This window comes from Cicer arietinum, chromosome 4 (genome assembly GCF_000331145.2).
Source record: "Cicer arietinum cultivar CDC Frontier isolate Library 1 chromosome 4, Cicar.CDCFrontier_v2.0, whole genome shotgun sequence".
Lineage (NCBI taxonomy): Eukaryota > Viridiplantae > Streptophyta > Magnoliopsida > Fabales > Fabaceae > Cicer > Cicer arietinum.
Window position 1 is genome coordinate 16,802,679 of NC_021163.2, and position 60,302 is coordinate 16,862,980.

At 33.4% G+C, this 60,302-nt stretch overlaps 6 protein-coding genes and 1 non-coding gene across 8 annotated transcripts in view; 3 read left to right on the plus strand and 4 right to left on the minus strand.

The window, feature by feature from the left end:
• Positions 1–3,611: 3,611 nt before the first annotated feature.
• LOC101494060 (protein ACCUMULATION AND REPLICATION OF CHLOROPLASTS 3, chloroplastic) lies at positions 3,612–12,358 on the plus strand. Of its 2 annotated transcripts, none has more exons than XM_004497108.4 (16): positions 3,612–3,982; positions 5,103–5,161; positions 5,535–5,599; positions 5,943–6,077; positions 6,236–6,284; positions 7,195–7,307; positions 7,396–7,467; positions 7,653–7,763; positions 8,005–8,186; positions 8,669–8,944; positions 9,041–9,117; positions 9,237–9,628; positions 10,430–10,534; positions 10,656–10,793; positions 11,245–11,411; positions 11,975–12,358. In XM_004497108.4, exons 1-16 carry the CDS (start codon positions 3,663–3,665, stop codon positions 12,030–12,032), a joined length of 2,319 nt encoding a protein of 772 aa, XP_004497165.1. In that variant the 5' UTR covers positions 3,612–3,662; the 3' UTR covers positions 12,033–12,358. The 2 variants fall into 2 exon arrangements, with proteins under 2 accessions (XP_004497165.1, XP_004497166.1); XM_004497109.4 differs by having other exon boundaries at positions 8,672–8,944.
• Positions 12,359–20,373: 8,015 nt separating this feature from the next.
• On the minus strand, positions 20,374–25,792 carry LOC101510699 (uncharacterized). Its single transcript, XM_004497228.2, has 3 exons — positions 23,193–25,792; positions 22,149–22,415; positions 20,374–21,910 (listed from the first exon to the last, which is right to left on the minus strand). The coding sequence occupies exons 1-3, from the start codon at positions 24,911–24,913 to the stop codon at positions 20,374–20,376; spliced, it is 3,525 nt and encodes a 1,174-aa protein (XP_004497285.2). The 5' UTR covers positions 24,914–25,792.
• A 5,345-nt stretch (positions 25,793–31,137) lies between these two features.
• Positions 31,138–34,594, minus strand: LOC101494583 (uncharacterized protein At4g15970). The gene is made up of 4 exons (XM_004497110.4): positions 34,113–34,594; positions 32,862–33,227; positions 31,543–32,024; positions 31,138–31,414 (listed from the first exon to the last, which is right to left on the minus strand). Exons 1-4 carry the CDS (start codon positions 34,305–34,307, stop codon positions 31,363–31,365), a joined length of 1,095 nt encoding a protein of 364 aa, XP_004497167.1. The 5' UTR covers positions 34,308–34,594; the 3' UTR covers positions 31,138–31,362.
• Positions 34,595–40,717: 6,123 nt separating this feature from the next.
• LOC101494897 (protein transport protein SEC24 C-like) lies at positions 40,718–56,079 on the plus strand. The gene is made up of 25 exons (XM_004497111.4): positions 40,718–40,876; positions 41,047–41,960; positions 42,968–43,198; positions 43,489–43,563; positions 43,996–44,094; positions 44,717–44,828; positions 45,411–45,538; positions 46,560–46,679; positions 47,666–47,746; positions 48,273–48,350; positions 48,469–48,561; positions 49,463–49,517; positions 50,045–50,121; positions 50,685–50,756; positions 50,894–50,977; positions 51,827–51,946; positions 52,023–52,091; positions 52,304–52,381; positions 52,518–52,656; positions 52,878–53,042; positions 53,530–53,675; positions 53,961–54,140; positions 54,633–54,721; positions 54,839–54,870; positions 55,750–56,079. The coding sequence occupies exons 2-25, from the start codon at positions 41,160–41,162 to the stop codon at positions 55,857–55,859; spliced, it is 3,234 nt and encodes a 1,077-aa protein (XP_004497168.1). The 5' UTR covers positions 40,718–40,876; positions 41,047–41,159; the 3' UTR covers positions 55,860–56,079.
• Positions 56,080–57,546: 1,467 nt separating this feature from the next.
• Positions 57,547–59,643, minus strand: LOC101495543 (uncharacterized). The gene is made up of 6 exons (XM_004497113.4): positions 59,237–59,643; positions 59,082–59,130; positions 58,912–58,963; positions 58,452–58,615; positions 58,150–58,254; positions 57,547–57,830 (listed from the first exon to the last, which is right to left on the minus strand). Exons 1-6 carry the CDS (start codon positions 59,602–59,604, stop codon positions 57,669–57,671), a joined length of 900 nt encoding a protein of 299 aa, XP_004497170.1. The 5' UTR covers positions 59,605–59,643; the 3' UTR covers positions 57,547–57,668.
• Positions 59,644–59,699: 56 nt separating this feature from the next.
• On the minus strand, positions 59,700–59,772 carry TRNAA-UGC (transfer RNA alanine (anticodon UGC)). Its single transcript has one exon. It is a non-coding gene; the product is annotated as a tRNA-Ala (tRNA).
• Positions 59,773–59,811: 39 nt separating this feature from the next.
• The window catches only part of LOC101495225 (mitochondrial pyruvate carrier 1), a 3,124-nt gene continuing 2,633 nt past the window's right edge, over positions 59,812–60,302 (plus strand). Inside the window, exon 1 of the mRNA XM_004497112.4 lies at positions 59,812–59,949. The gene's annotated coding sequence lies outside the window, so the exon portion shown is untranslated. The remainder of the gene's footprint in view (positions 59,950–60,302) is intronic.

The window sequence follows — 60,302 nt, forward strand, 5'->3', positions numbered from 1 at the left end:
AATCCAAATAGTACAGTTAAGTTAGAAGTCCAAGCTACAAATTCAGAGGTAACTGACTATGTGGACAGACCACTTTTACCTAGTTTTCAACGCCTATATATGTGTCTTAATGGATGTAAAGAGAGTTTCCTGATTTGTAGACCAATAATTGGTCTCGATGGTTGTTTCCTTAAATGGTATTATGGGGGTATGATTCTTGCTGCTGTAGGTAGAGATCCAAATGACCAAATGCTTCCAATTGCCCTGGCTGTAGTTGAAGGTGAGACAAGAGATTCATGAACTTGGTTCCTTAAATTATTAATTAATGACTTGGGTGGACAACAAGCATGCAAGTCCTACACCTCCATATCTGATCAGCAAAATGTACTCATTAAAGTTCTGTTTTGGTAATTTTGTTAGATTAGTAATTCTGTTTTGGTAATTCTGTTAGATTGGTAGATTGAAAATTCTGTTTTGGTATTTCTGTTAGATTGGTAATTCTGTTTTGGTAATTCTGTTAGATTGGTAATTTTGTTAGATTAGTAATTCTGTTTTCTGCAAGACTGCAAGCTGCATATTTTTTAGCATCAAATAGAAAGCTGCAGGCTGCATATTTTTTAGCATCAAATAGAAAGATGCAGGCTGCATATTTTTAGCATCAAATATAGGATGAGGGTGACTTGTGTGTAGGCTTTCGATATCTATTTCCCTTTGTTAATGCAGAATTTATTGTATTAAAAAACATTTAGAGCACATATTAAAGTCCATATTCATTATTTTTTGTTGTTTATGTAAGGGACTATTGCCTGCAATGGATGAGTTGCTTCCTGGGGTGGAACAAAGATTTTGTGTAAGACACATGTATAACAACTTCAGATAAATTCACCCAGGGAAGAAGCTTAAGGAATTGATGTGGAAGGCAGCCAAGTCAACATATCATCAAGCATGGGAAAGAGAAATGAAAGAGTTGAGGAAAGTTAACGAAGAGGCCTACAAATATTTAGTGAAGATTCCTCCAAGGTTTTGGTCAAAGTCAAGATTTAGTTTCAATTCTAAATGTGATGTGCTTGTTAATAATATGTCAGAGACATTCAATAGTGTCATAATTGGACCTAGAGGGAAACCCATAGTGACAATGTTTGAAGACATCAAATTGTACTTAATGGAAAGGTGGGCTAGAAATAGAACTACATTGGAAAGGTACACTTGTTCTGCCTCAAATCAAGAAAAAGTTAGCAAAGGAACAAGAATTATCAAGAATATGGTTGTGTAGGTAATATTGTTTTTTATGCTTTGGTTTTGTTCTGTTTTTTAATTCTATGGTTCTGAAAAAGCTCAAGCTCAAGCTCAGTCCCAGTCCCAGTCCCAGCGTGCACAGTCCCAGTCACAACCTGCAAAAGCTCAAGCTCAAGCTCATTCAAGCACTTTTAGACCAAAGTTCAAAACATGAAAATTGTAATATTAGGATCTGTCACTTTTTGCTAGTTTATGATCAATTTATGCTCACTTTTTGTTACTTTATTTTAGTTTATGATCAGTTTATGAACAATTTTAGTTGGTGTATGATCAATTTATGATCACTTTTTGTTAGTCAAGCACTTTCTGTGATTTTATGATCACTTTATGTCATTTTGTATCACCTGAAATAGAATTATGGATTATGAATGAATTATGCAGGAAATGCTTTATGAACATTGTATGTTGTTTTGTACCACTTGAAACAGAATTATGGATTATGAATGAATTATGCAGGAAATGCTTTATGAACATTGTATGCCGTTTTGTACCACCTGAAACAGAATTATTGATTATGCATTCCTTATGAATGAATCATTTATGGATCTCAATTCTGATTTTCTTAGTATTCCATACAACAAACTCTATCATAACTACATACTTACAACAAATCTACTACATCAACCTCAAGAAAATTACATCTACTACAATAAGCTCATTTTAGAGCTAAGATCAACAATAAAACAACACATGCTACACCAAACAAAACGCATAAAAATAGCAGCAACTTCATCTTAATAATGGTTGACTTGTGATCTCCATGCATCTTCAAAATGACATTCCTAAGAGTCATAATCTCCAACTCCTTTTGGGGGCACTCTAAACATTGTGTATGTATTTGTTGTGGAGTTCTCTGTTGTGTTTGAGGCATATAGTCTGAATCCCAAACAAAGTAATTGCATCTACATTCAATATCATAACTCTACAATTGATGAACAAAGACAACATCAATAACAAATCAACAATAAAAAAATTTCTAATCTGAACCAAAAAACCATAAATCTAAAACCCTAATATGAGAAAACCATTATGAAAAACAAAATCCCAAAATCTAATCTAACAACCTCAACTAAAATATTGAAAACCATAAAGGTATTATTGCTTACCACAAAATTCCTACAACCCCAAAACTTTCTTCCTCTGTTCGGACCCAATTTTGTCACTGTGCGCATCACAGGTTTCAAACCACAAGCACAATTTGGCAGCTCACGAATTCCATTGGAAACGAAAGAACCATAGTTGTAGGACTGTGTATTTGACCCATTTGAACATGAGGCGGCCATGGATTTTGAGCTTTGGGAATCGTGAATATGATTTTTCATGGATGGAAGAAGAAAATGATAAGAGAAAAACGAGTGGGACAAGAGAAGAACACGCTTTCACGGAGATGAGAAGAGGGAAATTAGTGGAGATGAGAGAAGAAAACAAGGAAATAAAAAGACGAAAATGGGAGGAGGGAAATCAATGGAGATGAAATACCAAACAAGAGATTTAGAAATATCAAAGAGAAAAAACTGGAAATAAAACAGATGACGGAATTTGTTAACATTGCCTTAACGGAATCTCACTTAAAGGGTAAAATTGAAATTATTTCAAAAGATAAAATACTGAAATGGAAAAAAAAAAAAAGTTAAAGGACCAAAACGTTACCTGGTCTTAAGTTAAATGACCACGAATGTAAGTACTATTTAGAACAAAGAATTGCATAAGAAAGAGAAAAAATGCATCAAGATAGAGTTTTAAGCGATTAACAATTGAATGATCATATATAAAAGAGTGAATATTCCCAATAAAAGAGTGAATATTCACATTTTTGTCTTTATTTCTTGCAAAAACATCTACTTCACCTCCGCTCCATCTACCCCAAACAAACATATTATAAAATTTAGGTTTTGTTTGAGAGCCCCTGCTCCATTTACCAAAAATCAAATACATTTTAAAATTTAAATTTTGTTTGAGAGTTTGGAGATGAAGAAAAGAGAGAAAAGAGAAAATAACTAATTTCTTTTATATTTTTTAAGAGTAATTTTATAGAAAATAATAAAAGAATTTTTATAATTAATATAATATTAATTTATATAGTATCATAACAATAAAAAACTGATTTGATTAAGTATTTCAAAAAAATTATTCTCCTAAAACTCGATTTACCTCAAACCAAACACAGTATAAATTCCTAAATTTGGGAAACAAACAATAGAAATAAGAAAAAAATATTGCTCCTCTTCCCTCGCTTTCTAAAATTAAATTTTTTTCTCTCCCTTTACTTCCGGACCAAACGAATCCTGAATCCTAATAAAATTTGTACAGTATATATCACACTGCAAAAGAAAGAAATAAAGCATTACTTAGCCTTAATGGAAATCTTATCCCTTCTACGACGCTAAATGGAGCTTTCTTCACTCCCCACTTTCAAACCTGTTTCCAATGCTTCCTTATTCACTTTCACTTCGAATCAACTTCGGTGTCGATGCTCTCTTTCTCTTCGTCGCAGTGATTATGGCTTCCGTCGGACTCGCAATTCAAAACCATTTCTGCAGATCAGGATGTGCTCGGAGAAAAGTTCGTCGTCGAACGGTTACGGCGGAACCGATAGCGCAGTAACAAATTCCGATTTCGTCGAAGTGATTGGCATTGGCTGTAGGAAGGACGCGGTTATTGATTTCTGCTTGAATTCTCCATTTCAGTTGTCTTCGCTGCGGTTTTGGTAATAATCATAATCACTTAGTTTACTGTAATCGTTTTTCCGCGGTATTTTTATTGCTAGGTTTTGTTGAATTTGAAATTTGAAATTTGAAATTGTTGCGTTTGTTTTTTGATAGTATCATGTTATTCATTGAATGTAATAGAGCCTCAGTTTCGTAACTCGGAATCTAAATTTCATTTGCTAATTTAGGTCAGCGCAATGTGAGTGTCTTTTCATTTGTAGATGATTAGGTTTCTATACGGGAAAAGAATTGTAAATCAGTTTGGTGTTGTGGCAAAGCGATTTTCTAGCAGGCAGTAGTATGTAACGAAAAAGTTGGCTGATAGTTTATTATTTACATCACTTTTACTAGTTTTGGGAGTTGAGATTACTCTTCACGCATTGTTATTTATCACAGAGGAAATTGATCACGAATCACATGAATAATACTTGTATGGTTTGTGGAGTAAAGTACAACTCAGTGGATAGCTGCAAAGACATTGATATGCAGGAGCTTGGGTTTGGACCCAGATTCCCCATACTTAATGTGTGTGAGTCTAGCCACTAGGCAACTTGACAAACAAAAAAATGTGTGTACAGTTTTAAGAAGAAATGAAAAATGCCTAAGTTGCTTTTTTTGCGGAAATCATGGAGTCTTTGCCAATGATATAGTATGGTGACTCTTTTGTGAGGGAACTGTTTGCGGCATAGAGCATTTTCCTTACTCTTCATTTCGATTGAACAAGGGTATTGAATCACCTGTCGTTTATGAAATGACTGCAACTCATGCAGTTCTAGTCCAATGGCTTCAAAGTTTGGTGCTAATTTTTCTTTCAATTTTTAATCCTACAACCAAAACATTTAATGTCTGAGATCCTGTGCAGTTATTTTCCAAACTGCTGAGGACCGCAACCTGATCATGAAAGTAATTTACCAAATAATTAATAAGATTGGATAAGTATTGTTGATGGTCTCTTTGTGCCAGATATTAAGTAGTACATCATTTACAGTGAACGGTAAATAACTCCTGGTTTTAGTTTGATAATTTATTTTTCTGTTGCAGAAAAAGATTTAATTTATTTTGGAATTGTTTTTATTTCTTCTCATTTTGGATTTGTCCCAATTTATCAATACCCTGCAGGAATGTCATTGTGAAAGATACAGAAGAGGTGCAATTACAACAAAGGTCAACTAAAGAAGGTTTTCCTTTGATTTCTGTGATTCTTTTTTATCCTGTAATTCTAATCTGTCTAGTTTATAAATAAATATGTGTGGCAAATCTTTTTTTTTGTGATGTCGAATATACTAAAAAAACTGTAAAACAGCAGTTACATTCTTCTTCACTTGTTCTTCTGTATGCTATGCATTTCAATACCAAAAATGATGCTTAAAAGTTAAACCTCAAATCAGAACACAGATTGATTATGCAAATCATAACATTTCAATTAAATAGAAAGTAAGTAAAGAAAAACAGGGGAAATGTCTTGTTTCGAAAATTAAATTCAGTTCAAATATCTTTACATATCCCACATTCTGTGATTAAAAGTGACTGATATTTAAGTTATTTCTGCAGAACCTTGCCCAGGAATCGTCGAAGCTCCAGTATTTCTGAAGTCGTGCTCAAAGACCATTGTCCTTGTTTGTACATTCCTTACCTTAAAACTTGTAGTAAAACCTATCTTTCAATATTGGCGATGTTCATCCATAAAGTTACCTTAAGTGTAGTTTGCTTTATCCCGTGAAACTGATGTTGTGAAGTAAACAAGTCAACTGAGCTACTCTACTTAAATTTGTTATTCATCACCATAGAGGAAATAAATTTTATTTTATTAAACTGAAATTCTAAGGCTCGACTCTTTACATTAAATATGGTAGAGTTACCGACATAGATTAATGCATGGCCTTGAGATGTACTTTTCCAGCCATGATTCGTGAAAGTGATCTAAATTTGACCTTTTATCCCCCAATTTTTTTTGTTTAGGTGGCTAGTGCAGGATATGGATCAGACCACACTTTCGCTGTTGATATTTTTGAAACTGTAAGGTCCACAAATGGACTAACAGTTGCTGTAGTTTTGAAGCCTTTTAGCTTTGAAGGGTTAAGACGGAAAGATGAGGTAGTAATGACACTGAATTATATACTTCATTGCTGTAATGGCATCAGAAATCACAACCATAAAAGTGATTGCTTTAGTTTCCTCGTTCAATCAATTATGTTTTGTAATTCAAGCATTTTTGTCTGCCTGATATAATTATTTGTGTCATGAATTCTCAGGTAAAAGCTTTGATGGGGAAACTTAAGGAGAATACTAATTTACTTATCGGTGAGCTATGTACTATATTCTTGCAACTTTTTCCTAGTTCATTGGTTTTTGTCAAATTTAGTTTTACACTTGAAAGTGAATCTTTTCTTTTTCTGAAATGAAGATTTAGTTGTCTTGATGATTGAAAACTTCATTAAGGCTGTCATATATTGCAAGTTGGCTAAGTGTCTTAGTTTGTTTGGTAGCTAGACAAGTGAAAGCGAATTAGTTATAAAATCAATATTAATCAATCTGATATATGGCAAGTGCGAGTTGGGCTTGTTAGTCTCATGATCATGTGTCTGGACTCTGGAGTGACTTAAAGTAGTAGTGCAGACCACAAAGCAAAATACATTTTTATTTATTTAATAGAAAATAATTAACCTTCTAATGCTCATGGATATATATATACCTTTTCAATGTTTTATTTGCAAATCACCTTATCATAGGACGTATAATCAGTACTTGACTGGGCACATAGGATTGATTTTGAAGACCTTCCTATGTGTTTTAGTATAAGTAACCAATTATTAGATAAAATTCAACTTTTTATAGATATTCTATGAATGCCTTTTGATTTATATTTCCAGCATTCCACACATACTAAAGACCTTTGATCCATATTGCCTAAACATACTGAAACTTCATTGCAATTATATCAAAACATTTATTCCAACCATCCAAGCTGCCTTTAATGCAAAAAACAAGGCATTCTTCAGAGTTTCTCAAGTGTAACACAAGATAGGGTGACAACAATTGGAAAGGTATGGTAACTGGGTGAATTTATACCATTGGGATTAAGGGTCCCATCATTAAACTAATTTAAAGTTGAATGGGAAAAGAAAGACAAGTATAATTTATTTTTAATAGGATCACCAAAAGGCCTACAAAAGATTGGAAATTTTGCTCACTTTGGTTGTTTATGGCACAGAAATTGATATTGATGCACTTCTCAAAAAAGACTTGTTGACTCTAGATGAGGCTATGAAGACTGCAAATGATGCTGTTTTGCTAGCTATTAAGGCCATATCTGTTCTAAAATCTGTAAGTTTCATTTTCAAGCATTTCACTTTCCATTTGTTTGTCTAAAAATATAATATGGTTAAGGACTTACAGATGGAATGTTTTGCAGGAAATGCACATAAAATTCATAGATAGATTGCATAATAGCATGAAAGAAGCCTGCAACTCAGAAATTATTAAAGTAAGTTTCTAAGATATTCTCACCTTGACAGTGCTTTTTCCAATAGATGTTGCTTGATAGCCCTGTTTATATATCTTTATTGAAACAGGACCAACTTTATTAATGCACTCTTTTTAAATCTAAATTTCATATTTCCATTTCCTTTCACCCCATTTCTTTCTAAAACCAGTTTTACTGTGTACCAGATATTGGAATGCTATAAAGAAGCCAGAATTGGATTTGGGGCTGCTTACAATATCAAAACTTCAATTTTGAAGTCTATATTTGATTGTCCTTTCCTGGGTGTTTCTTTGAAGGTATCTCCTCAATTCAATATTCATAAATATTAGGTATTTTTGCTTTGCGGATCACACAGGTGGATTGTTTTTTGCATACAGTGACTATATTGCTGGTAGATCTCTTTTCAAAATGGTTCCCTCTTCTATTTGTTTTGGATCATTTTTAAAAAAATATTTGAACTTAGGCTTTTAGTTTTTTATTTTATTTTCTGATTCTCATTCCTTATCTTCCACTGTATAAAACTATTATTTTTTTCAGGATCCAAATTGTGTAGTTATATGCATTATTGCGTGTTCTGAACCGATCAATGATAGTGATATAGCAGTCTTTCTGCGTACTTTCCGTCAAACAACAGAATACACGAGGGATATTATAATATCAACAGTACTTGAGCCTCATGTCGAGCCCAACCTACTGATAACTACTGTGCTTACACTTGGGTAAGTATCTTTGTTTAATTGTTTTGTCTCAAAGAGAAGGAGACTTGTTTAAGCATCTATCTCACTTGAATTTATGAGTGCTTGTTAGTAAACTTACTTGGGGACTGAATTTGATGTCAGAAGCTCCCTTACTGTTAACTTTGTAGTGGGGTTGGCTCTGAGCATGACTTATCTACATGTGACTCTGAGCATGATTTATCTACATGTGACATAAAAAGACTTATTAGCTGTTAAGGTGACTCAATTTCAAAGTGCATATGGTCCAGAATCTGAACTACTAATAATTTTCTTAACCTTAATATTTCGTCATTCATCAGACCATTGCTACATGGTCATTGGATAGTGTGACATGCATAATTTTAATGGTAACAATGAATCAGATCAATGTAATCAACGGGACAAGGTTTTTCTTTATTTGTCAAGTATTTGGGGTCCATGCTTCCCAGAATTTCTGACAGTTTTCACTCTTCATATGATTATAGCAGCTTAACTGTGCAACAAGCTTCCCAGAATGGTGGTATACTATCCAAACTTGCCCTGCATTTTCCTCATGTTTTTAGCTTTTGGGGAAGACATAGTCAGCAACAAATTGGCTCTGGGAAAGAGGATGCAGTATCTTCTCATGAAACGAGTTCTTACGACATTGATGAGGGGGAAAATAGGGTTACTCCTAGTATTATAGATGACAGATTTGGCAAATACTATGCAGAGTTGGAGCCAGACACGAGCAACAACAGCTCAAAGTTGTCAACTTCAAGGTTTCCTCCTCATCTTACTTATGTTATCTTACATGCAGGTTTTCTCTCTTTTTTGGTTCCTTTTTTCAAACAAATTTTATCTATCTTACATGACAGGGATTTTGAAAAAAATGAAGATTTATTTGACACCATATCCAATTGTCCTATCGTTTATGAATCCATTAATGATGAAGGTAACTTTGAGAGACAGATAATTACTATTCTTTGTGTTGGTAGCTTGGTGCACTTGATAATTTTTGAATAATTTCCATCTTTGTTGTCCTATTGCTCAAATTCAATCGACTGTCACTAGGTGACTCTGCTTTTCAGAGGGAACAACTTGAAAACTGGAATCTGGGCCCTGGATTTGAAGTGGCAAAAGAGTGGGCCCAAGAAAGGGCAGCTGATGCTACACCTGTAGTTGATAATGTAGGCATATTCCACCTTCCTGTTGGTGTGAGGCCTTCAGAAGAGTTGAAAGACTGTTTAGAAATCTCATATACGTCGAAAAGGCATGAGTCAGAAACTAATAATGATGTGAAAATACCAACAATAAATGGAGGTACATCTCCTTGGAGTGCAGTGACTGATGTAGGTGTGGACGCAGTGATAGAATTTACGTCTTCCCTTTTGAAGGGAAAGCATGCTAACAGTAATAAACCAAAGAAGCATGGAGTTCTGTCTGTTCGTGCTGCATCTATGCTGGTAATAGTGACTTGAATTTTTTTATGATTGCTCAAGCATATATTTACTGATCAATTGGAGGGTAGTCAAATCATTAGAGACAAAGGAAGAACTAGTAAAACTATTAAGAAAGACCTAGGGATTAATGAGTTGGATAGAGATATGCAATAATGATAGAACATTATGGCGTCATTTGATCCAGGTAGCCAACCCTACGTAGTGGGATAAGGCTCGATTGTTGTTGCTGTATACATATATTTACTGAAAGAGAGAACATTAGCAATGTTCTGTCACTATGAATGATATTTGTGGGAAAAAGTAGTGTCAAAGAAATGCATGAATTCTATAGCTGACAATGTAAAAGATACAGTTTATTAAAATTGGACGCGCATCAAGTATGTTACGAGTCTCTACCCTTAATTTCTGTTATTGCTTCATTTGGGGAGCATGCCTTATCCTTCTATACTGGAAGTTCTTTTTCTTCATTAGAAATAACAGAAAAGGGGACGAAAAAAGTTGTAGGGCCAGTAGCTTGAATCAAACTTGTCCCTGCCCCCTCAATGATTGAAATAAATGCTCAAATTTGAGATCTGTTTACACGTACTATTTGCAGACATGTGAATGTGCTTTGCATGAAAGTATTCCTGCTTTATAGAAATGACTACCTTACGAGTTATTGATATTATCATATGTGTTGAACTATGTAACTATCATTACTTCGTTAGTTTGAACTTTTTTTTTCTTGTTTTACAAATTTTGAAAATTTATTGCAGTAACAAGTGGTAAGGATTTTTTAGGTTTGACTTTATATTTTATGTGCAGGAGGGAGAACGCGATGTGTCAAAAAAGTGGAGTCCTGTTGTGGAAATGCAATATAGGGGAGGAAGATACAAGGGACGATGCCAAGGTGGTCTGCCAGAAGGGAAGGTAAATTCTTACATATCTATATAGTAAGCAGAGCTTGGTCCGGCTACACTCAAGAACAATTTCTCCCTTTTTTTCCCAACAAGCTGAAGAGAATAAATGTTTAATGAAAATCTAAAACCAGGGGCGTCTCGTTCTTGGAGATGGAAGTATCTATGATGGTTTGTGGCACAGTGGCAAGAGATCAGGTCCAGGAACATTCTATTTCAAGAATGGAGATATGTTTCAAGGCTCGTGGAGGGATGATGTCATGCATGGCAAGGTTTGTTCCTTTTAAAAATTAACACTAGAGATGACTGTCTAAGCTGAAGATGAACAATACATACTTCTATTTTGCAATCATTATACGGTTGATATGTTGTATCTACACTCAAATTACTGCGGTATGCAAGTCTTCTAGCAACTGTTATTGTATGGGGGTTTTCTTTGCCAAAATGTCTAATTTATGTGCGGGCGAGAGTGTATCACTGTTACTGTATATACCAGTAAAATTTTAGTAATAATTATACCATCATACAACTTTATGCTCATCATACATATACTGTTGTTGGTAATTGTTTTGCTGATCTTGCACACTAATTTTAGACGGCTGTAGTCTAGTGGTTGCTTTTTATATAAAATTCGAAGTGCATCATACATTATAATGATGGGCTATTACTTTGGTAAAACACTAGAAGAAATTAGACAGTAAAGGATGCTTATTAATTATGTAGGGTTGGTTTTATTTTCACACCGGTGATCGGTGGTTTGCAAACTTCTGGAAGGGAAAGGCTAATGGAGAGGGGCGGTTCTACACCAAGTATGGCGATGCCTTCTTCGGCAATTTCAAAGACGGATGGCGGCATGGCCAATTTTTGTGTGTGAATACAAATGGAACGAGGTATAAGCTCAGTTAGTTTAATTGATTGTGTTGTTCACATGTGTTTTGTTTTCAGTGTGCTGATTGTATTTCTTGGCCTAACAACTTAAATTAACAACCCTTTAGGCCTTCTTTCTGTTAGACATGATGTTGACATTTGAGAGGAAAAACATGGATGAAGAGAGGATCATCCTTTTTTGATGAGATTAATTTCTGTTTGGGATTTAGATTCGACAATGACTCTCCTCACACCCATCTCTCATGCCAACTTCAAACCATGATAAAAGTTCAATACCATAATTATGAATACTTCACTTACATTTTAAGAGGCAATAACCTTTTCAGTTGTCATCAACTCGTTTACAAACTTGTATTAAACTTCTATCATTACCAAATTGAAATGTCAAAATGTTGATGCTTGCAACTTTACTTGCAATAGGAGTATAGGACACACTTCATATGAATGAAAATGAGAACTCTTAGATCTATAATGAAATGGTTGTACATACCATTTCAGTATGAATCTATGATTGTGTGTCATGGAATTGACTTCTCTGTGTAACTGTCATATCTCATATGAATAGGTACACCGAAATTTGGGAACACGGTGTTCTTTTAGACAGCAGACGTTTAGACAGATGATTGAGCTTGTGTTCTTTTAGACAGCAGGCGTTTAGACAGATGATTGAGCTTGTGTTCTTTTAGACAGCAAGCGTTTGGACAGATGACTGAGCTGGATAAATGTGGTACAGAAAATTGTGATTATTACTGTGAATCTTAGTCTTGTTTCTTTTTTTTTTTTTAATCTTTTTTGTCATACTTCTCTTTTTATGTTGTATGATAGATGTCTTTTTATGTATAAAGAAGACAACGAAGTTTGAATCTAGGATGTCGTGCATATTATCTAAGCTTCTTGCGACTAAACTAATCCTAATGGCTTTGTATAATAGTTATTTATTGTGGGTGCATGTTTTATTCTATTTTATTTTTACCATTAATTTACTGACTTTGTTTAGTTTTTTTTGTATGTTGTATAAATGATTAAATTCTGTTTATTCCTCTTTTGTATTGTATAACAACTCCTATTGATGCTAACTGTAGATGAGTTTTGTCCATGTTTTTTTTATCTTTTCATTTAAATTTAATTCTTGAGGCATTTAAGGCATTTGATGGAGTCTCACCGAATGACACTTCAATTCTCGATTTTACTGACCGAAACTAGCAACCTAACTGCTATAAAGTATCAACCTCTATCATTAATTAATTACATTAACGAAGAGGGCCTTGTTTTGAATATTCGTTAAAAAAGCTCTACTTAGCTTGTTATGGTGCATGGTCGTGTAATATAATTCATTCTTTCGTGAGTTAATGTAGTATCATGGCCATTGAAGGTTTTCTAAATTAGTATTTTTTTTTTAAACTTTTTTTCTCACCTCAAAATTTTTTAAATGTTTACTGAATTGACTAACATGATGTGTGTTTTATAAGTTTGGATGGACTAATCCAAATGTATATTTGTATGTATTTCAGAATATTAGTGGGTGGGAGAAGAATATTATTTTTTTTTTTTTGCAATTGATGGGATAAAAATGTAAATAAAAATCTAAATATTCATTGTGTCTTTATTTTTTATTTTATTTTAGATTGAGAGATCATTTTCCGATCTTAAATTTTTTTAGTTAAAATTTGTTTTTTATTCCTCATCATGCATGATGGACCATTGGAGTCATTGAAGGTAATGTTAAGTATCGTAAATAGAGGTGTTTATGATCCAAAAATTGAATTAAATTGAACTACATTAATGATTTTGGTTCAATTCTTGAAAACCACTTTCAAATCAAGTTCAGTTTAGTTTTAAATCGGTTTGAAATTGATTTATAAATATAAATCAGATTAATATTTTGTCCAAATTTTTAATTAAAATCAATTTCGAACTAATTTTTTGGGAAAAGAATTTTGAAATTCTTTCGACAAATTTTTTTTGAATGTTATCAAATAAAAAAAGTTTTTGATTTTTTTTTAGAAACATAAATGTAAAAAATATTTCAATATAAAAATTTTTCAAGATAAAAATTTTCGATTATTTTATAAAAAAAAGATATATATAAAAAATTTCGAGAAAAAAATTCAAAAAATTTTTAAGTTAAAAATGATTTAAAATTTCTTTTATTTTTTTTGAAAAAAATTTCGATATTTTTTGAAAAAACCACAATTTGAAAATCTTTTAAGCAAAAAATCTTAATTGAGATTAAAAAAAATTAAAATGATTAAACTATTTTTTGAATTAAATTTGATTAATTGATTTATTTTAAATATTTAATTTAATTTATGAACTATTTAATTGATTTGATTTTTTGTATATATAATACAATCTAATTCATCAATATTGTTTAATGAACCATATATTTTGCATAACCTTACTTGTAAACATTGTTGCTACTCAATAGTTACACTTTGGCACCGCGACCAAAAGTTGTATGCCTCGAGCTTGCATGTTAATATGATCTAAGAGCAACTTTATTTATCACCACATTTCTAAACAACCACAGAATATGGACAACAACAAAAACTGAAAATACTTTGTACCATATCGATATTAGGAGATTGGCCATTACAAGTAAAATTCAATCCCAACTCAACTAAAAAACACTAAAAATACATTTCACTGTCTCAAATCCCTATTCATCGCACACAACCCCAATTCCTTTTTTTTATACGTTCGAAGTCCTTTTTCACTAGGAACTTTCGAAAATCTTCCTTAAGAAGAGCTCTGGTTCCTCTTTGAGATTCATTTTTAAGTTTTAGATTCCAACTTTTGGAATCTTGCAAGAGAAAAAGTGAGAAATTATAGGATAATTTAGTTTGTGAATATATTTTTTATTTTAATTTGTTAAAATTTGTATTAGTTTTATTTATTAATATGTCGTTAAGAGACTTATGAAATGATTATATTTTTAAATGCAATAAAAATTTCAAAAAATTATTTTTATAAATACATTTGCATTAACTATCATTTTTTCTTCTCTATATAACAATGATCCACTTAAAAGTTATTAATCAAAAATAAAATAATCATACATTTAAAAAAAATACAATATTTTTGGAAAGTAAACGAACCCAATATTACTCTACATTTTGTTGTCAAATTGATTGCAGCTAATTAAATATGTTAAATCATTCAATTTAGAGTATATCACTAATTTAATCTTTAAAATTTTAAGTAGTGTCATCAATTTTGTTTATGTGAAATTAGTATTTTGGATTAACTGTTAAAACTGAATTGTAAAACGGAAGAAAACTGAACAGAAAAGATGAAATAAAGAAAATCAAGAAGGGTTTCTCTCAAGAATGTATTATTGATTCTGACACAAATGAATATAATAGCAATTACAATTTGCTAATTGAATTGCCCTACAATTCAGTCCCAACCAATTAACTCTCTAACCGCCTCCTATTGAAGACTAAGCTTTTGTTATTTATACTAACCATCCTAACTAATCAGTTAGGATTTACAGCTGGCACAACTCAGCAACTAACATAATCTATCAACCTAGAAATTAAGTTTGGTTTCTTCTCTCATACACCTTTCTAATAGGAAGTCTTGCTTTACTATCAATCCTATCAATACTCTCCCCTAAAAGAACTACCTTGTCCTCAAGTGGAAAAGACGGAAAAACCTCCAACATCTTGGAAGCTCGCTCCCAAGAGTTATCACATGATAGCAAATGAGCCCATTTCCCCAAAACCTTCATATTGCCTCCAACATTAGTCCTCCACTACAGTATATCTTCTGGCTGTACAGCCAATTCAAGCTCCTCAGTCAACATTGGTGGTAAGGTCTGAGGTGAATGATGTGATTTTAAAGCCTTCTTAAGCAATGAAACATGGAACACCAAATGGACTTTAGTTTCGAGAGGCAGCTTTAGCTTGTAAGCCACCTCCCCCACTCGGTTTAGAATCTGAAAAGGATCATAATACTTAGGGGGCCAATTTAGCATATGGTCTATCAGCCAAGGACTTCAATTTGTAAGGTTGAAGTTTTAAGAAAACCCACTCTCAACATCAAAATTCACCAACCACCAGTGCTTATTTGCTTGTGCCCGCATCTGATCTTGAGATTTCAGCAAATTATGTCGCAAATCAGCCAGTAAATCATCCTGTTGGTGGGCCAACTGATTGACATCATCCAACTTTGATGGAATGGTGCAGCTCTTAATCAACAATGGATGGTCCCTTCCATATAAAGCTTTAAAAGGTGTCATTCCAGCAGTGATATTGTAGTTACTGTTAAACCAGAACTCAGCCCAATGCAACCAATTCAACCAAGTCTTGGGCTTAGGCCCAACAAAGCACCTAAGATAGGTCTCTAAGCACTGATTAGCAACTTCTGTTTGACCATCCGTTTGAGAGTGATAAGAAGTGATATGCTTAAGACTAGTTCCAGCCAATTTGAACATCTCCCTCCAAAAACTGTTGAGAAAAACCGTATCTCTATCTGATACAATTGTAGAAGGAAATCCATGAAGCTTCACAACTTCCATCACAAATAAAGTTGCTACCTCCTTAGCATTGTACGGATGCCCAAGAGGAAAAAAGTGATCATACTTTGTAAGTCTATCAATGACTGCAAAGATTGTATCCTTGCCTTTAACTCGTGGAAGGCTACCAACAAAATCCATAGTAATATCTTGCCACACTTGGCAAGGAATAGGCAACAGTTGCAGTAGTCCAGCCGGAGATATAATGGATTACTTGTTCCTTTGACATACATCACACTCTTCAATAAACTTCTTGATATCCCGCCTCATGCCTTCCCAAAACAAGAAGTTAGAGACCCTTTTAAAAGTTATGAACAATCCTAAATGTCCTCCACAAAGAGAATCATGGCATTCAGCCAAGATAAGTGGTATTTTGTTAGAACCCTTAGGCAGCACCAATTTACCTTTATACAAAAGTCTTCCTTTCTTGAACTCATAACCAGAATGAGAAGTAGGAGAGACAATTAAGTCCTGCACCAACTGCCGCAATTTAGGATCTTGTTGCAATTCCTCATCTCAAGAATCATCATCTTCCACATGTAGAACTGAGATGGCAGCATACATATCTCTCTGAGACAAGCTATCTGCTGCAATATTCTCTTTTCCTGGCTTGTATTGGATTTCAAAATCCAAACCAATGAGCTTGACAACCCATTTAAATTGCTCAGCATTGAACAGTCGTTGATCAGTCACGAACTTAAGGCTCATTTGGTCAGTCCTCGCAGTGAAATGGTTGCCCAAAAGGTAGTGTCTCCATTTGTTCACATCCTGAACCAAACCCATAAGCTCCCTTTCATAAACAGACCTTTGTTGAGCTCTCAAAGATAAGCCTTGACTCCAAAATGCAAGGGGATTACCCTCTTGCATCAAAACAGCCCCCAACCCCTTACTAGAAGCACCGGTTTTGACTATAAAGACCTTAGTGAAATCAGGTATAGCCAACAAGGGAAGATCAACCATGGTTGTTTTCAAAGCGTGAAACGTAGATGTAGCTTCCTCGGTACAACAAAACTTGTCTTTCTTCAAAAGCTCAGATAAGGGTTTGGCTAATTTACCATAACCTTGGACAAAACGTCTATAATACCCTGTTAATCCAAGGAAACCCCTAAGACCCTTCACATCCGTAGGAATAGGCCAAGACGTCATGGATGCAGTCTTGGATGAACGAGTTGTCACCCCTTCTCTAGAAATCACATGTCCCAAGTACTCAAGACTAGACTGTCCAAAACTACATTTTTCCTTATTTGCCTTCAACCCATCCTGCATCAGCACTGCCAAGACTTGGTGGACATGAACGAGATGAGCTGACATATCCTTGCTATACACCAAAATGTCATATAAAAAAGACCAAGACAAACCTCCGGAGGAAAGGCTTCAAAACCTCATTCATGAGGGTTTGGAATGTGGAAGGAGCATTGGTGAGACCGAAAGGCATCACTAAGAATTCATAATGCCCTTCGTGAGTTCAGAAAGTCGTCTTCTCTATATCATCTTCCTTCATCTGAATTTGATGATAGCCTGATTTTAAATCAAGCTTATTGAATATTGTTGCTCCATCATGTTCATCCAACAACTCCTCAATGATAGAGATGTGGAATTTGTTAGGGATAGTAATTTTGTTGAGAGCCCTATAATCCACGCAAAAACGCCAACCTCCATCTTTCTTCTTGACCAAGATGATGGGACTAGAGTAAGGGCTAACGCTCGGTCTTACAATGCCAGCCTCAAGCATTTCTGAAACCAATCGCGCTATCTCCGTTTTTTGATAGTGTGGATGAAGTAACAATGTCGATTTACAAGAAAGAGGGGTTTGAATTGTAAATATGCCTTTTAAAAATTCCTATTAAAACTTAAGAAAATAACTCAAGAATGATCTTGGTTGTGAAACAGAAAACGGAGAACGTTCTTGGTTTATGTTTTAAAACAGAGAACGTTCTTTGATTAGCAGAAAATCAGTTTCTATTTTATCTCAAATGATTAATGCAGTATAATAAAGAGGGAGAAAGGACAGAGAATACCACACAAAGATTTATCCTGGTTCACCCAACGTGGATTACGTCCAGTCCTCACACTGTGAGATTTTCCACTAAGTGTTTAAAAAGAAGAACCTTCTTAATCTTACAACACCTAGAATAAATCAACCTTGATCTATTTCTTTCTTAATTACTTTCCACCCAGAAAGCAATCATAACACCTATCTAACCTTGATAGGGAGCAATCTTAAACAAACTATAAAGAAACTCTTATAGTTTGAGTTTTTTGCAAATGATTGAATTTGACAGAATCTGATATTGCTCAACTCTTGTTTGAGAATAGATTCTTTACAGAGTATTTAATGACAATTTCGCAACTGATATATGAATGAGCAGCAGTGGCTTTTTTTTTTTCGCGAATTTGCAGAATGTAGTGTTTCCTCTGTTTTGCAGAATTTCAAGTTTAAGTGTGATTGTATAATGTTGATTACTTGGCACTTGAATTTCTTGCTTAGAACTGAGATAATGGCCTTCTATTTATAGGCTGGGGATGTACGAAATAGCTGTTGGAGAGGCCATGCTTTTTTGACTAAAACATTATTTTTAGAATAAAAATAATGCTGCTTTGAAAACAGCTTTTTGACTTTTGATGTTTTAGCATTGAAAGCATTTTTGTCCTTTCTTTGACATTTCTTCATTGATCTTGGATGGTACATTATCTGTCTTGAGTCTTGAGTGTAGCTAGAGGAGGTTGGAGAAGATTTGAAGCGAATTGCAGACTGAAACAGAGAGGATGCAAGGCTGCTGTTGATGTGCAGAAAACGGAGAATGATTAACGTTCTTGGTTTTATCAGTTTGAACGTTCTTGAGCTTCAATAATCATTCTGGAGTTCCCGTTTTGAATGTTATGTATTTCCTTTGTTCTTGTCTTGTCATATACCCAGTTTGATCAAGTTTTCTTGACATTTGAATTTTGGAGTTCTTAAGCCGTCATGACTTTTGTCCATGTTTGAACTCTTTGATCTTTGTGATCAAATATCCTTTTTGAGTCTGGATTATTTGTACTTGTTCCTTGCCATGTACTCGTTAGATATGAATGATTTCCAGGGCAGATTCTTTGTTAACGATGTAGATAAACTTTGAACAACATGCTGTGATAGATAGTTCGGTGAAGCTGAAGATCATTCTCTGTTTATGATGCAGAATGATCTTGTTGTTGTCTTTTCTTGTATTTGCTTGATTCTGCTCTTAATTAAAACCACTCAAGAACACAAGTTAAATTAACATAACATTTAGAATCATAATTAACATTCTTAATTAACCTTTGTTTATTTTCATCAAAACTTTAAAATAGAGAGTTTGTCTCAACAATCTCCCCCTTTTTGATGATGACAAACATGTTCATTTAGATTTTAATTTGATTCTAATATAAAGAGCTGTAACAGCTCCCCCTCAATTTGTGCATTTGTTAAAAATAAAATATTTGAATGCAATCAGAAAGAGTAAAGATAACAAAAGTTCATTAATATTGGCAAAGATACATCAAAAGAGGCAGAACTACAACAAGAAAGCAGTAATAGAATAAAAGAAAATCTAACTTAATTCTCCCCCTTTGTCATCCAAAAAGACATAAGGGATAGACCTAAGATGCTAGGGAGGGAGAAGATCCTTCGGAGGAGGAGGATTTTCCAGCAGGAGGGATCTGAGAGGGAGGGGGCACCGGATGAGGAGGTGGAGGTGGAATTCCCAGCTTGGGAGCAAGATGATCAGCCATCCAAGTTCTGAGTAGAGCAGTCTCTTGATCATGCTGAATTTGTCTTGTCATGATGATCTGGAGAGCGGCCATGATATCAGAGTTTGAGGGTGGAGCTAAGGTGTCAGTGGAGGGAATGTGAGCGGAGGGGTGAGAAGAGGTAGCGACAACTGTGTTGGAGGGAATAGGCATGGCAGATAAGGATGGGAGAGAGGCAAAAGAAGATGAAATGGATGGTAGAGGGCCAACAGATGAGGTAGAGTGGTCAGCAGGAGTGGGAAGGTTCAAAAACTGACTTATTCCAAAAATGGAAGCACTGGTTTTCTGTGGTGAAACAAATAGTGGAGACATGGTAGACAGAAGAGGATTAGATAATAGAGTACTAAAGTCATGTGTTAGGGCAGTGAGGTGGTGAGAAAAAGAGGGAATATGTGAAGGGATAGTGCCAGATGTTTGAGCAAAAAGAGTGGGATGTGATGGGATATGTTCTGGAGAACGTTCTGGAGGGGGTGGAGAACGTTCTGGTGTAGGAGTTTTGTCTGAGATTGCCTTGGGATCAGTAGAAGGAGAAGAAAAAGAAATAGAATTTTTGGAAGGTCGTTTTCCCGCTGATCTCTTCCTTTTGAGAGAGATGGGACGGGATGGAAGAGTGGTTGTTGGAGCAGAGGTGGTGTTGCGCATATGAGATAAATTTTTGGTGGAAAACTTGGAAATTTTGATCAAAGATTTTTCAATGCAAGAGATACTCCAAAATGCCTGAAGATTTTAGTCAGGATCATGCCATAAGGCACAGTATTCTTTTTGTAATCTTTCTGGGCTGCACAGATCATGTGCTGGAGAATAACATGAGGTAAGTTCAATCTCTTGCAGTTTAACAGATGATAGATGAGCAAGGCGTCATTATCAGAAACGTACTCATGACTTCCACAGTGTGGAAGTAGAGTATGTTGACACATATTGTTGAAGACTTTAGGAAGAGGCTTTAAGTAAGTGGCTAAATAACGTGTGGAGTTTTCTTCAAATAGCTCAGCCTGAACATCTGTCTTTCTAAGACCCAGAGTTGAATACCAGTTGTCACCATAGACAGACGGCCCTTCTGTTGGAAGCTGAAGAATGTTGGCCAAAATGTCTGGAGTCAATCTAATTTCTACTCCCTTTATTTTTGAGATAAAAAGAGATTTGTCAGAAAAGGTTTTGGCATTGCAGTAGAAAGCACAAACGACTTCTGGGAAAAAGGATTCAGAGATCTTTAAGAAAGAGGTCCATCCAAGAGCATCCGTATGGTGCTGAACAGCATTGTCATCCACAACCAGATTATCAAAAACAAAGATTCTTCCTATCCCAACTGGGCGTTGAGCCCATTTTTCATTGAAGAGTTTTGATTTTGCAAGGGAGATTAGAGGAGGAGCATTCTGTTTTGGTTTCTTAGTTGGGGGAGATGGTTCAGAATCAGAGGATGTGGATATAGGGGAAGATCGTTTGGAATTCTTTTGTGGAGAAGATTTTGGTGGAGGGGCAGTTGGAGAATGTTCTTGTGGTGGTGAACGTTCTTGTGGAGGAGCAGTTGGAGAACGTTCTTGTTCTGGAGAAGTTGGTTTCTGACTGGTTTTTAGGTTTTGTTTTGGGGCAAGCGTTTTCTTTCTTTGAGGATTTGGGAGATTTTTTCTAGCAAGAAACTGAGCAATAGTGATTGTGTTTTTGGTTCTCATGGGTTTAGTTGGTGGTTTTGGTTGAGAGAGTGGTTCTTTTTGGTTTGGAGAAGGAGAAACGATGTCATTTAACGATCTCCGTTTTTGATGGGGAGGAGTCGCGTGTGAAGGTTCAGAAGAGAAAGCCGATTTTGAGGGTGTCGAAGGGTTAGTAGTCCTTGGTGGATTTTGTGGTGAAGGTGTTGGTAATGTAGGCATCGTGTTTCTTTGTGGTTCAGTTTGTGTTGGTGATTTTTCTACTGGGGGACACGATTCAGAAGAGTCATCACTCTCAGAGTCTGAAATGATGAAGTAAAAAGGTTTAGGGTTCATGGACTTCGATGTACCAATACCAGACTGGACGCGCATGGAGCGGCGTGGAGGAGTGATTCTGGTGCGAAGATGGGGAGGCACTTGAGCGTAGTTTGGTGTAGGACGAGTGTATAGAGGTGGAAGAAAGGTAGACAGAGGCATGAGGTTTAGAACTTCTTGACTGTTTTGAGGAGATGGAGAGGCAGAAGATGAGTGTGGTGGTGAAGGGCGAGGTGGTGGAGAGGGAGAGTGCTCTCTGGATTGGTATGAGGACGATGAAGAGGGTGGTCAGAGAGAGGCATTTTTTCGTGCAGACTGTTTGGTTCGAGCCATTTTTGTTTCTTGAGAGGAAGATGATGAAGAAGATGAATAGTGAACGTGATATAGAGAAAGAGAGATGGTTCCAGCTTTTGGGGAAAAGAAGGTGGGAAGAGGAACAGTTTTCTGACTTGAGTGGATGGAGAGAAAAAGGTGGAGCAATGATGAGTTTGTACCTAGGGAATGATGAGTTTGTATCTAGAATGCTGAATGAGTAATCTTGAAGTTGGTTCTTGATCCACAAAACTTGTGAACAGCAGTTTGCAGCTGACACATATTCAGCCTCAGTTGTGGATAGTGCTATGGTGTTCTGTTTTCTGCATGACCAACTGATTAATGCTTCACCTAGGAACTGACATGCTCCACTTGTGCTTTTTCTTTCAACTTTGTCTCCAGCATAATCAGCATCACAGTATGCTATAATATCAAAATGGGAACCTTTTCTATACCAAAGACCAAGATTAGTTGTTCCAACGAGATATCTAAATATGCGTTTAACAGCAGTTAAGTGGGATTCTTTTGGCGCTGATTGAAATCGAGCACATAATCCTACTGCAAACACAATATCTGGTCTGCTAGCAGTTAGATATAGCAGAGAACCGATCATTCCACGATATTCTTTTTCAGAAACAGATTTGCCATTTTCATCTTTTTCTAAGGAAGTGGATGGATGCATGGGAGTTGTCATAATTTTTGACTCATTCATTTTATATTTGATCAACAGATCTTTGATATATTTTTCTTGACAAACAAAAATGCCTTTTTCGTATTGTTTGATTTGTAAACCAAGAAAATATCTTAATTCCCCCATCATGCTCATTTCAAATTCACTTTGCATAAGTTTTGAGAAATCTTCACATAGTTTTTCATTTGTTGATCCAAAAATGATATCATCCACATATACTTGAACAATGAGTAATTCATTTCCCTCTGTTTTCTTAAATAAGGTAGTATCGATTTTTCCTCTTTGAAAATTGTTCTCGATCAGAAATGAACTCAGTCTTTCATACCATGCCCTTGGTGCTTGTTTTAAGCCATAAAGAGCTTTGGTAAGTTTGAAAACATGATTTGGTTTTGCTTGGTTTTCAAAACCTGGGGGCTGTTTTACATACACTTGTTCATTTAAAAAACCATTTAAGAAAGCACTTTTCACATCCATTTGAAACAGTTTGATGAGTTTATGAGATGCATATGCAAGAAGTATTCGAATAGCTTCTAACCTTGCAACTGGAGCAAAAGTTTCATCATAGTCTATACCTTCTTGTTGATTGTAGCCTTGAGCTACTAATCTTGCTTTGTTTCTCACGACCTTACCTTCTTCATCAAGCTTGTTTCTGAATACCCATCGAGTGCCAATAACAGTTTGATCTAAAGGATCTGGTACTAGAGTCCAAACTTCATTTTTCTCAAACTGTAGAAGTTCTTCCTTCATGGCGTTAATCCAAGATTGATCAGTAATAGCATCTTTGATTGACTTTGGTTCAATCTGAGATATCATTGCCATGCTGTCGTCATCATTTTTGAATGATCTTCTGGTTCGGATTCCATCAGCTGTGTCTCCAATGATCTGAGTTTGAGGATGATCTCCAATGGTTTTCCAGCTTTTTGGTGGAGAATGAAACGGAGATTGTTTATCAATCTCTGTTTTCTGCAGACTTGTTTCCTGCTGTGTTTCATTTTGAGTTTCTTCTTCCTCATCCTTTTTACTTATATCTAGATCATCAAACTCATCAAACAATATATGCATACTAATTTCAACAACATTAGTTCTTAAATTGAACACTCTATAACCTTTAGATTCGGTTGAGTATCCAAGAAAGATCGCTTTATCGGATTTTGCATCAAATTTTCCAATAGGATCTTTGTTGTTTAGTATGTAACAGTAACAACCAAAAATATGAAAGTAAGAAATGTTTGGTTTTCTGTTTTTCCAGATTTCGTACGGAGTTTTGTTGATGATTTTTCTGATAGATACACGATTCAAGATATAGCAAGAAGTGTTTATGGCTTCTGCCCAAAAATAACTTTCAACATTTGATTCTTCTAAAATAGTTCTTGCCATTTCTTGTAGTGTTCTATTCTTTCTTTCAACAACTCCATTTTGTTGTGGAGTTCTTGCACATGAAAGATTGTGAGATATACCAAGTTCATCAAAAAAGCTTTTGAATGAGGCATTTATGAATTCTCCTCCATGATCACTCCTTACAGAGATGATGCTGGAGTCCTTTTCATTCTGCACCTTTTTACAAAATGTTTTAAATGATTCAAATGCATCATCTTTTTGTTTTAAAAACAGAACCCATGTAAATCTTGAGAAATCATCAACAATAACAAAACCATATTTCATTCCTCCTAGACTTGTTGTTTTGACAGGCCCGAATAAATCTATGTGAAGTAGTTCAAGAGTTCTTTTTGTTGTTACAAAATCTTTTGTATGAAAGCTGCTCTTGACTTGCTTACCTTTTGCACAAGCTTCACAGATTTTGTCTTTCTCAAAATTAAGTTTTGGTAAACCTCTAACAAGATCAAGTTTGGAGATTTTTGAAATAGTTTTCATGCTGATATGTCCAGCCCTTTTATGCCAGATCCATTTATCTTTATTGATTGATATAAAGCATGATTCATCAGGTAATTCATCCAAATATATCACATATAAATTTTTCTTTCGCTTACCAGAGAACATAATTTTTCCAGTTCTGGCCAACTTGATTTCACATACCTTTGGCTTGAAAGTGACTTCGCATCCATTGTCGCATAACTGACTTATGCTTAATAAATTGTGTTTCAATCCTTCCACGTATTGGACATCATTTATTTGAGCAGAGTTTGTCTTACCAATTGTTCCATTTCCCTTAATTTGAGCTTGATCATCATTTCCAAATGTGACCGAACCACCATCCTTCTTGCTGAAGGTTATGAAACAATTTCTATCTCCTGTCATGTGCCTTGAACAGCCACTGTCCAAGAACCAAGGCTTTCTCTTTGTATTTTGAAAACCAACCTGCAGGTGATATCATTTCAGTTTTAGGTACCCACTTTGTTTTGGGTCCTTGAGAGTTAGTTTTTAAGTGGTATATCATTCTTGTTTTGGAAACAGCTGTGTTGTTTGTTGATTTTGAAATGGGTTTAGCAATATATGATTTAGGAGAGTTGAACTTTGGTTTAACAGATGTTTTGAAACGTTCAACTTGTAACCTTGAACTTTCTCTGTTTGGGGAACAAACTGGAGAACATTCTCCGTTTTGCTGTTTTTTTGAAACAATCTTGACAGGATGATTCTCATGTTTAAAAAGCTTTTTCTTTTTGATTTTTTCATCCCTTTTCCTGAAGTAGCATGCAAACTCTAGATGTCCAAGTTTTCTACAGTATGAGCATCTAGTCTTGCATTTTTCTTCCTTTCTTTCTGGGACAAAGAAGTTTTCATAAAGTTTGGTTTTTTGAGTTTGATTGAAACCAAGACCAGCTTTATCAAAAATTCCTATTTGAGATCCCATGATGTTATGAAAAGTTTCAGTGGCTTTAATGAAGTTTAGTAAATCAGTTTTGAGAAGTTCGTTTTCATTTTTAAGTTGAACGTTCTCCGTTTGTAGCGCAGAATGTTCTTGACATTCTTCACTTTCAAAAACTCTTGTTTCTTTCAATTCTTGAATCATCTTTTTTAACAAATTATTTTCAGTTTGATTTCTTTCCTTCTCTTCTTTCTCTTTATAAAACTGTTCTTTCAGAGAACTACATTTTTGAATAAGGAGATTTGAGTCATTTAGCAAGTTATCAAATTCATTTCCCATTTGTTGACATAAATGACATGGTTCAGAATTCATTACCTCATCTTCCTATGTTTTTGCCATCAAGCTTATGTTGGCTTCTTCTTCCTCTTCTTCTGTTTCTGATTCCTCTAAATCATCCCATGTTGCCATCATTGATTTCTTTTTGAAGGGAAATCGTTTTGGTGGATTTTTGTTTGATGGACATTCTGCCTTGTAATGTCCCAATTTGTTGCATCCAAAGCATGTGACTTGACTCTTGTCAATCTCTGTTTTAGGATTTCTGTTTTGAAATCCCTTTTTGATTTGATCTCTTCTTCTCATCATTCTTTGAATTCTTCTAGTGAGAAGCGCGATTTCATCAGCATCTCCTTGTTCATTCTCTTCTGATTCCTCTTCAACTGGTACTGTGATTTTTTCTTGAGAGACTTTCAGTGCTATTTCCTTTCCTTTCTTGACTGGTTTTTCTTCTTGCAATACTATCTCATGAGCTCTTAGAGTTCCAATCAGTTCTTCCAGAGGCAGTGATTCAAGATTCTTGGCTTGGCTTATAGCTGTCACCATTGGTCTCCAAATGATTGGGAGACATCTCATGATTTTTCTTACTCTTTCTTGCACAGTATAGGCTTTGCCAAGAGAGCGCATTTCATTTACTATTGTGGTGAATCTTGAGTACATTTCATCAATGGTTTCTCCTTCTTGCATTTCAAACAGCATTGGTGAGACCGAAAGGCATCACTAAGAATTCATAATGCCCTTCGTGAGTTCAGAAAGTCGTCTTCTCTATATCATCTTCCTTCATCTGAATTTGATGATAGCCTGATTTTAAATCAAGCTTATTGAATATTGTTGCTCCATCATGTTCATCCAACAACTCCTCAATGATAGAGATGTGGAATTTGTTAGGGATAGTAATTTTGTTGAGAGCCCTATAATCCACGCAAAAACGCCAACCTCCATCTTTCTTCTTGACCAAGATGATGGGACTAGAGTAAGGGCTAACGCTCGGTCTTACAATGCCAGCCTCAAGCATTTCTGAAACCAATCGCGCTATCTCCGTTTTTTGATAGTGTGGATGAGTAACAATGTCGATTTACAAGAAAGGGGGGGTTTGAATTGTAAATATGCCTTTTAAAAATTCCTGTTAAAACTTAAGAAAATAACTCAAGAATGATCTTGGTTGTGAAACAGAAAACGGAGAACGTTCTTGGTTTATGTTTTAAAACAGAGAACGTTCTTTGATTAGCAGAAAATAAGTTTCTATTTTATCTCAAATGATTAATGCAGTATAATAAAGAGGGAGAAAGGACAGAGAATACCACACAAAGATTTATCCTGGTTCACCCAACGTGGGTTACGTCCAGTCCTCACACTGTGAGATTTTCCACTAAGTGTTTAAAAAGAAGAACCTTCTTAATCTTACAACACCTAGAATAAATCAACCTTGATCTATTTCTTTCTTAATTACTTTCCACCCAGAAAGCAATCATAACACCTATCTAACCTTGATAGGGAGCAATCTTAAACAAACTATAAAGAAACTCTTATAGTTTGAGTTTTTTACAAATGATTGAATTTGACAGAATCTGATATTGCTCAACTCTTGTTTGAGAATACATTCTTTACAGAGTATCTAATGACAATTTCGCAGCTGATATGTGAATGTGCAGCAGTGGCTGTTTCGCGAATTGCAGAAAATGATGTTGCCTCTGTTTTGCAGAATTTCAAGCTTAAGTGTGATTGTATAATGTTGATTACTTAGCGCTTGGATTTCTTACTGAGAACTGAGATAATGGCCTTCTATTTATAGGCTGGAGATGTACGAAATAGCTGTTGGAGAGGCCATGCTTTTTTGACTAAAACATTATTTTTAGAATTAAAATAATACTGCTTTGAAAACAGCTTTTTGACTTTTGATGTTTTAGCATTGAAAGCATTTCTGTCATTTCTTTGACATTTCTTCATTGATCTTGGATGGTACATTATCTGTCTTGAGTCTTGAGTGTAGCTAGAGGAGGTTGGAGAAGATTTGAAGCGAATTGCAGACTGAAACAGAGAGGATGCAAGGCTGCTGTTGATGTGCATAAAACGGAGAATGATTAACATTCTTGGTTTTATCAGTTTGAACGTTCTTGAGCTTCAATAATCATTATGGAGTTCCCGTTTTGAATGTTCTGTATTTCCTTTGTTCTTGTCTTGTCATATACCCAGTTTGATCAAGTTTTCTTGACATTTGAATTTTGGAGTTCTTAAGCCGTCATGACTTTTGTCCATGTTTGAACTCTTTGATCTTTGTGATCAAATATCCTTTTTGAGTCTGGATTATTTGTACTTGTTCCTTGCCATGTACTCGTTAGATATGAATGATTTCCACGGCAGATTCTTTGTTAACGATGTAGATAAACTTTGAACAACATGCTGTGATAGATAGTTCGGTGAAGCTGAAGATCATTCTCTGTTTATGATGCAGAATGATCTTGTTGTTTGTCTTTTCTTGTATTTGCTTGATTCTGCTCTTAATTAAAACCACTCAAGAACACAAGTTAAATTAACATGACATTTAGAATCATAATTAATTTTCTTAATTAACCTTTGTTTATTTTCATCAAAACTTTAAAATAGAGAGTTTGTCTCAACAGTGGATACTTATAAAGTCGTAGATTAGGTATCTTAGCCCCCTCCTTCAAATGAATTGCATGATCTAACCTTCTTTGGGGTGGAAGACCTTGAGGATCCTCAAAAACCTCATAATATTGCTGAAGAACCTCTGAAACAACTTCAGGGATGATTCAAACCTCTGTTAGTTTCTGTTCTGCAGAATTGTACTGAATCAACAAGCCTTCCCCTTATTCCTTCAAAATTTGCATGAAGCCTTTATAAGACAATTTAGTCTTAGTTAAGGACGGGTCACCAACCAAAGTAATTAGCTTGCCATCTCTAGACAAGGTAAGCTCCAGCTTGCCAAAGTTGGTTTTGACCTCTCCCAAACAAGAGAGTCAATCCAAACCCAACACCAAGTCCACCCCTTGCAGGGAGAACAAATAAAAGTCTTGTCTAATCTCCATTCCTTGCAAATGCAAACTCAAATTGGGACACCTTCCCTTACATTTCACCTTATGACCATCCCCCACTTCCACAACATAAGAAGGAGTATCTTCCCCCAGTAAGCTTAGTTTCTGAACTACTTCATGAGAAATGAAGCTATGAGAAGCTCCACAAGCTATGAGTACCAAAACATAGTTGTTTTGAACTACCCCTTGTATCTTCCACGAATTTGTGGAAGTCAGCCCACCCATTGAACAAAGAAACAATTGCAGATAATTGAAAGTTTCTAGCTCATGAAAATCAACATCATTGTCCTTCTCGTCATCTTCTTCTAAAATAATCATACGAAACTGATTATTTTTGCATTTATGGTCTCTATGATATGGCTCATCACATCTGAAACAGAGTCCCTTCTCCTTTTTGTCTCTCATCTCAACCCCAGACAAACGTTTGAAATCACCACCCCTGATTTTATTCCATTCCCCAGCCTGAACACTCACCAAATTAGTAGCAGAGGTACCACCCTCAGTTTTCTTATCCAACCACGGCTTAGTATCAACAGTCACAATCTTATTATAAGAACTAGCCTTAGAAATAGTGGTTGGCTTAGTGAAAGTGTTGGTTCCTTTCTTGGTCCAAACAAGATTCTTCTCCTCAATCATAATTGATTTTTGAATTAAATCAGACAAAAACTTTGATTCATAAAGTTTTACCTCCACTTGAATTTCCCTTTTCAAGCCATTCATGAAAATACCTCGTGCGAATTATTGATCAATGGTCTTCAAAGCTCCAACATATTTCTCAAACTCCTCCACAAATTCCACCATTGTCCCTGTTTGTTTGAGTGCCAGCAACAACTAAAAGGGATTTTGTACCATTGAAGGTTGAAACTTGCGAACCACCGCCAGCTTGAACCCGTCCCAAGTTGGTTCAAGGTTGCACCTAGCCCACCAGTAATACCAGCTCAGTGCTCTACCCTCCATGGCCACCAAAGTGGCACGCAACTTCTCCTCTCGAAAACGCTTCGCAAGAAAATCGGGATCTCCATCTTCCTCCACCGGTCGGCTTCAACGTGTTCACCCAGGGATCTACCACCGCTGCCGCTGGAATCGATTTTGACCGCGAGTGCAGCCAATTGATCCTCCGGGTGTTTGGCGCGCGCCTCTGCCAACTCCAATCGTGCGTGCCATTCCTCGCACTCCTACTCCCAATCACTCGAATCTCTCACCGTGCTTCTTGTCTTCATGCAATGCGTAGTAGAAGAAAGCGAACTCAGGGCACCAGATCGGTGCTCTGATACCAGTGTTAAAACTGAATTGTAAAACTGAAGATAACTGAACAGAAAAGATGAAGTAAAGAAAATCAAGAAAGGTTTCTCTCAAGAATGTATTATTGATTCTGACACAAATGAATAGAGTAGCAGTTACAAATTTGCTAATTGAATTGCCCTACAATTCAGTCTCAACCAATTAACTCTCTAACCGCCTCCTATTGAAGATTAAGCTTTTGTTATTTATACTAACCATCCTAACTAATCAGTTAGGATTTACAGCTGGCACAGCTCAACAACTAACATAATCTATCAACCTAGAAATTAAGTTTGGTTCCTTCTGTCATACACCTTCCTAATAGGAAGTCTTGCTTGACTAGCAATCCTATCATCAACCAGTTTAGATTCTAAAATAACTAATGTGATTAATCATTTTCAATCTTAAAAACCATTTTTGTTAAAGTTGTAGAGCAAATTATCTGACCTTCAAATTTCAAAATTGAAGATTCACTCAATGACCTTTTTAGGCAAATATTAATACATTAGTTATGTTTAAAGTATTTTTTTAGACATCACGTTAAATCTTAGTTCAACCAACAAAATGTCGATATTGTTATGTTAGACATCATATTTTGGGTTTATATGCAGTACCTCGCAATTGTTTGAATTAATTATGAAAATGTTTATTATCTTTTAAGAAGGAAAAAAAAAACTCATCTTTTAACTCTTTCAAACCGCCCAATTTACATGTTAATGTTGCATGTTGGGGCACTAACAAGTGTACATACCATACCTCCGATGAGGCACGTGGGTTTAAAGGCCAGTCCAGTTTGGCCAAAACCATGGACAGGTAGGACTGCTAAATTAGCACTGAGTAACCAAGCAATGAAAGAGAAGCGTGGAAATGGTTCAAGGGAGAAAGTAGCACTTTCAATAATGTTAATTAAGACTTTCAATAATTCACTTTCACCTTGTTATCCTTAATTTCTATGCAGTTAGAGACTGATTGAGTTTTTTATTTCTGTATTCTTTTTATAGGATACGGAAGGGTGGGTCCTTGAGGATATCAGAAAATATACAACAAAATGTTGCACAAAATTGTGCAAAACGCAGAAAAATTACTTTAAATCAAATGAATTAATAGCATGCTACATCTTTCACAATGCCTAAGTATACTTTAGTGCGGAAAGATTCCGCCTTCAGATGCTGGTTTATCTAAAATTAATTTCCCAATTCAATCTATGTCGAACTCTTTCATCCTAGAGCACTGTTGAATTTCCACAATTGAATGTGGCACATGGAACCAAAACTTTAATCTTGAACACTTTTCTCTAGTGAACCAGGGTACCTGAGAGAATCGAGGCTGAGGAGAAATTTCACCCAGCAAGAAGACATTAAAGCAATGAACAGTAATGAAGAGTAGTTTCAGAAAGGTAAATAAAAAAAAACAAGGTTAATTTATGAATAAAATGACTTTAGTATATTGCCAACCTGCATTTTTGAGGAACCCTCCAGGAAACAACCGACATTTTCTTCAAACTTGGAGGCAGGGACAAATAATGTTTCCAATCTTGAAGCATAACTTTAAGGTCGTGAAGCTTGCTATCCATACCAAAGCAACAATTTGCATGCATTGTACAGACTTGGTTTAAATCCCTACTTGGCTCACAAAGTCCACCAAAATTAGTTGTATCCAAAAATGTCATCTTCAGCCCAATATCAGCAATGAAAGGGTGATACTTGATGATGTTAAGAACATCTTGATCATGGTATCCAGGATAGGTTTCTCGCGAAGAGTACCAGAATTTGTAAAACTCTATCGACCTATTATTGGATTTTACAAAGTTGAACCCTCCATTGGGTCTGTTCTGTACATCATCAAAGCTCCCAGTGAAATGATCACAAGCTATCTGGAAATCTGCATCAAGGTGAAACTGCGGAAATGGGTCCCTAAACCACATAATATCGGCATCCTGGAAGAGGAACACCGTAGTAAGTTTCTAAACAAAACAGCTTAGAAATGTATATAGCTTCTTATATTGAAAAGGGAAATCAGTTGTAGGAAGAAATATTAATGACAATAATAAAATGAATAGCCATAAACTTAGCTACAAAGAGACTAATATGAACTGGTATGGACGATCCTGCCTGTTGAGAAACCAATTTGGTAAATTTAAGGACACGTAATAGCTGGTTATTATTGTTATATCAGTTCAACTGCATTTCAGAAGTAAAGGTTTATGAAAGATATTTGTGTTCAGCATACAGTCAATTTTTACTGTGTCTCAACTGTATTGCCTGGAAATGAGAAAAACGTAGAAGGTGGAGAGGAAATAATGGTTTGTTCAATTATCAATGATAACTAACGGATGATAGTTCCCAAGATAGTGAAAAATAACTTCCACTTTATTCATACATAACTTCCACTATCAAATTTTACATTTGCTTATCAAACTTAAAAAAAATAGTTTCCATGCTCCATAACATAGCTAAAATGATAAAATCAACAATATGTACTTAAAAATTTATAATGCTACAATCAATATAAGATTTACTTGTAAAATGCTGACAAAGTAGCCCATAAGTAGGATACAGATTCAACACATAACATACGCAACCCACTCACTCGTTTGTTTAACAGACAAATTTCCCATTAAGCACTATTTATCAAGGAAAAGCCATCACTATCAAATAAACGTCGCAAATTTATGAGTATTTTTTCATGACTGAAAAAATAAAAACATCCTTAAGGCTTACAGAACTATGTCTTTGTGAGCGTAAAAAGATAGGAGATGAAAGAAAAAAAATACCGTGAACACAAAATTGTATCCCATCTCAAGAACAGAACGCAGGAAATCAATCCTTCTCCACATCATCATCAAGTAGCTAGGGGTCATAAAGTATGCTTCTTCATGAAAGTCCGCTTCTTCACTAGCAAGTAAAAAGCAATGTGCATGTATAACCTTACAGCGCGCAAATGCTTTTTGATCCAATGCAATGATTACCAAATGGTTCAAAAGCCTACGGGTACGATCTCCTATTCTGAAGCTCTGAAGGAAAAGATCAATGACAGAATTTGGAGCTGCCCATGCTTCATTTAACGTGGTCAAGATAACAGTTCTGTCTTCCATGGCAGCCTCATTCAAGATTTTTTCAAGTGGATATTCATTGCTAGTCTGCAGAAGAGTCAATTAAATTTACCTTTTTTCATGGACAAATGCACAGATAAACCGCAACAGTAAATTAAGTAATCCCTCCATTGAGGCAGCGGATCAGCATCAAGATACTCTCCTGGTAAAATGGTAATAATACTTTCATGCAGGTTATAGTTATGCTGATACTTAATATGAAACTAAATAAAACCAGAATAGGTTCAGAATTTAATATTTGCAAATATTCATGGTTGGATTCACTTTATTAGGTAGTTCATTAGACCAAAGAATGACTTTTACAATACTGACCCAAAGCCTCGACACATACATCGACCCCAAACACAATACCGACTTGTAGACTCCGGTAATAATTTGAGAAAATGGAAATTGTTAAACTTAGTCACATGTATATTGGTGTCACGCACATGTGGAAAGATCTAACTGAAATCTCAATTTTATTGAATCTTATTATCTCAGGTCCTCACATGCAATTCCATGGCATGAAACTTAGAGAGATATCAACTAAGGAGGGTAAATAACGGAGATTTCGGTCCAAAATTAGTGCTATACTATTGACTAGTTATTTCGAAAATCTCTACCGTCTCTCAAATTTAAGCATAAAAACAATTTTCAAAACATAATGTCCAGAAATATTCAAGTTCTCAAAATAAATTAGAGCTTAAATTGAATTTCAGTCGATAAGAAAACAGAGTAAGCATAGCAAGAATGAAACACACACGTTCAAGGTGACAGTTGAGTTTCAATTTGCTTTTCAATCGATAATACAATGCAGCAAGCACACGATGTGCGAAGTGCTATATATAACAAATTGATCAATTTGCTAGCAAAAGGAAATAAGAAAAATACGAAACACGAAAGAAAAAGAAAAAAAAAAGCAAAGGAACTCACCGCAGTAGGATCATTAGATACTAACGGAAAAAAGCTCGAAAAACGAGGAAGAGGATAAGAGGAAGGGAATCGGGAGAAGAATCGGTAAGAATCAACGTCTCTGAATAGGATTAAGCAAGAGAGAGAAACGGAAGCGAATAATAACGCCGTAGCGAGAGCGCGCCGGATATGTAGGACTTTAGACTCCGGCAACATGACTTCGGCGAAGTCACCGGCGGTGAAGTGATACGTCGTCGTTGTGAAAATTCTCGTGCGGCACGTGAGAGATCGTCGGTGCTGCGGTCATGCTAATGTTGTACCGTGATGTGGAAAGAGAGAGAGATTGTGAGGGTTTTGGATAAATAATAATATTAATTAATTATATTAATAATTAATGAAGAATGAGATGAGTGTGAACGAAAATGGAAGTGGAAGTGAAGAAGAGTGCGAGTTTAAAAGAATCGAGATTCAAGGCAAGTCCGTTACACGAACGCGCATTCTTGTGTTGTTGGTTTCCTATACATTTGTTGGCCATTTTTAACTGTCTACTCACGTGGATTTTCAACTTTTCAAACTTTTAATTTCAGTCTAATAAATACTGCTGTAATAATTAATCTGATATGTCCACTTCTGTTTTTTTTTTTTTTTTTTTACTGAGATTTGCAGATATGTCCATTTCTAAGATTCGCAACTTTCAAACAATCAAACCCACTCACCTTTTTCTACGATAATTTCGCCTGGGTTTAGACTTTAATAACTGAAGATTGGTGTGTTTAAAATTTTTTTTAAATGATTTTTATAATGTTTTTGAAAAAGAATTTCAAAAGTAAATTTTAAATGGAAATTTGATTTAAATAATTTAGCATAAAATATTATTTTAAGTATTTTATTTATTTACCACAATTTTTTTGAATAATAAGATTTCAAAAAAAGATTAAAATTAAAAGCTATTCTAAATTTTTTTCATAAAAATTAATTTTGAAAATATATTTCTTTTTAATGTAATTTTTATCGTATTAAAATATTTAATAAAAAAATTTTCAGTTATAGAATGTCAAATTTATTTTTTTAATCAATAACAAATGAGTATTTTTAAGTAAGTTATTAGAGAATTATTTTTTAATATGTAAAATTAAAATTATTTTTTAATATATAAAATTAAAATTATTTTTTAAAAATCTTAAACAAATAAACAATAAAATCTCTTTAACAACAAAAAAAACTTATTAAGTCTTTATTTAATACTATTAAGTACTTCCTCATAAATTTATTAAATTATCTCTTTTTAATATCAAACATTTAACTATCGACATTAAATATTTTAAATTAAATAAATTGTGTATTAAAAATAACAATATTAAATAAGACAAAAGCAGTTAATTTAATAGTGTCCAAAATTTAAATTTTTTTTTATAATAATGATTAGAGAAAATAAGTTTTTTTTACAAATCGTAATATTTATGAAAAAATCTTAGTAAATATTTATCGTTTCATAAAATAAGTATTTATTGTATTTTTTTATATAGTTATTGTATATTTTTAATAAATAAATTAGTAATTAAGTTAGTTTTATAAAATTATATTCAATACTTCATTTTTAAAACTCTTTTGGTAGTGTATAGTTCATCAATTAAACAATTTACAAACTAAACCATTTACAGAGGATAGATGTTCTATTTTATTGTATTTTTTACTTAACAAAAGTTGTTATTTTTAATCAAATAAAAAATGGGTTTAAAATTTATTTTATATAAACTATAAGGTGAGAAAAAGTTTATTTTTTTATTAAAAAAAATAAATAAATAAAAAATAAAAAATACAATAGTAATAACTAACACATCAACTATCAAATCATGGTTGGATTAAAGATGATAACTATATCAAATTTTCAGAGACACGTCTAAGGTAATATTTATCTTGGCTAATCAATTTGTACATTCATCGTCTTCTCTAATGTTGTGTTTGGTTTAGCGAGAAAAATGGAAGAAAAGAGAGAATAAAGAAAGAAAGTAAAAGAAAAGAAAGGAAAGTGAGTAGAAAGTGAAAGGATTGTTTTGGTTGTTTGGTATAGGTGAAAGTGGAAGGAAAGAAAACTAAAAACTTTATTTTCCCTTATTTGATTGATCATAAAGTGAAAGGTGAGAAAGATACACCTATAAAATGACAAATATGACTTTGTATACAAATTAAAGATAATCAAGAGAATAAATATACAAAATATATTTTCAATAATGTAGAAAATAAAATTTGTTTTCATAAAAAATAATGCACTTACTGAGATACAATCATTTTTTAAAATAATAATAAATATTTTTTTTATCTTTTAAGTTAAATTTCAAAATATGGACATGTCATTGGGATTGTGCATCGAGAAGTCCATCAAGTGACACAATATGTAAGTTGGCGTTATGCTATTATCTCATAGTATTAAGATAACCTCTCTACCGCAGTATTATAGTATTCAAATAACCTTCCTATTGGAGTAATAATTATCTCACAATATTCGAATAAATGATAAGAAATAATATTAGAGGAATGACAAAAAATGATAAGAAATAATATGACAGAATCTCTCTAAATAAAATGATACACAAGAGCGGATACGCTCCTATAATAGTTTACATCATTCAATTTCTAAATTTTATAAAAATCATTTTTGAGAGATTGGAAACCTCTTTTTAAAGACTTCCAATACATTAGGATACATATTAGGTTAAATATAACTAACTAATAACAAAAACACCAAAATAGTTACTCCTATGCAACTACTAACAATTTAGGAACACAACTACTAACAAAACTCCTAATTATCCATATTCTAACGATAAATAGAATCTCTGGTGAGTTCGTCGTTTCAATCGATATAGAAAAAAAGAGTCTCTTATTTAATAATTATATTAATGGATTAAGCTCTTTTATAATATTTTTGGTGGTGGACCATATGTCCTTGTCGTTCACCCTGACATATTCTCACCCCTACCAAAAGTACAGGCCCCCAATTGACGAAAGCCCCAAATATTTTTATTTTTTAAAATATAATAAAATGATAATAATTTTGGATTAAATATTTTTATAATTCCTACAAAATTATGATATTTTTAGTTTAGTCCCTAATTTTTTTTTTATTCACTTATAGTCTCTATTATGCTTTTATAGAAAAACTTTTCAAAATAGAAACTAAAAGAGAATAGATTTTTGTACGAGCTAAAAAGTTGAGATTTTTCTATAATGAATTAAAATAAAATTTTATAGATACTATAATTAATTGAATAATTTTTTTAAAATTGCATTTTTTTTATCTTATAAGATTATGAGAAATTTCACCATAATTAACTTATACAACTGTGAGGTCCTGAGTTCGAACCTCGATACAAGACGTTCAACGTAACAATATTGACATTTGTCAACTGAGCTAGTGTTTAAGGGTAGTCCAAATATTTAAGTGTTTCTTAATTTTTGTATGTTATTGGAAGAAGGAGTTGAACCAAAACTACACTACAACAAGGCGATAAATCAAAATAAACGTCGCACTAAGATGATCAAATATAAATAAAAAAAATTAAATATGTGTAAAAATAACTTATTTCAACAAAATAAAAAATAAAAAAAAACGAAAACTGTATAAAATCAAATATTATTAGATGATTTTGAGTTTTCTTTTGTGAAAATTGTTGGGATTAAATTGGATTTTGAATTTATTTTTAAAAACTAAACTAAACCAAATCACATTTATAAATTTTAACACTTATTTATTTTTTATTAGTATGAAATATTATATTTTATTATTATTTGTTAGTTTCGATTAATTTATAATATTATTTGTTTTGTTTAAGTTGATATATAGTAATTACTATTTTATATAATTCGAAGATAGTCAATCTACGATATCCTCGAATATTATTTTTTAGTATATTATATATAATATTTTGCTTTAAGTTTGTTACAATTTTATAATATTATTATTAAAATAATATATTATAAATTATAATTTAAACCAATTGAAAACCGATCAAATTTAGATTGCATTAATTTAGATCAATTTTGTTTTAGTTGTCATCTAAATCGAGTCGAATTACATGTGTTATATAATCTTTGAATCAGATGAGTTTTTCTTTCAAAATTGATCCAAATCGCTGAGCAAACATACTTATATTAAATTGCCTAAAACAAAATCATAAATTGAAAAGTATTATTCAAACTTTCAACTAGGCTATTTTTAAAATTAAATTCACGTCAAACTATTTCTATATACAAATATAGAAGCGATATAAATAGATATTAATTAACATATTCATAATTATTTTCAACAATTGTTTTAAATGAATTTTATTTTAAAATACAAAAAAGCTAACAACAATTTGTTTTTCTTCTATGTTAATTACTGTGTTGCACCATTTCATTTTGTTTAATGTTTACTCTTTTTTTTTTATTCAATTCCCTTTGCTGTTTAAGAATATTTTAAGCACCATATCACAGTTAATATATCATTGCATTTTTTTCTCTCTAAAATTAGTTTCAGTAATAATAATAATTATTTTATAATTTAACATACTTATATCAATCTTATTCTAATACAATAGTTACATATCTAAGCAATTATCACAATTACGAATGGTTTATAATTTGTATAAATGTATAGAAATCAAACGATATTTATTTATTTATGTAGAACTAATATATTTTTTTAATGAAATTATATAGATTTGAAATAATCTCCACATTTTATAAAAAACTATAGAAAGTTATATAAATTATAGAATATAGTAACATGATTTAATTAAATTAAATAACTAACTAATACTTTTCTTTTAATACAAAGTTAGATAATTTATAAGAATTTTTATTTGACCTAGTCTATTTTGGAATGTATTTTCGAAAACAATTTTTCTATCAAATTATCGACTACTTAATTAAATTCATTAATATTTAATTTGAAATATAAAAAATTATGTTGAATAACAATAAATGAAAACAAAAAATTTAGAAACTACCTATTTGATTTGTCAAAAAATAAATAATATTAAAATACAAACTATATATCCTAATAGACAAATAATTTGACTTTTCACGGTAAGGATGAAAATATGTCATACTATTAAATAAGAGTTTACAACCTAGTCTAAATATTGCCCAAAATAAGTCATACTATTTAGTTAAACATATTGAATATTTATTCAAAAGTCTATCTAGCTAAATACACATAAAATATATATTAATATTTTCATTTTTTATTATTATAAAATATTTTTTTATAATGTTTTAAATTCATATACTTATTTCCATTTTTTATTTACAATAATTACTTATTTTCCTTCTAAAAAATCAGCTAAATTGACTTGTAGACGATACTTGAATTTAAAAATTTATGTAGTGATAAACTTTAAAGACTTTATCACATGTAATTTTATCCTCATTAGTTTATTAGTTCTTTTAAATATTCGAGTAAAAGTCGGATGCATAGTATAACAAATCGGATCAATGTTTTAAATAGAGAACTTTAAATTTAAAATAAATATATAATACATGAAAATTTGAAGAATTTAAACTTAGTAAATATATATATATATATATATATATATATAATATTTTAATATCTAAGTAGAAACACTAAATATAATTGTCGTTTTAAATTTATATTATATTATATTACTCAAAGTCCATTTGATAGTCAAAACACAATATACCTATATGATAAAAAAGTTGGATAAAAATATGAAATAACAAAAATATACTAACATATTTTATTATATTATATATGTTTGATGTTCACCTCATAATAAATTAAATAATATTATATTGACATATATTATCTTTGAGATAAACCAAATATCAGTATAAAAGATTGTCAATTAGATAAAATTATATATAAAAAATATAAAATTATTTTTGTCACCCTTTGAATTAAATTTTATTTTATAATTTTAAATATGAATTTTAATTCAGTATATTTTATTATCATTTTAAACAACTTCAAAAGACAAAATTACATATAATTTATTCAAATTAGTTTTTACTATTTTTAAATACTTTTTTTTACCAAGATTGATTTTGTTTATAAATTTGAATATTAAGTATGATAATGTAATCTACTTTAAGTCTATAGTTTTTACTTTTGATTATTTTTATTTAGTTTTAATTTATGATATTAATATTTTTAACTTTAATTTTAAATATTAAATATTTTGATGTTTTAATAGATTTGAAATAATTTTCAAAGGTAAAAACAGACAACAAAAATTTATGTTTGTTTTTTTGGGTACAATTTTATCTTAGTATTTAATTCAGTCTTTACTTATTTATATATACTCATCAAACAATAAATAAAAATATAATATCATCATTTATCTTATAACATCTTAATTATTGGTCATTTAAACCTCGATGTTTACAATCTTTTAATTTATTTTATCAGATCTTAGAGCGATCTTATGTTTTCTTAGGTTAGTATGAAAGTTTAGCTTAACTCAAAACATAACCCAAACAAGACCGGAGAATATATGTAGTGGTAGTTTAGAGGAACCCAAAACATATGATAAGTATTGGATTCTGATTAAAAAATTACGGAGCTTGGTAATTTTTGTAATAAAATAAAAAAAAAAAGGAAAAGAAAAAAGGACCCGAAGCAAACGGCCCTTAACAAGTTTAGTGAATTGAGCGCTGATATAATAAATAAATAAATAAAAACGTAATCGGCAATTACTACCACTCTCTCTAAAACCCCTCAATCTCACATTTCCGATCTAAGCTCTCAATTTCGCAGATTCCTACGATCTCATTCTTCTCAGGTTTTTCCATTCCCCCTTTTCTTTTATGTAATTCGATTCGATCATTATCATTTCTTTCTTGCTCGATTTTAATTCCATGAACTACATGCAATCGTTGTGTTATTATCCTCGATCCTTTTCAATTTTCTCGAATTTTGCAATGATATTTTTTTATTTCATATTTCTTGTAGATTTGGATCGTGTTTTTCTTACGCATTACTTTGATTGGATATAATCTGTTGAAGCTGAACGTGAATAATTTGAGAGGTTTGAGACCTTGGATTTGATTTGATTGTGAGTAACAATGGCTGCTCCTGTGCCTCCAGGGGCACCTAGACCCGGAACTAACACCCCACACCCACCTCCTCCTAATTATATCCCTAATTTGAGGGGTAATTCCGATTCACTAGCTGATAATATGCATAATTTGAATCTTAATCGTCCACCTATGACCTCAAATCCTGTTTCTAGACCCCCTCCATTTGCCCAACCACCACCTTTTCATTCATCTGGCCCTTCCCCGCCGGGGATCTCTGCTTCCTCGCCACCGTTTTCCCGACCTGGTCCACCTCCAGGGACGATGGTCAGGCCTACTGGACCTCCTTCTGGACCTCCAAATATTGCCCCTGGAAGGCCTACTGGACCACCTCCTGGTCAACCTTCACCATTTGGGTCAAGACCCCCTCCTAATTCTCTTTCACCATCACTGGGCAGTGTTCAACCACCGGTTTCTGGGGTTCCTCCACCTGGCGGTTCTCCTCCTGTTCGTCCACATGGGCCTCCTCTACAAAATTTTGGTGCTCGTCCAAGTCCTAGTCCTTTTACTGCACCACCAACGAGTGCTCCCCCTGGCATGCCTCCTACTAATGCACCCAGTAACTTGATGAGTAACGGGCCGCCGGTTTTTTCTGCTGGGGCTATGCCAGGTCCCCAACGCTTTCCTGTTGGTGGTGTGTCACAACCACCTGTTGGACCTCCGACAATGAGAGCTCCTCCACCTCCGGTTGGTCAGCCTCAGTCTCCTTATCAAATGGCACCTCAAGGAATGATGCAGCCTCCGAGTTCACCTTTTGCAACACCTTCTTGGCAGACACAATCCCAACAGGTAGTTATTCTTTATATTTGGATGTCATTTGTTCTAAATTTTTGCAAAAATATTTTGTTCAATGAGTTGACAAAATTAATACAAACCTACTCTTTACTATGTACGACAAATAGACTTTTTTCAGTATGTTTAAAAGGAAAAAAATTGGTGGTTGCATTATCTTTAGCTCAACCCAAGGTATGTTTGGTTAGACAAATGAAAGGTTGAGTTGTACTTTTTTGGCTCTTATACGAAAATCAGAAAATTAGATTATGCATTTATTAACAAGGGTGCCATGTGTGTGCATCAGCCTTACTCAACAAGTTGTATCCTTGTAGGTACTAAAGAAATGATCTTGCCTGTTAATTGATAAAGCTAGATGTTCTACTATTACTGCAATTGATGAGGAATGCACATACAAGTCTTACTAGCCAATCACCCTAAGGATTCTAGAAAAAATACACCAATAAATATAAATGCAATAATGCTAGTTCTTCTTTGAAGTTATTGTATTTGCTTTTAACTATTTAAAGCAAACTATTAATGTTAATGCTTGATTTTGTGCATATATTATCGGACACACTATGACTGATAGAAAAACAAAAATGAAACTTTTTGGAGCACCACTCAATATTATATTTATATTTTCATTCCTAATCATTTTTTTTGGATTTCAAGTTTCCTTCAAGTTATGAGCTCATTAATGCTTAAAAGTAAGCAATAGTTGTTTCCCAATTTTGCATAAGGTCTTGGCTTAAAGCACACGCATATCATTATGTAATTAACTAACTATGATATAGCGTTTGGGAATTAGTGTGTTGTTATCACATGTATATGTATATGTAGACAAATAAATGGCCATTTGGCAATGGTAAAAATCTCTATGCATAGCTGTGGGAATATACTGTTTAACTGTTTAAGTGTTCTGTAATATTTATCATATCTAGTACTTAAACTGTGTTGTACCCATATGCATTTATTCATCTTATGAAAATCAGTCAGGACTTAGAACATTTGGAATTCTGTAGGTAGTTCCACCTCCTCCAGTTCCTGGTCCACAGCCTCCCAGGATGTTTGGCATGCCACCACCATTGCCAAATCAATCTATGACTACAACTATATCACCTGCTGTTGGTCAAACTGGAGCCCCCATGGCAGGGCCTTCCAAAATTGATCCCAATCAAATTCCAAGGCCCACACCAGGGTCCTCAGTGATTGTGCATGAGACTCGTCAAGGCAATCAGGCAACTATCCCTCCGGTATTCGTCTGAAAATTCTCGATAGATGATTTTCTCTTTTTAAATATATAACAGTGAGAGAGAAATGACTTTATGTTGAAACTGAGACTTGCTAAGTGTTTTTGCATGTTCTTGGTCTTTGGTATTATTAGTTATAAGTTTCATTTTTTCTATTATTATCCTTTTCCTCTGTATTTTATTTCAAAAAGCTTTTTCAATCTGTAGCTTCATAGCCAGTGCCATGTCGTATGTTTTCTGGAAAGTCATATACACCACCACTGCTGTTTGTTCTTATGACTTTTTTTTTCCAGCCTGCTACAAGTGATTTCATTGTAAGAGATACGGGCAATTGCAGTCCACGTTACATGAAGTGCACAATCAATCAGGTTATGTTTAACATCCACGATATATTTTTAGCTATGAATAAAGTCATGTGAAATGCTAAAATTTCTCGCCTGTCTCACTTGTTTGTATAGTTATATTTGTGGCTTCTATGTTGTAGTTACTTAAAGGTTGCTTTTGTGTGTCTGATGACCTCGTATACAGTGGGATTGAAGGGCTTATTCTTTTGATGTATTTTTTATGCTTTGGCTTCTGAAGAGGTTTTTATTTATTTTTTATTATTTTTGCTTAAGAAGATGCCTCATTCTCCTGCCCTGTATTTTTCCTTTCTCCCTAAAGATGGAATTCTTTTTTGTTCAAATTGAATTTGGCATTGTGGTAATTTTCTGATTTGTCAATTTAAAAAATGTTGAGATTTCTGTCATTTCATATTGATTTTCTTTCTTTTGCTATTTTTTTTTTGTTAAATGAAACAGGTTCCTTTCACTGCTGATCTTCTGACAACATCAGGAATGCAGTTGGCTATGTTAGTCCAACCTTTGGCACTTCCACACCCATCTGAGGAGCCCATTCAAGTAAGAATGATTATTCCTTTGAAGTTTCTGCATCTGCTTTTCTTCTTTAAATGAATTGATCAAAGTGTTAGTTATAGAAGTTTCTATAGCTGTGTTTATTATTTTTTGAAGTGCTATAGTTTGCTGTTTTTTAATTAAGGACCATTCATTTAGTAGGGTAACTATAATTCACGTGTTATTTTGTAAATGAAAAATTGGAATTATTCTTTATCTTTGCCAAATGTTTGATGGTGTGCTAGCTATTTGCATCATTACTGCTTGGGGAAAACATCTATGCCATTTTAAGAATTCATGAAATGACAGCCTTTGTGATTCTTCGTTCATATTGTAACTTGCCGTGTCTTTCTTATATTTGTTTGTATTTCCTTAGAAAATGCTAAAATTATTTCTTTCAAGTTTTTTCAACTGTTTATGCTTGAACTATTAATCTTGGCGGTTAGTGTTGAGCCCTTAAATACTGTGTTAAAATCATATCTTGTATAGCTGTAGTAGCAAATATAAGTTATCGTATAAAGTTTGTGAATTTTCGCGCTCTGCTGTTTCTAACATGCTGCCTTTAATCAATATTTGGTGTAATAACTTCTAAATATATCTTTTGTCTAAATACCTAATGTTGATGTAGGTTGTTGATTTTGGTGAGAGTGGTCCTGTTCGTTGCTCACGTTGCAAGGCTTACATAAATCCCTTTATGAAGTTTATTGATCAGGGAAGACGCTTCATCTGCAATTTGTGTGGTTAGTATTATTACAATTGCTCATCCTACTATTGTTTGTTGGTATATTCTATGGTAAGCTGTTTGGAGATGAATTTATACTTAACGCTTACCTGGAATGAGAAGAGAAGAAATAAAAAGCTTTATTTTGTCATTTGCTGGCAAAGTCAGTCAATAGTTGGCTGGGGATCATCAATCATATTACAAGTTTGTCTGTATGTTGCGCTACTTATTTATTGCTCACTTTTAAATGTGAATATTGCGGTTTATGTATGTTTCTTTTTCTGTTTTGATAAAAGAAATTAATTAAGACAGAGAAGAAAGTACAAGAAATTGGAGGATAAGGATCCTCTTTAGGGTGAAAGAAGGAAAATAAAGCAACAAAGTAAATTAGAAAACGTCATGTTGAGGCTATGTGCAAAAATTGAGAAGAGAGAAAGAGGTTAGAAAGAGTATGAGAAGAGACAAAAGTGTGAGAAATTGAGTGGGTTTGATGTATTGTTTGATATTCAAGAGAGGCATAGATGAGGATGGAATTATTCAATGTTTTGCCTTTTGCAACATGGCCAAACCATCTAACTGTGACTGTACATCTGTTTTACAGGATTTAGTGATGAAACTCCACGGGACTACCACTGCAATTTGGGTCCAGATGGTCGACGTAGAGATGCTGATGAAAGGCCTGAGCTATGTAGAGGAACGGTCGAGTTTGTTGCTACAAAAGAATTCATGGTTAGTTTATTTGTAAATTATTCATGGTTACATGAAGATAGAATGTAGGTAACCGTGCTGTTCGCAGGCCAGATTGAATGTGCAATATTTGTTTAATTTGAAATTATATCTAGAAGCATAAACTAAACCATAATTTTATTTTCATTGCCATAAGAATCTGTTTTATGAATCAGTGATCTTCATGACTGGCTGTTGAATGTCACCAAAAAATCCAATTTGAAGGAAAAGAAACTTAACTTCAATTAAATTGAATGCATAAGTGTACATAAGTGAAATCTAAATGAAAGTTATGTTAAATTACTAATAGTATAGCAATTATGAACGTTGATATTAGGATGTAGGACCATTGGATGTTCCCATTTCAGGGTTAATGCGATATTGCATAGTAGGATAAATAATTTAAGAGGTTAATGGCAATGGGTCGTTCTTCATGAATAGGACAATCAACTGGTCTTTCAATAAAATTTCGCTAATGTATTTTTCCATTGCTTGAGAACAGATTAGTATTCTTCCAGGATTTATACAATAAGTGTCCCAGGAACTAAATATGAAAATTAAGCCCCACATCATTTAAATAGATAAATCGCAATCCTGTATTTCAATTTATAGAATATGCTTCTAGACTAAAATTATGAATTTATTAGGTAGCATCTTACTGAACCTAATAATTCTTGACTAAATTTGTTTTCGTAATTTAGTTTGTAGAAAATTAATCAGTCTCAATATCAACACTAAATCAAATATTGAGTCAATTTGTCTTTAAGCTTATTCATTTTGATACTATTGCTGGCGGTTATAAATGGCTGTTTGTTCAAATTGAGGCATGTTTATTTGGTCCTTTTGTATAGTAGGTTGATAAAGGATAGTTTTTTATATGATGACTTAAATTTATGTTGTGGTTCTAAGATAATATACAAAGTAAGCAGTTTATGCTTTGGTTTGGAATTACATTGTTTTTTTTCTCTCCCATTCTTGTTTCTCTCTTCCTTAAGTGTGCAGTCCAATTCACTATTTTGTGTAGGTCCGTGAGCCAATGCCCGCTGTGTACTTCTTTCTCATTGATGTATCAATGAATGCTGTTCAAACTGGTGCAACAGCTGCAGCTTGCAGTGCCATAAGTCAAGTTATTGCGGACCTTCCTGTGAGTTCTAACTGTAGACAACTTATCTATGTGCTATATACTTGATAATCTTTATGAAGCTTAATATTTTTCAAAATTTCTTTTGTTTGATTGGTTTGAAACTTATTTCATTTATATTGGTGCTTTAATATCATGAGACAAAACCTTTAAGATTCTTCCTCCTCTGCTCCTGCATTCAAAACAAAAATGAAATAAAATTAATGAATTTTTTAAATTGAAATGGTCCTTACACTTCATTATAATAACATGACCATATCATTTCTGTAATTTATTGATGTATTGTCTCACGTGAGCTTTTTGGTCTAATATTACGTTAATTTGTGAGGTACATCTTTGATGAAGATCTTACAATACACTATAAATGCTAAGCTTGTATGACCATTTACAAATCTATTTAAAATTCTAGTTAGTTAAACTCGAAAGAGCACATTTGGCGCAGATAAAATACAATAACTTTCTTGCCTCCATTCCATGGGACGAGGGTTCCAATGTTGGTATGGTGTGATATGAGAATGGTGTGATTCGTGGCAACCAGAAATGAGTGAACTTCATTTTATTTTATTTATCCTTATTTATCTTCATTATTTATAATTATCATCTCATTCATCATATGCTAAACATTCTCTGCAATGATATATACTATAGAATGTTAAAATTAATTTTTGTTAGGGCCAAACTGAGTGAGATAGTGAGGAGACTAAAAAAAGGATAAGTTTGTGTGCATTCATGTGTGTGTATCAAATCTTTGTTTTATTGTTTCTCAATTAATGAGTGAGACCTTATTAGGGCTTTTGCGATTTAGCATATCATATCATTTGTCTCACCAATTTTCCCTGAAGGAAAACCAAGTTACCTACTCAGGGAGACTTTGGAGGTCCAGAATACTGAATCGTTAATAATTTTTTTTAATATTGGACGTAATATTTATAACCTGTTTTTGGGTTTATCTTTGTTATTAACTAGAATTTTTTTTCTTATATCTACAGGAAGGCCCTCTTACAAAGGTGGGAGTTGCAACGTTTGACTCAACAATTCATTTCTACAACTTGAAACGCGCATTGCAGCAGGTAGCACATAAATACCCCACTAAAGTACTGAGTTTACCATTTTTTGTTTTGGAAGATTTACTTTTAAAACTCATGTTTTCAATCAGTTTAAATTAATTAGAAAATTTTAAGAATACACACACCCACATATATATATTCTTTTGTGAATTTAAGGTGGAAGAGTATTAGCTATAAGGGCCGAATGTTGCTTTCAGCATTAGTTTCAATGTTTCTGCTTGTTGAGGGTGAATGAGATTGGGGATTTAATACTTAATTGGTGTCTAGGAAACTGACTGGTCATATTTTTAGAAACTGAGATGCATGGAAAGTAAAGGAAACAGTGGTTTTTCTATTACTATTTGTTTGATTTGATGTTTATAATAACTTGGGATTGTAATGCGAAATTTAGAATATAAAAAATATTCCTTTGCAACTTGTAGATAAAGTGCCAATTAACCGAGTAACTTAGTTTGGATAGCTAGCTCTTTGCAATTTACAGTTTTAAGTAAATGAATCTCAGACTGATTTTGAAATTTTAAATTTGTAGCCGCTGATGCTCATTGTTCCTGATGTCCAAGATGTTTATACTCCTTTGCAAACTGATGTAATTGTTCCACTATCTGAGGTTAGTTTCAAATATTTTCCTGCTTGAAGTAGGTTACTAGATAAATTGATTATTCTTGGTTTTATTCTTATTTTTGGTTTAGCCATATGCTTAATTGGTTTGCTTCTTTTATGGTTAGTGCCGTCAACATTTAGAATTACTTCTTGAAAGCATTCCTACTATGTTTCAAAGCAATAGAACTTCTGAATCGGCCTTCGGTGCAGCAATCAAGGTATTGCATTTTGTTTTAATGTTGTTTGCTTAGATAGTTTTAGAGATGTAATCAACCATTTTTCTTCAATGTTCACATAATTTTTCGCTATAAATTCACTCTTCCATTTCTTCATCTTTTTAGCCTTCTTTCTGCATTTTTGAGGTTTATTTACACTCCTTGCCCAAGATTTTCCATTTTGTATGTAGAGTGTCTCTATGATGTATGCTACTTACGTTTCATAGGATTTCTTTTTGTGTATGCAATATTTTTTTTTTAATTTAAATGATTTCTGTTGGGGCTCTATGTGGATGCCCCGTTGTTAAAAATCTGCACTTGAAACAGAGGGGAAAACAGTTAAAAAGAATGATTTTATTGTTTGACAGAAAATGAATACATTACGGAGAGAGACATTTCCAAGGATTTCCCTTCATGAATTCTTTCTCATTTCACAATTGAACACATGCTTGTTTCTCTCAAAAGACAGTTCCTAAATGATATCCCTACACACTTCCCTCAATTTAACCATTGGAGGGCCCAACTAACCCCCCTATCCCTTATTTTCCTCTATTTGTGACAGCCTAATTGAGTAACTACTGTAACAGCTTACAGACAGGGGCTGACCTTGTAAACCGTCCTAATTGGGACCCAAGTGGTACTTGTTACATCCCAAAGCCCTCATCTGGCCCTTACTTACACTGCACTAATTGCTTTGGTTCTTTATTCCCCTACTGGCATTTTTAATTCTCTTAGCATATCCTGTACTAACGGAGGGATTCCTATCAGGCTATTGTTGGCATTTGTTATTGTTTACTGTCTTCTCACCGAGGCTGACAATTTGACATGCATTCCACTATTCCAAACCAATAATTATCTGCATACGAAAAAAATATTAATCCTCAAACCTGTTTTCTTCTTTTAGGCGGCTTTCCTTGCAATGAAAGACACTGGAGGAAAGCTATTGGTTTTCCAGTCAGGTGTTGTTCTCAACTACTATATTTCTTAATTAATATTTATATTACATAATTGTAGCTATCAACATCCCAACTGGCCCATCATGAATGGAACATAAAAAAGCATGTTATGTATGCACATTTGTTTTCTTGACCAATTCTTTTCTGGATTCATCTGACTTGAGTAAAAGTAAAAGTCAGTATTTAAATATAATGAAAGTTGTTAGTATTCAGGAAGACACAAATTTCTACTATAGTGCAATACTGCATTTTAAGGTACAATAAAATAAACATACATTTTCTTATTTATAAAATTGAGTAATATTCATTGTTGATACAACACAAAAGAAGTATACGGTAAACATTGACTTTATCCAAAAGCTTTTGTTGTCTTGAAAGCCCATTGTCATATTTCAAAAGTAATAGGTCCTGCCAATAATTGAGAATCTTTGCCGATTTCTTTCTCTGTTCTTTTCACAACAATATTATCTGTGTTTTATTTTTCTGCTAATGGATGAAATCATAAGTGTTTCTCATTTTTTTGTCTTCAGTCTTGCCATCTATTGGCATTGGTGCCCTTTCTGCACGTGAAGCGGAAGGTAGAACAAACATCTCCGCAGGGGAAAAGGTATTCAACTCAAGCTGGTCATTTGCATTGTTGGATTCTTTCTTTTTTATTGTAGAAAATATTTCAATTTGTTATTTTTTATCTTTTAAAATTGAGTTGTAGAATTTTCTTGTTATTATAAGCTTGAACTTGTAAGATGGTGACATGGGATTTAGTTCCATATATTTTTAAATCCTATTGTAGTTTTTTTGAGTTGGCCAAAGTTAGTAATTAATTGTTATGTTAGTATTTTTTTTCTTTCGCTGGGGTTTTGAACCTAGGTCCTCCACTTCTTTAACCCTTAGCTCAAACCAGTTGAGCTACCCACCCACCCCAAATCCTATTGTAGTTATCTATAGAATTGTAACAGAGATCAAATATAATAGATATAATATTAGACATTTGATTTACAATAGAATTTTTAAAAATATTCATCGTCATATTACATTAAATTATACTTGATTCAACTGGTACTTTGCATTGTTTTATCTGTTCTACCTCCTAATCCTAAATAGTCCAGTGCAGTTGCTGTGTGTAGATAGTTTTTGCATATTCTTCAATGAAATTTCGTTATTGAATTTCAGGAAGCACATAAATTACTTCAACCAGCAGATAAAACATTGAAGGAACTAGCAGTTGAACTTGCTGAGTATCAGGTCTATTTTTAGTTCTTTTGGTTTGGATCTACGCATTACTTTTTTGTCCAATTCAAGTTATAAGTAGATTTTTCTTATGAGCTTGATGATCAGCCTGCTATAGATGTGTCAAGTATATTAGTTTTGTAATGCTGCAGGTTTGTGTTGACGTATTTGTGACTACTCAGACTTATGTTGACATTGCTTCCATATCGGCCATTTCACGAACCACCGGTGGACAGGTATACATAAATGCTTAATGCGCTTGTTATTTGAGTAAACAATAGAATTGTTGGCTTTCCTTGCATTTTATGCTAAAAGGGTAAGATCATATCACTGTTTTATTTTTAGTGTTTATTAGACCTTTACATTAATGAGGAAAAATAATTATTTGAGGTGCCAACTCAGTGTGGTAAGAGCTTAACCTTGTAGCCTCAAGGTATTGAGTTCAAATCCCCTCAGGGACAGTTGTAACATGGCAATTAGTGCCACTTTAATTAATAAAAATTTCCCCCTTCCCCAATTTTTTTATATAAAAAATATCTGTCTTTCTGAAATGATGGATATGCTTTCAACGACAAGCTGCAAAGTTTTAATAGAATGAACATGGAGGATTGGGGAAATGTTAGCAATACACTCATTATTGTTAGGTGAAATTCATCTAGGTTTGGTAAAATGCGGAGTGGGTCCCACTAATTAAACAAGGGATGTAGATGATTTGGTTGGACACGTGTGTTTCACCCAATGATAGTGTGTTAGAGGAGTGTTTTGCTAGTATTCTTTATGGAAAAGAGTGAAGTAATTGAATAGCATATATAAATTCCCAATGACTGATATCTGAATAAATAAGCAACACGGGTTGTGGAAAAGTATTATCCTTTTATGACTTCTATGATTTTTCATTAATCAAAAGTTGACACCAGAACGAAATATTTATGATTTTTAATGTTTAGTTAAAGTATGTATCTTTTAACCTGTCACACTTATTTTATTTATTATTTTTCGCAAAAAGGTAAACTATATGTTATGCAAATGAATATATCTGTTGCATACATCAAAATTTTAAATGTTAAACTTCTAATTTTTTCCAGGTCTATTATTATTACCCATTCTCAGCTGTTTCTGATCCTGCAAAGCTTTACAATGATCTTAGATGGAATGTAACTAGGCCACAAGGTTTTGAGGCTGTTATGCGTGTGAGGTGCAGTCAGGTAGTATGCTTAATTCACATTCTTTCTTACCTTATCATGTAACATATTGACTAATTTTCATTTTATTTTTTGTCAGGGCATCCAAGTACAGGAATATTATGGCAACTTTTGTAAACGCATCCCAACAGATGTTGACTTACCTGGGGTCAGTATTCTTTTCTAGATGCAGATATAATTATGTTTATGTGTGTATATGCATATGCCTCCTTAAACATGTACCTATTATTGCAGTGGTACCATGCCATGATTATGTTAGAGCAAAACTACACCAACTTCCTTAAAATGTACTCATGTATCAATTCTGCGAAACATGCTGTGGTATTGTTTAACCTGTGGGCTAATTTTTATGTTTTGCAGATTGACTGTGACAAAACTTTCATGGTAACTTTGAAACATGATGATAAGTTGCAGGATGGATCAGAATGTGCTTTTCAGGTATTAGAGAAGTTTGCTACTTTACTTTATCCTGGGTAGTTTATGATCTTCTGACTACCTGATGTTACTCCTGGAAACTTTTTAGGCACTGTGGGTATTATTTTGTTAATTTAATTATATGTTCTTTTTCATCTAGTGTGCTCTTCTATACACAACTGTGTATGGCCAAAGAAGAATACGTGTCATAACCTTATCTCTGCCAGTGACAAGTATGCTTAGTAATCTGTTCCGCGCAGCTGACTTGGATACTCAATTTTGTTGTTTCTTGAAGCAAGGTATCTCATTTATCGCCAATGTGCATTTCTGTTGTGATTATTCTGTTTTTGACTGTTGTTGCTTGCGGCCATATGTTGACTTTTAAGAACTCTATCAAATTGTTCTCTTTATATATTATACCTGTTTCCATGGTGTAGTCACTCTGTTCATATTTTAGAGCATATGTTTGTGGGTTTAATTTTGGATAAAAGAATTTTAACTTTTTTTTTTCTTCCTGTAGCTGCTAGTGAGATTCCTTCAAAGCCACTTCCTCTTGTTCGGGAACAAGTCACAAACCTTTGCATCAATGCACTATTTTCATATCGTAAATTTTGTGCTACGGTGTCTTCTTCTGGACAACTTATTCTTCCAGAGGCCCTAAAGCTTTTGCCCCTGTACACACTTGGTATGTTTTTGCAGATGTTTTATGACGAACAATTCTGTGTAAATATATTTGTTATAGTTTGTAGTTTATTTATGTGTTATGTTCTACCTTGCATTCAAACAGATTGCCTTTATTCAATTATATGTTTTTTGTTTTTGTTTTTACTTCATCACTTCTGCATTTATATGCTAGTAACAAGTGATTGAAATTCCCCTTTGAGTTTTGAAGATATATTCCTGTATTTTATGGGTTATACTGGGAATATATATTTTTAAATGTTTAAAAAAATTGCATTAGTCCCTTATTATAGTCTCTCTGTTTTGAAGCAAGGTCTTGTTTTTGCTGTGATTTATGGACGACTGTCAAAACTGACATACATTTGCTTATTTTGCCAATGGTCAATCTATATTGTTGAAATTCAGAATGTTTGGGGATATGCTCTCCTACTCTCTTTCAGAAGGCCAGTTACAAAGTGGGTGCTAATTTTACTTTGCATTTCTTTTTTCAGCGTTAACTAAGAGTACAGGGTTGAGAACAGAGGGAAAGATAGATGAACGGTCATTTTGGATAAATTATGTGTCCTCTCTCTCTGCTCCATTGGCAATACCGCTCGTGTATCCTAGGATGTTGGCTATCCATGATCTTGACTCAAAGGTGTATATTAGTTAATCAATGTTTTGATATGGTATTTAATTTAATTGCATTTTAACAAGTGCTTATTCAGATATCAGAACTTGATGATGTATCATATTCAGATATCAAAATGTGTCTTGTACATGTTATTTGGTAAAACATTTGTCAGCATAATAAGCTATGCAATGGAAAGGTTAAATGGTTGATTTCTTGTGACAAGATCACATGTTTTACACTATGTCTATTGAACCTGATCTCATATTTATAATACTTCTGGAGACACTAATATAATTTTGTAAATTGCAGGAAGATGAAGAATCTGTCATTCCTTCTTTCTTACCTCTTTCTAGTGAACACATTAGTGATGATGGAGTATATCTTCTTGAGAATGGTCATGATTGTTTAATATATGTTGGAGACTCTGTGAATCCAGATATTGTTCGGAAACTGTTTGGTGTTTCTACGGTTGATGAAATTCCTACTCTGGTAATTTCTATGTTAATTTCTCTTTCTCTCTCCCCCTCTCTCCAACCCCCTTTTTCCTTTCCTTTGTCTTGAGATGCACAATCTATCAAACCTCAATATCAGCTGTGGTTGTTTCGAGGGAATTTCCATCATCCTTAAATCTTAAGCCTGGTGTTTTTATGATTACTTCACATCGACTTTTTCTAGTACTCTGTTGTTCATAACTGACAATGCAAAGATTTCAATTATGGCCGGTTTTGGATTAGCTTTTAACTCATCAAAACTTTTCAATTTTAATCAAGTTCGTGGTTCTCTATTTAGGACAAAATATTTGTAAGCTTTTAAGTGTTTAAATGTTAAATAAAAGACTTTCCAAAAATTTACGACGCAGAAGCTAATTTTGACTTATACGAGATGCCATTGTTTTAAAAAACCGTAGTTATTGTAAGATTATTTTGATATTATGAGTGCTTTTCAGAAAGTTTATCTAAAGTGACTCTTTTGTTTGATCAGTTTGTATTGCAACAACTTGAAAATCCACTGTCAAAGAAGTTAAATGAAGTGGTGAATGAGATTCGGCGGCAAAGATTTTGCTACCTCCGGTAAGCTAATTGTTTTGACAATTAAAGCATATCTTGAACCCTATTGAATAATCTTTCATGTCGTTTGCTGACGAAACAAAGTGTAAATTTTAAATAATCTTTTATAATATCTGGCAGGTTTAAGCTCTGCAGGAAAGGTGATCCATCAGGTCAGTGCAATAGAATGTTTGCTTAAACTCCATTGCTTAATACAGGATCCATTTTTAATTATTAGCATGAACATATCAAAATTACTTTAGAACATGAAACCAGATGACATCATTCCCCAATCCTGTCGGCAAAGTTTAGTGTTTTAACCCCACCTTTTGAAATAGTTGAATTTTTAGGCTTTGTATTTGTTGCTTATTCTCGTATAATATTTGCTTCTTGAATCGGTGCTCTATGTTATCATGAAAAAGGATTCTACTTGGTACATAGCTGGTGTTTACATGCGGATATTCTTTTCTGTTTCTTTGATTCCACTATTAGATGAAACCAAAATGTATCACTTTTATTATCATCTGTGATATTCTGCTTTTAATATGCATCAAACGTAAAATATCTTTCTTACAATTAGAGATTTTTGGTTACAGTTCAAGAACAGTCTGGTCAATGCATAGCATCAGTCATGTTTGGACTAAATTAACAAATGGTCTGCTAAATTTTCCTGTATGGAAGATTTTGATTTTGTTTTTAAAATAGGGGAGTGGATATTTATTATTACTATTATTAGGGGAGAGGGAGAGACAGTAAGCCATACATTTCTCACTGGGGATTTGAACTTGGTCTCTTTTGATTTACAAACCTAGGCATTCACCACTGTGTTAGCACCTGTGCTAGCTGTAGGGAATATTTTGTGTCATGCTGTATTCTCTATATGTTTATCAGAATTATTTACTTCATGCTGTGCTTCTCGACTGTTGGCTGATTTGCTAGACTTGTTTAGAATATGGAGATTTTTAATTGATTAAAGAAGTCTGGGTATAATTGTTATGTGTGTCTTGTTTTTGTTGTTTTCAACTTAACCTATCTTACTTGTCATCCATCAGGAGTGTTATTCTTCTCGTATATGATAGAAGACAAGAGCGCAGGCGGCTTCTCCTATGTAGAGTTTCTTATCCATGTTCATAGGCAAATCCAGAATAAAATGGCATCATAATGAGTATATATGCCAGCTTCATTTTTGCAAGTTTTTAGACCTAAATGATAGAGCAAACCTCAAGTCCCCATTGATGGGTGAGATATTCTGCATATTAATGTGCATTCTTCGTTTGCTTGTGTTTGTCAGGAAAATCAGACCACATGAGATTTTGTGATTTTGTTAATTAATGTACATGTATAAGTTAATTGTTGTTGGTGATAGTTGGAACTTTTTTCTATTTTTTGGGTTGATAAATCAAATTTTACTACCAATTTGTGCTTTTATGCGGAATATTATAATAATATCTGTCATTTTAATAAATTTAAAGAGCAAAAAAGGAAATAAACCGTTACTCTAGTAAGAAAACATTGATGATTAACATGCATTTTTTATATTGAAATAATTGACATGCATCTCAATCGAGCACTCGTCTACGCAGATTTATCCCTATGGTGCGAGTGGAGGACTGAATATTAATGAGCGTAACAAGCTCTTAACTCCAATAGATTTAGACACCAAAAAGTATACAAATGTGATAATTTTCCATCTACCATAACAATCCGAAGTTTCATATGGCCCTTTTTTCCCCCAAATTTTTTATTTCAGAATTTCAGGATATTGTATTGCCACATTAAGGGCGTATGCCCTTCTAAGGCGAGTCTCTCAATAAAGTATTTTTCTAGTGTACCATCTAAATAACGTGTAGAAGTGGTGGCTTCGGATGAGAGCTTAAATATGTCCCTCCCATATTCAACAATAGATATATTATTACCCTTATTATAGAAACGTTTTTTTTTTTTAATTCTTATTAAGAAAAGTTGGTTGAGCAGTTATCATTTTGTGTTAATGTTCTTAAAACAATATTTATGTTTGAATATGTTAAATTTAATTTTTTATATTTTAAGTTAAGTTAGTGGTATTAATAAGAGATACATTTGAAAAATAAATAAATGCACTAGTAAATTGAAAGTGTTTATATTTAGACACATTTTTTTCTTAGAGGGTGTTTATAATTAGAAATAGAGACAGTAATTGAAACGACTGAGATTTGTTACTTTAACTTAGTATTCCTAATTACATTGAAACTTGTCATTTGGTCAATTAACAATTAATTCTCTAGGTGTCTTTTTCGAATATTACAGAAGTTTGTATTTTTGTGAAATTACCGTCTAACTCCGGAGAAAATGTGTCACGCTGACAATATGTAGTTGTGGCGAATGTAGTCGTTTGTTTGATGCTGCAGAGACGAATGAAATGAATCGAAAACAAAGAACCCACCAATAGCAAATCAACAACAGACATATTTTTATAAACATGGTATATGTAATTTTGATATGTCATATGTCTTTATCGATGAAATCATAAAACTCATGGTATATAGGGTGTCATAATCATCTGGCTTACATGACCATAATCCCAATAAGCATTATTTAGAGTCAAAAGGTAATCTCTGAAGTCTAAACTAATTTGTATTGGACATAGAAAATATTTCCTTTACAATGTGGTCATGTGGATATCAAGTGACTATGAGGCCCTTTGCTTGAATTAATTATTAATGTTTGATAACTGTTCATGAATTTCACAATCTTTGATAGAGAATACAATTGCTTCTTAGCTAACTACTGATACCATTCTGCTGTTTAAAAAGAAAACAGATGGTCAATCAAAGAAACCTGTTAGGGATATTAACCTAATACAAATAATAGAAGAGTAAAGCACCATAAATTTAATGATGAATCATTATGAAAATTCAAAATTATTCACTAATCAAATTATTAAGAATAGACATATTTCCATATATATCGTGTATGAAAATTCAATGTATAGTTAATATTCAATACTACTAATATTCTTTGAAAGACTACGAAGGAAACGAGTGAGGGCCTTCTTAGCCCTAATCTCTGCTTTCTCTATTTTTTTCTCCTCTTCTTCATTAGCAGCCTTCATTTCTTGAACAAAGTGCACTTTACGTACGAGCTTTCTCAGCTCCTGCAAGAGATGGTAAAAATGTGTCAAAAACAAAAGACATTTTTATGCCAATAAACGGAAACAACAACCCGATCAGCAAACATGTAATATAATTCACTCTGAAAACACTCTTTTCCATTAGATTATTTTAGGTGAATCTCACTGAAGACCTAGGCTTATTCTCTATTTAATACAATTCACATGAAATTCACCCAGTAATAAAGACTGGGTTGAAAATATTGGATGTATGTTTCACCAGGAACTGTAATTGATCTTGTCCTGAAAGTGCAAGCATGCACAAATATGCATCACCTTGATCATGCCAAGTTCAAAATATTACCTGACGATCAAACTCAACACCCTGAACTGAATAAACTTCATTGGTGATTTGAATGTCCTTTTCGACCAAACCATCAAACCACCTTGTTACTTGATTATCATCAACCTGCATAGATTCCCGATCAGATGCTCCAACAATAAGAATACATCACAAGGACAAAACTCATTTAAACAAAGTAATATCATAGAAAGCATAAATGAAAAGAAATTACACCCTCCCGATATGAAAAAGAGATTAAGGTTCATCATTGTACTTAGCGGGCTCATGTCTAGTCAGTAAGAAATGTAAGCATGAACTCATACCTCATCCTCCTCCTCGTCTTCAGTTTCTGTCAAGTTATCATCATCATCTACAGAATCATCAGACCCTAAGCCAGTTAAAGCTTGCAGCTCCTTGTGATCAGAATCCCTTGTGGCTTTTATTAATCGATCCATTAATTCCGGTTCCACGTCCCGTAGCAATTTTCCTGAAACGACGATTTATGTATGAAAAAAATGAATCTGCCATGCACTGCAGAATATACATAATATCATGCTAAATCACTAGATCTTATCAACTTACTACACACATTGAATGATTACTGACAAATGCAGTCTACTATAAAGCTAAGATATACCTATACCAATTCATAAATGATGCAAAAAAATAAAATTGGAAAGGTAATAACATGAATGAATGCTTAAAGCTGATCATAAATATTGAACTAATCCTCATATATACTGTGCTGTCAACCCAAATACAGAACAGAAGATAATGGTTTACCTATATAATTGAACTGACGCCGTCTTCCTTCGCGGACATCTGATCCCATTCTCTGCGGCAAAACAACAAACACCTTGTCTTCAATAAACATGCACTAGTGAAAAACACATCATTTATATATACTGATAACAAGACAAGTAAGTAGGATGCGGAAAAGCAAAAGCAAGAACCTTAACCAACATAAGTGCTTCGTAGACAATTTGGTCCAAAGAAACCACCCTGCAACAACCCAAAAACAAAATATTGAAGCTCTCATTTCATTTAGCAAAAAGATTGAAAGTTTTGGAAGTGGAGCATTGAAAAATTGAAAGGAAGAAAAACTAACCTAAGAATACGTTTGATTTGTGGAGGAGAGAAGTTAGACAAATCCATTCCCCATTTGACAGCACGTTTAGCTTCACGCTTCAATTGGTTACGGCTCTTAAAGTTAGGGTCTTCTTCATCTTCGTTGAATTGGGTAGTAGTGGTGTTGGGTAGTGGAACATTGGCTCTTCGAAGGTTTCCGCGAGGGGAAGAAGCTAAGGAGAAATCACGAGTGTTTGTGGGTTGTGTAAGTGTTGATGATGATGATGAAGTTAGAAGAGGAATTTGGTGGTGGTATAATAGTGCAGCAACATTGGGAGAAGTGCGATGGTGGTTGTGAAAGTGCAAAACCCAATGTCTTAGAGACCGTAGTACTACTTGCTGGCTCATATTTTCATGTGTGAATGAACATCAACAATACAATGCTCTTCCTTTTCTATTATTTTGTATTCATTAATTGAAAAAGTAAAACTTATAAAAAAAAGTGGAGATGCGGGGGATCGAACCCCGTGCCTCTCGCATGCAAAGCGAGCGCTCTACCATTTGAGCTACATCCCCTTTTGTTTATGTTACTAACAATATTTTATTTGCCTAATTGGTTTTTATAAGACGTTATTGTTGTCCGACCAATTAAAGTCAAAACTCGAAAGCATTTTCAGATTTGTTTGGCTTTTCTCTTCCCAACATCAATCAAGGCCGCCGATCCTTCTTCTCTCTCTCCAGTTTCACTTTCAGGTACCTCCGTGCACTATTCCTTCTTTTTTGTTCACTCATAACCTAATTACTTACTTGTTCCATCGATCTAATAACATTATACCCACTCAAATCATATTATTATGCTTTTTCATTTTTTCTTTTTTTCTCCCCTTCGAACCATTTTTCTTTCACATAATTTCAATCAAATTAAAGGAAAGGGGGAAAAATATTCATTCTTTTTGTTTCAGGTGTGTCTGATTGGATTATTCTAATGCTTTTATGTATGTTACCTTTGCACTATATACAGAAAAATCATTTTAGATATAATTGTTTCGCGCACTCTCAGCGATTCACCTTTTGTATACCTTTTAGCTTATTATCAACAAGGGAAA

Coding starts and splice junctions, on each gene's coding strand:
- LOC101494583 (XM_004497110.4), bottom strand. CDS start 34,307: ATGTTGCCGGAGTCTAAAGTCCTACATATCCGGCGCGCTCTCGCTACG. Junction 32,025..32,861: donor GATACAATTTTGTGTTCACG/GTATTTTTTTTC, acceptor TTCCTCTTCCAG/GATGCCGATATTATGTGGTT. Junction 31,415..31,542: donor AGGGTTCCTCAAAAATGCAG/GTTGGCAATATA, acceptor ATTTCTCCTCAG/CCTCGATTCTCTCAGGTACC.
- LOC101495543 (XM_004497113.4), bottom strand. CDS start 59,604: ATGAGCCAGCAAGTAGTACTACGGTCTCTAAGACATTGGGTTTTGCAC. Junction 58,255..58,451: donor AAGACGAGGAGGAGGATGAG/GTATGAGTTCAT, acceptor GAATCTATGCAG/GTTGATGATAATCAAGTAAC. Junction 57,831..58,149: donor GTGTTGAGTTTGATCGTCAG/GTAATATTTTGA, acceptor CATCTCTTGCAG/GAGCTGAGAAAGCTCGTACG.
- LOC101494060 (XM_004497108.4), top strand. CDS start 3,663: ATGGAGCTTTCTTCACTCCCCACTTTCAAACCTGTTTCCAATGCTTCC. Junction 8,945..9,040: donor TCAAAGTTGTCAACTTCAAG/GTTTCCTCCTCA, acceptor CTTACATGACAG/GGATTTTGAAAAAAATGAAG. Junction 9,629..10,429: donor TTCGTGCTGCATCTATGCTG/GTAATAGTGACT, acceptor TTTTATGTGCAG/GAGGGAGAACGCGATGTGTC.
- LOC101494897 (XM_004497111.4), top strand. CDS start 41,160: ATGGCTGCTCCTGTGCCTCCAGGGGCACCTAGACCCGGAACTAACACC. Junction 50,757..50,893: donor TTGAACTTGCTGAGTATCAG/GTCTATTTTTAG, acceptor GTAATGCTGCAG/GTTTGTGTTGACGTATTTGT. Junction 54,871..55,749: donor CAGGAAAGGTGATCCATCAG/GTCAGTGCAATA, acceptor GTCATCCATCAG/GAGTGTTATTCTTCTCGTAT.
- LOC101510699 (XM_004497228.2), bottom strand. CDS start 24,913: ATGACAGGAGATAGAAATTGTTTCATAACCTTCAGCAAGAAGGATGGT. Junction 22,416..23,192: donor ACTTTTGCTCCAGTTGCAAG/GTTAGAAGCTAT, acceptor TCTTTGGTATAG/AAAAGGTTCCCATTTTGATA. Junction 21,911..22,148: donor ACAAACTCATCATTCCCTAG/GTACAAACTCAT, acceptor ATACCAATCCAG/AGAGCACTCTCCCTCTCCAC.